The sequence below is a fragment of the Bidens hawaiensis genome, unplaced genomic scaffold (assembly GCF_021521415.1).
Source record: "Bidens hawaiensis isolate Kalapana, Puna unplaced genomic scaffold, B.hawaiensis_p1.1 tig00006905_1, whole genome shotgun sequence".
NCBI lineage: Eukaryota > Viridiplantae > Streptophyta > Magnoliopsida > Asterales > Asteraceae > Bidens > Bidens hawaiensis.
The window spans coordinates 880,733-952,821 of NW_027491471.1; positions in this window are offsets into that span (position 1 = coordinate 880,733).

Here is a 72,089-nt window from a genome sequence, read left to right on the forward strand (position 1 = left end):
ATAATATTGATTATAGGATCTAAGCGATAACGATTGAGACGAACCACAAGCTAATATAGTACTGAATATCAACTAAACCGTGAGTTTCATGACCCACTTTTAAACTGTTTTCATGAACTTTTGGGGTGAAAAGCATGTTGATACATATCTATATACTCGGAATTGTTTGATGATGTGAATTACCTAACTGCTAACACACGAAAGTCCCCACGAACACAGTGATTAACTTCGAGTCGGTGGCTTTTGAATAGTACTATTGGTTTTACCAACCCAAACGAAGCCGATACGGTTTGTTGAGACATAACGCCATTTGCACATGACCATAATTATACAAACACGCTATGTAGTGTTAGACATAGCTACTCGGGGCATGTTGTGGGCTGAAGGGGGGCCATAGTGGTTGATTGTGCGTGGGAAATGGAGCCATGCAACATGAACAAACAGTCAAGGCTTCACTTGTAGCTTAGCATAATTACATCATAAACATACAAACGAATGTACTAATAAGTTTACATACATACATACATACATACAAACTATGACTTGTGATTACGCATAACTGATTTCTTGAAACTCGTGAAACTCACCAACTCTTGTAGTTGACCCGTTTTAAAATTGCTTTTCAGGTGTATCGGATTTGGATTAGAAAGCTAATGTGCTACATGTTGGACTTGCGATCAATGCTGGGTAAATTGATGCAGGTGTGCTAGTAAGAAGTAAAATAGCTTAATGGGCTGGTTTTGATTTGTATCACCTAGTTTGTAAAAGAAGTTAGAACAATGTAAAATATTGTAAATTAGTTGGTATTGTTCTTTATAAACAATGTGGTTAATACCAGAGGTGTCAGTTACATTCCCATTTAACGCTTCTGCAATTTGCTAGTTGGGGTGTGACATTATCAAACAGTGATTGAAACATGTCTTGATTTGCATTGTCTTCAGCGGTGGTTGCCTCAACATTCCCTTGTGATGTCTCACTTGTTAACATTGGATTCTTAGCTTCATTTGACACATTTGAATTTTCATTTTAATTTTCCACTTCAACAACTTCATCTTGATCAAGTTCAGTCTTCTTGGTCTGAAACTCAAATTCTCCTTCATTACTTGCCACTTTGGACCATAGCTTGTCCAGATCTATCTTTTGTTCTTTTACTGGTTTAGGGACACTGGTATTGAAAAATTCTTCATCAAAATCTTCAGTGTAAATCTTGAAAGACTTTATCAGTTTATCCAAATCAAACAACCAACCTGGACCATCCACATTGTTAGTGATTCTCATTGAATACAATGTCTGATTATACAACCACACACAGATGCTCATTTACATACACTCTGCAAGCCTTAGACTAAGATGAATGACCAACAAAGAAACATTCCAATGACTTGGATTGGAATTTATTCAAATAGTCTTTGGTATTCAGCAGTGAGCACTTACATCCAAAAGTCTTCAAAAACATCACATAGGGCTTTCTTTGAACATATTTCATATAGAGTTTTGTTCTGAGTTTTGTTGAACGACACCCTATTCTGAACATAACATGCTGTGTTGATTGCTTCTACCCAAAATGTAACAGGCAAATAAGCATCCGCAATCATTGTCCTTGCAGCTTCAATCAATGTTCAGTTCGTTCTCTCAGCTACACCATTCTGTTTAGGTGTTCTAGGGGCGCTAAATTGCTGAAATATTCCTTTTGAAGTACAAAACTGATCCTTTACCCCATTCTTGAACTCTGTTCCATTATCACTTCTGATTACTTTAACCTTCTTGTCTAGTTGGTTTTCCATTCTTGTCACATAACCTTTGATCAGTTCTGCTGTCTCATCTTTAGTTCCTAAGAAGAACACCCATGTGATCCTTGAGTAATCATCAGTGATTACAAAACAAAACCTTTTCTTTCCTATGCTTGGAACACTTACAGGACCAAAGAGATCCATGTGAAACAATTCCAGCACTTCTTTAATTGTATTCAACAGTTTTATATTGTGTGATGATTTATGCTGTTTACGCTTTATGCATGAGGAACATTTGTCATCTAGCTGAACTATTTGGTGGGAAGACCAACAACATTTCCCCCCTCTATGAATCTGTTCATATTCTTTAAATTGACATGATGCATCTTCCTATGCCACATTCTTGTTTCATTCTCTGTTGCTTTGGACATAAAACAGGATCCACCCCTTGAAACTGCATTCTTCATTCTCAGCTCATACAAGTTTCCATTTCTGGGTGCCATCATCATAATCATGTATGGAGGTATCACAAACTCGGGTTTTAAGATGAAAAAATGTGCATCATCAAAGCCAACTTTATATCCTTTATCGCAGATATGAGAAATGCTCAAAAGATTATACTATAAACTCTCCACATGCAACACATTCTCAAAAGACACTTTGCCATTGGTAAGTGTTCCTCTTCCTACAATCTTCCCTCCATTTTCATCACTTCCAAAGGCAACTGGTCCTTCAAACTTCTGTTCATAAAAAAAAGTGATCCTCTATCACATGTCATGTGCCTGGAACATCCAATGTCCATATACCATGCATCATTAACTTTAGTGGATTGTCCCATCACACACAAAAACAAATTGATTAGTTACTGTCTGAAATACAAACTTTAACGGTTTGTAATTCAGTGACATCAAAATCATTAATATCAGTTGGAATAGGATCCTCATGAACAACTTCACAAAAATTATCTGATTCATATCCAAACACAACATTTCCAAATTCATTCTTTGCTTCACATTGTTCAAGAACTGGTTCCTCTCTCTTAAGAACAGCTTCTTTAGTTTTCCATTCAAACCCTCTTGGTTCACAACCTTGTTTCAAAAGGAATTTATCATCACCATTCAACACTCCAGCTTTTTTTTGCCAATCTTCTTTGATGCCTTAATACATCCCTTGTCTGCCCTGCCAAATTCAGCAGATGATTCACTCAGTCTTAGAACTTCTTTCAATCTTTTCTCAAGATTCAGTCTGTCTGCTTCCACATCATTTTCATCTTTCTCATTTCTCAAATACTTTTCCTATTTCTTCTTATAGAGACCCTGGTCTTGTCCACAAAACTTGTCTGGAATAGACATATTCATCCTCTTCCTCAATCCAGTATGAGTCTGTATGATGTCCATAAGAGTCATATTTCTTGCACCACACTTTTGCAAAACTTCCAAGTTCTTCTAAATCTTGATCATTTCTGTGCATATCACTTGGTCTGGGAAAATCAAATCCCAAAGATGTTTTTTCATAAGTACTCTTGTTAAAGTTTAGTTGTATTGGACCCCACACATCAATCTTGTGCACCAAAGCCTTAACAAATTTCACTTCCTTTAACTTTGAATGAGTGCTTGCAGACCTTTCTTACTTCTCATTCACTGTTCTTCTTCTTGGAGCACACTCTATATCTCTAACATCAAATAATTTATGGTTTGAAAAGACAGGATAAATAGGTGAACAAAAATAATCTTTTGTAGAACTTTCAACTCTATCGTTCTAAGATGTTGATCCTCTACACAAATCCAATACTTGTTCATTTATCATTCTTTCATAATGCTTTCTCAACTTGGGAGTTTGCCTTGGAACCTTGGGCATTCTTTCCACTGATTTCTTCTTAATAGGTACTTTGACAATTCCTTTACCTTCTGACCTTTTGCCGTTGCATCTACAGGAGCTGCATTCACTTGATGAATCACTTCTTTTTTCATCTCTCTGCTTTGCTTCTATCTTCTCTTCAACCTTCTCAATAGGTGTAACTTTCTCTTTAACTTCAAATTCACCTTCCTTGTTCATAGGAAAATTTTCATACAACTTAATGAACTCTTCTTTGTCTTCAAAAACAGTCTTGAATTGCTTCAAGTATTCTTCTCTTTGTTCATTATCCATCTTTAATGGATATTTATCACAAAAAGGAGGTGGAACTGTCTTATACTTGCCCTCAGACTTTATCTTTTCAATGTGTCCCAAAATATTTCTTGTAGAGACGAGATTTTTCAAGAAATCTACTTGCATATGTAACTTAGTATTTTTCATCTTTTCCTCATTATACAGCTTCTTCAATCCATCAACTTCAAGATTCAATTTGGATTGAACTGTGTAAGCCTGCATACAGTCCTCTTCTAGACTTTTGATCTGATTATCATATGTTCTGTCACTTGCATCATAAACATTGATAATCACATCCTTTTTACCACATTCACTCTTCCACTTTCCAACCTCCCTGCTCAAATCGTCAATAACTAGTAAGAGGTCAGTTACGGAAAGTTCAGTAGGTACCTGAGAATTTGATGATTCTCCAGCTTCATTAATCTTTGCCATATAAGCTACATTGGCCTTCTCAAACTCAACAGCATGGTTACTCCAATCAAACTCACCTTCCCGAGGAACTATTGTCACAACAACATTTCCTTGATCCCTGTTCTGATTGTTTACACCAGCATTCCCTCTGTTCTGATTAGTTTGAATCTGCAACTGATATTCCTTTGTTGCTGTTGGGTCTGCTGTTGTTGTCTGTTCTGTGGATAGGGATTTTGATTCAATGGTTGATTCCTCGGCTGATAGTTCTGCTGATTTTGATAAAACTGGGACTGATTCACCCAATTCCCAAACTGCCTAGGAAGATAGCACTTCCTGGCAAAGTGTCCTGGCTGTTGACAATTGTAACAAATGGCTTTTGACTTGTCAAAACCAATCCGCTCATTAGTACCAGAAAAGGTTGAATTTCTTGTCTTGTTATATAGCCTCTTGCTTCTAACAGCCAACATGGCAGCTTGCCATTTTAGATCCACATCTTCAAGGTCATCAGCATCAATTTGTTTCAGGTCCTCCTGAACAACACTTATGTGAATGAGGTTCTTGGCCATAAATGCATTGCATGACTCAATGAACATAGAGAACAAGGCCTGATAATCAGTTCCATGGCTTGAGTTGTTCTGCATATAGGGAGGATGTCCACTAGCCATTGATGCATTATCATTATCTTCACTTATCTGAACATTGAACATTTGTTGGCTAATTCCATACACCCTTGGTGTCTCAGAAGAAATTTGTATCTAAAGGCTCTTCAATGGTGGGATGCATCTGTTGAGATCTAGTTAACAAATTTCCGAGCCACTAGAGCATTAGTCACAGGAAAACCTGACCTTTCTTCCTTGATCATGTAATTTTCAATCATTTCATGTTCTGCATCTTGCAGAAATGAGATCACATCATCTAACTTGAAGTTGGGAAAATTCACTTTTTCTCTTATAAATTTGCTTGCAGTATACCATTCTCCTGACAGAGAAGTAAGTAGCTTATTTTAAGATCAAAATTTGAGATTTGAAGATCTGTTGTCCTTATTTCATTCACGATTGTAATGAATGTCTGAAGCACCAACTTTAACCTTTCTCCATCCTTGAATTTGAACCTGTCAAGCTGCTGCTTAGTCTATCCTTTTTAATATCCCTTCGCTCAACATTTCCCTCAAACATCTCTACCACTGCATCATACATTTCTTTAGCATTAGTTTGATGATTCACAATAGTCAGAATCTCCCATGATAATCCAAGCTTCAGCATAGACAAGGCCTTATCGTCCCTTTTCTTCATTTATCTCTCAACCACTTGATTATTGCCTATAGTGTCAGTTGAAACATATGGACCATTCTGGATGGAATTCCAAAGTTTTGTGACATTGTAATTCACCGCGGCTTCAAATAAAACCTTCCACTTTATGTAATTTTCATGTCCCAGCGGTCTTGGGATCTTGTTGGTTGAGACTTCTTGTTCATCCATAGCTTCAACCTTATGAAATCTGAAAACAGAATCCTTGTAGACCCTAAAGCTTCAACCTTTATCACTCAAACTTCAATCCTATGGTCTTCAGAGAGCATACACAACTTTGATACCACTTGTCAAGACCAGATCTCGTGCAAAAGTAATGATAGTCGACAAGATCACACAAGATCTAAATAATGAAGACCTTCTGAATATACCGACGAAATCAGTATAAAAAGAGAATAGGATTGAATATATGATTGATAGAACAAACAACAAAACAATAAACAAAAGATTCCAATATATTCAATAAATCTTTGATGAACAATGGAAAAATTTATAGGGTTTGCATGGAATGTCTAGGGTTTCGTGTATTCAATGACGGCGGTACTACGTATCATAAATGAGGAATATTCTCTCAATGATCGTTATGCACCCGTGCCCTATTTAGAAAACCTAGGATTCTATTAAAGGCCCATAGACAGTCCTTCTAGAAACCCTAATGATTACATAATGAATAAAAATAAATACAGGTGTAAAACTGGTCTTCGAGTATGATATATCCTTGTCGAGCAGACCTTGTAATGCATTGTGTGCTCGATACATGTCTTCGAGCAGACGTAACGTCCGTAAATTTCCGATAAAAAGGTTTAACCTTGTAGTGTTGTGTGCACCTTCAGGCTTGACCTGGCATTCTTCCGAGAGCTCCTAGCCACCCTCGTAAACGTTTCTCACTTAACTTTTCTTACAAATTCGATCATTAGTAAAGTGGAGGGGCTAGGATGTATTATTATTATATTATAATACAAAAAATATATATATAAAACCCTAAAACCCTAGCGGTCCGATCGGCGCCTCCCCCTCCCCCTCTCGTCTCGATTTTTGTGCAAGACCAGCTCGTTCCGGCCATCCAAACTTCAATTCCAGGTCGGTATTATATGTATACAACTCTTTTTCACCTTAATTCATCCTTATGGCGCGTTTATTCATCGAAATTCGGTTGTTTTTAGGCTTGTCGGGTGGCTGTCCAATTGGGCAGTTTCGGGGCTGTTTCGTCTAAGGTTTTTGCACCACAAACTTCCTAGGTATGTCACTTACAACATACTAAAATTTCATGGTCATTGGAATTGGTTAGGTCGGCCAATTGTTAATAGTTTGAAAGCTAGGATTCGGTGGACTAGTTTGTGAATTGTTGTGTTTAACGCGTTGTTTGAGGAAATTGACAACCAATTCGAAGATTGTAGACTCGGCATGATATGCTGGCTGTGAAAAAACTGATTTTTTTTAGTATTTGGGGTGAATTGGTTATCGGTTACTTGAACTGGTCGGTACGGCGCAAATTCACGTTTATTAGTAATTTGTGCATCGTGCTTGCGAATTACCGACCCATTCAACTCGTGTAGCGTCGTGTGGACTTGTTGGCTGTAATTTTACTAAATTTGGTCCACATGGGGCTGAGTCAGGATCTAAGTGCATAAACAACTCGTTAGCGCACGTATTCGTTAAAGTCAACAACTTTCGGGGGTAAATTGGGAACCCTTTGTCCCCAGGATTAACTAAGGGTGGTTTTGGTAAATACATGGCCTTGGGGGCTGATGTAATTGAATTTGGTAATGTCAAGGCTTTAGGTCAATCAAATCATGTTAGAACGTCTCGTAGGATAAACGAGTCGGTACGTTTAGTTAGTAATCTTTGTGGGCAATCCGATAGGCCTGTAAACTGTGGGTTGGCTATGAGGTTCTCAAACCTTTTGGTATTTGTGCGGCTCGTCTCAGGTGAGTTCATGATGCCCTTTTTACTCTTTTTACGTTTTGGGCTAGCATTACAACTGTTTGAATGGTATTACATGGTCTCCTTCGTGATTGTGCATTTCGAAAGCTATATTTGAATTATTTTACATGCTTTAGGATATTTTAGACTCGTTTATGGTCATATATCCTTTAAGGTTATATACATTATTGATGGTATAGACTCGAGGATGTTAACAGACTTGGTAGTAATTGAATATGAGTAGACCTATTTACTTAGTTCACGTGTGGGATGATATATATATATATATATATATATATATATATATATATATATTCATGTATGGAGGTATGTATGTATGTATGAGTATGTGTTACCTTATAGCCTATGGTTGTATGATGACATTCAGTTCCTTGTGACTAAGAATGATGTGAGTAGGCTTATTGATGTGTGTGTGCATGGTGATTACGGCCGGGTCAAATATATTACTCGGGTTTTCAAATCCCGTGGTGGAGAGGCCCGTGTGGCGTGATCATCATTTTGGTGGGTCAAATATATTACTTGGGTTTTAAAATCCCATGGTGAAGAGGCCCGTTGTATGTTGAGCCGTGATCGGGTCAAATATATTACTCGGGTTGTACCCGTGGTGGAGAGGCCCGTATCACGTGCTTGGATGTGTAAGCTATGACCGAGTCAAATATATTACTCGGGTTTGACCCGTGGTGGAGAGGCTCGTGTCACATGCTTAGGTCTTACCGCGCCCGGGTCAAATATATTACTCGAGTCTTGACTCGTGGTGGAGAGGCCCGTGTACGTGTGTTCGACGATGAATGTATTATTTGGTGAATTATATTAATTATTTTATTATTATCCTCTCTATTGTTTAGAACTATAATTTTGAGATAAAGTATGAAATATTGTTTATGAAAACTTGAACTCACTCAACTCAAGCTGACTTTGTGTGTATGTTAGATTGACTTTCAGGTTAAGAAGTGGATGCTACTGCTTGGACGTGCTGAATGCTACTCGGGAGGTTGAAGGCATTTCTGGTCAAGGATTTCAAATAAAACAAATATTTTATTTACAATTGATTTTGGACACCTGTACCCGTGTTTTGGGATTTTTAATACTTAAACTTTTCTGCTGTTATTTACTCTGAACTGGTTTTAAATACAAAGTTGGGTTTTAAATTTTTGTGAAATTATGGATGTGATTATCAACTGTAGGATTCCCGGGATTCGGGGTCTTACAGCAGACTTTACTTAGAAAATTTTCCCAAAAAAATATTCTACTCCAGCAGACTTCAATCTTCATAACTTATTCAAACTTTGCTCGAGTAAGTCCCATGAGCAAACATGTTCTTCTTGATCTCTTCAATCTTTCCTTTGGATTTATTGTGAACAACTCCAGCATGCTAGGGTGCTGAACCTTGCTTGAGATTGAACTATTTTCGAAGCTTTTACTTAAAACATTTGAGATCTTCCTTTATTGTATCCATGCTCGACTCACCAAGATGCTCGAATGACTTGGTTTAAGCTGGATAGATCAAGTGTTTGCTCAGATAGCAAACTATACTCAATGAAGAACATCCTTGCTTGACGAAGTGTAGCTTGCTCGAAGCTTTCAACACTTAGAAGAATTCCAGAAGATAATCTTACAAGCATAGGATATCATGCTCGAGATAGTAATCTTCATGCTCGAAGGTCCAAGCTTGCTTAAAATCTATACTTATCCGTTTTCTGAAGAGGTTTAGAAGATTCAAATCTTCCTTTGCAAATATCCAACTCAACAGGGACACCGAGGATTTCCAAATAAAACACGACGAATCTGACATTCAATTGTAACATTATGTCGCAATAACCAGTCCGTACCATGAATAACATCAAAGTCGCTAATATGCATAGGATACAAGTTTCTACACGGATAACAAAATCAATTCAGATCGGACATTCATTATAAATATGAGAGATAACAGTGGTGTCTCTTATAGGAGTAGATATCATTAAAGGGTACTTTAAGGCAGTAAGCATAGTCAACAAATATTTAGCAAATAAGAGTGACACATAGAATGAGTCTCACCAGTATCAAATAGAATATACATACATGTTCACCACCATGCAAAATACCGGAAACTATACCTGGGGCATTAGTTACATCATTAGCTGTAAGAGTGAAAACTCGTCCTCCTGTAGTTGGTCTAGCGTTTTCCCCATTATTAGCTCTAGGGTCCCACTAAGGGAAATCTATGATCATGTGCCCTGCATCTCCACATATAAAACAACGGCCTTCAGCTCGACGACAAGCACCTACATGACATTTCCCACAAGTGCCACAGAGAGGAGTATTACGATTTTGTGGTTGGTTTTGCTGATTCTGAGGTTGAGCTATGGCGGGGTTATGATTTTGTTGCATATTATTCTGTGCGGGCCTATGATTCTAATTTCGATTACCCCAATTTCATGGCTGATTGTTGAAATCCCTATCAGTACGCTGTCTACAGTCTCGAGGTGATAAGGACTAATCGGTTCCGGCCCGAGAAGAAGATTGACCCTGATTATTTTCTCTTAGCCCCTTGCGACTTTCATCACACGACTTCTGGCGATGTTTCTGATCATTATCAAGGTTCTTAACCGCATCAACTATCTCGTTTATATCTTTAAAACGCAGGTTAAAGATAAACTTCCTCGGTCACAAATAGCCCACTTCAAATGGTATGCTGTTCTTATGTACCTACGATTAGGTCAAGAAAACTAGCCAACTGACTGAAACGGTTCTTAAACTAAACGATTGGCTCGTCATTACCTTGTATAATCCAAGAATATTCCCTTAGGTATATTCACTATGATCAGCATCAGTGAAATACTACTGGTAAAACAAAGTACGTAAATCATTCCAAGGAGGTGTAACAATATAATTGTCTCCTCCACGGGCAGCTTTTAGTGTCTTCCACCATCTATGGGCGTCATCTTCGAGCTTGTAAGTAGCTAACCGAACCTTAAACACATCTTCGAAACCAAGAACCACTAACAGTTTCTCGATATGCGCGATCTAGTTTTCAGCTTCTACTATAGAACTAGCAGTACTAAAGGATTTCGGCTTTTGCTTTTTAAAATGCTCAAGCCAAATATAGATACCAAGAGGAGGATTGTCGCCTCCGAGATTACTACCCCCGTGATCGTTGCCTCCAAGATTGTTGCCTCCGGGGTTGTTGCCTCCGGGGTTGTTGTCTCCAGGGTTGTTGCCTCCGGGGTTGTTTTGCTGCAACTGTTGTATGATGTTATGGACTATTGCCGCAATAGCCGCATTGACCGCGTTAGTAACCAGGGTCGCGAGAGGAGGATCGTTTCCAGCATCATTCTCATTTTGTTGGTTCACACGTCTTCAATGAAGCATCTGAAAGTAAGATAGCGTATGAGCTAATAGATAAAGATTTACGAAATACGTAGAAGATGAAAGAGAAATCCTAACCCGACTTCTACCCATTATCTCACATTTTCAATTATTATTGTTTAATTTTTTTTACAAGAATGAACCTGGTCTCTGATACCATTACTGTAGCACCTTAACCCGGAACAGGCTGACGTGCCACTATTACAGATATCATATACCAAGCACAATCCATTTAAAAGGAATAAAATTAATCCAAGTGCAACCAACGAGTAAAAACCAAAGGAAACTCCTAAGTCCAATTTATTACATGCGAAGATAAAATAAAAGTCTTTATTCTTGAGCTTCATTACTCTCATCAATGATTTCCCTTATTTCCCAAAATTACCTGTTAACGAATAAGACAAACACAAACAAGAAAATACGGCTGAGCAAAAAATTTTCCTAGTAACGGAAAGAACAATAGTACATGCAAAGACGGACATACGTAAAGCAAAATGCATACAGAACTAAAACTGAAACTAAAACTGTTTCCATCACAAACTACCTAGTAAGACCGAACTATAACCAGATACCCGATCCGAACATAATTAAAGTACACTCAAAACGTATCCAAAAGCACATATCAAGAGGACCAAAAATATAACCAAATATTTATAAATACTAAAGTACACGACTGTGATGTAATAATAAATAGGTCATGTAAATAAAGAAACACTCAGAGCCTAAACAGAGGCGTACACAACTAACTAGTCCATGCACCAAGGAGAGGGTGTGGGTGGCATGCACACGTTGTTCCATCTCAAACAGAAGTCAGGAGTCAGAGCTAAGATCGATCTATACGCCTCTAAGTGGCCTAGGTACTATATAAGTATAGTCAGAGACACCGTGAACTTTGATTATCTACTGTCACGATAAGTGCCAAGTCGTTGACGCCCCAACGACAAGTCAGAAAAATGCTCAGGTAACAAAGTACTGAAGCTAAAGTCATATAACTAATTTCAAACAGGAACATGCAACAATGAATTTAAAATATATAACCTATTGCATGCTATAAACTTAATATAAACATATCATAAGAATAAACTGAACACAATCTGAAACTGAAAGATAACAAAAATCCGCACTACAAAGTGACGGACATATAATATAAAATAGAACCAATACTATGAGTGAAGAAAAACAGAATCCGTATTACAAAGTAATGGAACATAATTAATACTAAGAGTAAACGAAAACAAAATCGTACCTTAGTAGTCAATAAGCAAGCACGGAAAGTCAATCCGCGTTAAGTTGTCCTAACACCTACATTTTACTTATAGTTTGAATTAAATTTACCAAAACTTAATTTAACTATTTTATTCGTTATCCTTAGTACCTTCTGCTCGTCGACGGAGACGTTGAAAATATTTACTTTGTTATACTTGGTGATGGTGGAAAGTTTTCACAAATTAATTCATCTAACACTAATGTACATTAAGTACCAATGAAGTATGCTGACCAAGGTCTAATAAAACATTTATGATTTGAAGTTCATCAAAAGACCCTACTTTAATTATTGTATCAATATTAACAAAAAAAATCAAGTCTATTTAGACACAATTTTACAAGCCATCACCAATATATACTATTTTAGTTAGAAAAATATGAAACAACTTATTATGTTTATAAAATCATATTCACATTATTTATCAAAATGAACTATTTGATCATGATTCAATTTGTTCGTCTGCTTAGGAACCCAAAACATACAATCAAACACACACATAGACACAACACCATACACACAAATCACCATGCACATAACCCCACACTTTTGAACAAAATTCTAACACACACCATGCATACACAGTACACCTGCAAACACACACATGCACACACAATACACCTTCAAACACACACATGCACTTATCACCACACACACAATACATAAATACAATATAAGCATGCGTCACACAGTACACACCTGCAAACACACATACACTTATCATCACACACACAATTCACATACGAGCAGACTATTCTTTGCCGAACCAAAACGAAATGAACCGCGGTCGCCGGAACTAATCAAAACGATACCAAAATTTCTATATTTAAAATGAAATCAAACGGAGGTTTTGATTCGGTACCTTAGATTAGATTCTAAAAATCAGAGTGTGAGACACGATAGTGGTACACGATGCACGTCGGTTGTGGCTGTCAACGTTACTGGAAATCAAAATGAATCCGAGTTCAAGAAATTATTTTTCTAAAACAGAGTGATGGTTTACCATCGTCTACTAACCTGAATAGAAGTCGGAATCAACTAGATGGCATAACGGTAGCAGCAACGAAAGCAAAGAAGCTGCTGGTCGCGCGTAGTCGAAACGATTTAAGCAGCTGAGACGATCGTTGCTTCGTGACCGAGTCAAACTAATGGAGCAGCCGGCGAGTGTCTCCGTTTTCCGGCGACGGTTCCCAGGGTGGTGGTGGTGTGATGCGGTGGTTAAACAGAAACACAATCAGAAGCTGGCGGTGGGTTTCATGAGGAGTTTGTTGGAAATTTATAACGGAGGTCGAGGATGAAGGTACGAGGCTTCAGAGTTCACCCAATTAATCCGGCAAGTTTGAATTTGAAATATACTGGTGGCTAGATGAGGATTGGAATTCAAATTATGAAACGTGTGTGCTTATCTAATACAAAGTTCCGGTTATTATATACAGTCTTCATGAAGTAGTCCGGTCCCTTTTCAACATTTTTGGGTTGCATATTTGTTGTACTTGTTGGGTCTTTGAACTTGTATACGAACATTCTGATATCGTATATTCTTGATGTTCACCATGATTTGATATATTGTAGCTTGCTTAACGACATAAAAATATCGTGTCATCGTATGTGAACACACAAGGTAACTCTATATATGATCATATTTTATATTGATCAAATATATACCCATCATAAAAATACCCAATTAAATGAGACTTATAATTATTATTTTAATGGAGATATAAGTCTCGTGTCCCGCAAATATATCGAAATGTATGTTTTTATTCCGTTCATTGTCTATGAGTTGGGTTTAAACTAAATTTCACTTGCATGTGTACTAAACATGCAATATCATTTTAGATATTTAGTGCACTACTTTTATTTAAGTATGATACTTCTGGACCAAGTACTTCTTCGTCGTTTATTTTGATTTTATAGGATGGTAAGGATCATTGTGTATGTTTAGCGATTGTATAATTATGAGTAAGCTTAGCAAATAAAACTCGATGCATATTAAAATGTGCAAACATTTTCTGGATGTCGTATGATTGATGGGAAAATATCCAACTACACATATACTCGAACTCCATTTCAAAGTATAATCAGGTCGATGAATAGTTTGAATGTGTCTGATTTTCAAAAATTCACTCTTTACTCTTTAGTAGTTCGACAGTTGCTCTCAATGATCTTTAGATCAACATTGTAAACAGCCATTATATGAACTATTAAGACAAAATTTTGATAAATAGATGTGCCTGATCTTTAACAATATATAATGAATCGATTGTACTAGTTACGAGCGAATTTCATGAAATTTATATCAAAACATCTCAATGTATTATTTTTAATGCTTCAGACATTTTAACCCTTTTGGGATTTTATGTGAATGCCATTTCAAGTGTCCCGTGCAATTATGCGGTGACCACATTTATAAGTTTTATTAAAAGTTTTTTTTGAGAAGGCAAAGCTAATTAATATCAAGGGTTATTGTATCTAGGGATGTTCAAAAGTATCCGAATCCGAATCCGTATCTGAATTATCTAACTATCCTTATCCGAACTATCCGAAATTTTGGATATCCAAAATTCGGATATCTGAATCCTAGATATCTGAAAATTCAGATTCGGTTCGGATTCGAATAGTAATTTTAGGATTTTTTTGGATAGTTCGGATATCCTAACTATCCGAAATATTAAATTTAATATTTTTAATTTTTATTTTATATATACCAATAAATTAAACCCTAGATCTAAAATCCATCTCTGTGCCTCTCTCCATCTCTACTCTCACCTTCGTCGACCAAACAAGCTTCGACTACAAACCGTGACCCCTCCAACCCTCAGCTCACGTCGACCGACGGTGACCTCCATTTCTAAGCTTCTCTCCATCAGTTCTATCGTATCTCTGATGATAATGTTTGTAGATTTATAATTGATGTTAGCGTGTTAGCATGTTAGATTGTAAATTACTTTTTTCACAATAGCGATTCTCTCAAATTGAGGGTTATTTGCTTGTTAATATTTTTGATTAGAAAACGGTAGCCTCCATCGTTGTGCTTGAAATTCTGTGACTTGATTTTTATTTTTTTTATTCATATTTTCGGATATCCGTTTCACTATCTGAACGGATATCCGAAATTTCGGATACGGCCGCTATCCGCAATGTTCAAATATCCGAAATTCAGATATCCGAAACTCCGGATATCCAACTTTGAACACCCCTAATTGTATCCACTACAAGGGATCGAATATAAGTTTCCTCATATTTAACTAGTATGATTTGAGAAAAACACATGTGTTAAAAGTTGTGCCTTATTCGCATAATCTCATTCTTGTCGTTTCTTTTTATTATAAAGACACACATAATTGGTTTGACGTCTATGGGTGTTCAAACTTTAGGTCCGAAAATGCTTTGCTTGTCGAGCGAATTATTTAAGTCTTTAATGCATCTTGCCATTTTGGTAAATCATATCTTTGTATGTACATTTACACACTTTTATGCGTGTAATCATGTCACACCCTCAAAATCCACTAACGGAGTTTTACCGTCAGAGGGTGTGAACTAACAGGATCGGAATCATTAGTTATAATCAAACCATAAAACAAAGTTTCAAAACCATGAAAACTTTTACGAGTAATCAAATGCGGAAGCGTAAAACCATAGCAGACAATGTTACGTCACGCAGGACGACTTAAAACCCAATGATAATAGTTTAAAATAATTTTTTCATAATTAGAATGTTTCAAGCAATGCATGTTCCTAAACCGCGCGCCCGCCTCGGCTACCTGAGAATAACATACTAAAAGTGTTAACACAAGGTTGGTGAGTTCACAAGTTTATATAAAAATAAAGCGTTTAGCGTTTGCGTTCAGCGTTTTGCGTTACAGCGTTTTGCGTTACAGCGTTTTGCGTTACCAGATAGTGTTATGTCAATTATATATCTATAGGTAGCTAGCCTATAAAACAAGTATTACTAAGTGTTCGACACCGAAGCTGACTGTTTATCATTTGCCTTGCCACCAGGTCATCCAGACCATGGTATGTGTTTAGCCAAGATTACACTCACTCGACCTCCAGTCGAGTTTAGCGTTGGGTGGGGTTTGTCAAACCCAGTAGTACTACTCAACAATGACTTGCTATTATCCAATATTAAACGGTTCGATGTGAATGAAGGACTTTAGTTAACGCGTTTGTCACTTAGTCTTTACAAGTGATATATAATCTATATTAACAAAATCTTAAATGCGTTTCGGAGTATGTTATCTCCCCTAAGTGAAAAGCGTTTAAAAAGTTTAAAAGGTGAAAGTGAAACTCACTGTTTGCGAAGTATTCCCAAAATAATTCACCAAGATGCGCGTCACAGAAAAACTCTCTCTAGCGTTCTAAAACAACAAAGAGATTTTTCTAAGTGTCGGAATATTATCGAGTCTCTAGACCCGGCACATAATACCTATGCACATAACATGTTTCGTGTTTCGTTTGTGAATCGTGTGTGACTCTAACCAATGTTTTTGTGATACGTTACATGTGTAAGCAATTATATACATGTCATGTATTTATAAAGTACATCACTAGCAATTACTCCCCGTAAGGGCAATTTGGTCAACACATAACAATTATATAGCAAGTATCATGTTTCATGCATTTTCACAAAATTCAGCAGCTAGTATCACCGAGACAGAATTCTACCTGAAAAACTAGTCTATTTCACCGATCATAGCATCACAATTAATTTACCAAAAATCATCACAAAAGCATATATGTCTTAGGTTTCCAGAAAATATTTTATTATATTTTTATTCCACATAGGTTTCTCACAATCATCAAATCATTATAGCAAACTCATAACAGTCAAATTCATGCGCAAAAGAATGTTATTTGCAATTCCCGTTAAACGAAAAATCCAATAAATGCAAGACCACTTGGGTTAGGTTCCTAACTCAATAGGTCAACTTCCAGAAGTGGAACCAACCCAATTGGTCTCGTAGTTCATGAGATATAACATTTACAAAATAACCTTAAAGCAGGTCTAACAACTCAGCTTTGCACAACGTTTTTGTAAAATCATAAAAGTTAACTTTTCCACGTCCAAAAATTGCAAATTTACATTCTTTAGAAACTAGACTCAACCTAGTTTACTGTAGTATCAATAATCTCAACCAATTTTCACATTTACACTTCGTTGCAGTTAATTAAACATCAATAACACAATCTGTCCAGAAACTGTTTGCATCCAAACTCAACATATTAACTATCTATGGACCATCATGCATTCATATAACACTCTAGACTCCATAAACACTATCCATGCACATCAATTACACATTACATACATGATTAGGGTTTTTGTTTGAACTCAATTCAAAGACACAACAATTAACATGTAACAATATCCAATCTAGTTATCAAATCATCATCAAATCAACAACAATCATATTAATTTCATACACACATAGAATCGGCCATCTAGGGTTTTCAATTAACCCATTAATCATCAAAATTAAGTATAAAGGATGCATAGGATAGTCGATTATACCTTCCTAGCACCTTAATCTTCAATCAAAAGCTTGAAATCCTAGTTGTATGTGTGTGTATAAGTGACGGCAGCCAAGGAGAGCCAAGGGGGAGTCCGATCGGGATGTGTGGGGGAAGAAAAATAAGTTAGGGTTTGTTTATTATTATTATTTATAATAATACTATGTTACAATTTGGCCCCTCCACTTTTAAGTATTACTTAACTAGCTTAAACTAACTTGTTTACATTTTGAGTTAACGTTTATAACCATGTTATCACATAACACATAAGTCTAACACATAATTATCACATAATTACTGTTTCGACGTTTTTCGTTTATTCACCAATTGTTTGCGTCAACTCGTTTGCGTTTCGGTGCAATTCCCGAAAGACTACACATGTAGTAAGTGTTAAGCGTCATTTAAACCCTAGTTTAAATGTAATGAAGTGTGCGTTATAGATTCAATGATCTTAAGTTTGAATTGACGGAGTTGAGTTAACGGAGTTAACCTGAAATTGACGATTGTCACATCATTCCCATGTTAAAGAATTTTCGTCCAGAAAATTTGAGTCAAGTCGTGATGAGTGTCTGAAAAAGTAAGAAAAATTTTCATTTTGTCATATCATCCCCTAGTAGAAAGAAATTTCGTCCCGAAATTTAATTCATACCTCCGGTGATGTCTGACGGTTTGCCGGGTTTCGCGGTTTTCTGTGTTTGGTCAGCCCTTCAAAAAGGTGAGGATACTTTTTCATCATTTGATCCTCGCGTTCCCACGTGAACTCCGGTCCACGTCTCGAGTTCCAACGAACCTTAACGATTGGAATTTTGCTGTGCTTGAGCGTTTTGGTTTCCCAATCCAAAACTTCAACTAGTTCTTCAATGAAACGTAACTGTTCATCAACTTGCAGTTCCTCCAAAGGGACTACTTGGGTTTCATCGGATAAGCATTTCTTCAAATTGTACACGTGAAAAACATTGTGTACGCCACTGAGTTCCGTTGGTAGGTCCAATCGGTACGCCACCGGACCAATGCGCTTAGTTATCCGGTAGGGACCAACATATCGTGGGTTGAGTTTGTTTCGCTTACCAAAGCGAACCACACCTTTCCAAGGTGAGACTTTAAGTAACACTTGGTCATTCACTTGAAATTCGAGAGGCTTTCGGCGCTTGTCGGTGTAACTCTATTGGCGATCTCGTGCTGCTGCCATGCGATTTCGGATTTGAACAATCTTTTCCGAAGTTTCGAGTACCAGTTCTGGACCAGTGATTTGGCTGTCACCCATCTCTGCCCAGCAGAGTGGTGATCGACACTTCCATCCGTACAGCGCTTCAAACGGCGCTGCTTTAATACTTGCGTGGTAGCTGTTATTATACGAAAACTCTACCAAAGGTAAGTGAGGTTCCCAACTTTTTCCGAAATCCAACACGCATGCACGCAACATATCCTCCAGGGTCTGAATAGTTCGTTCACTTTGCCCATCCGTCTGAGGATGGTATGCTGTGCTCATATCAAGACTGGTGCCTAGTGCGATTTGCAGCGACTTCCAAAAGTGCGAAGTGAAACGAGAATCTCGATCAGAAATGATTGAGACAGGCACTCCGTGCCTAGACACCACTTCTTTCATGTAAACACGAGTCAGTCTTTCCATTTTGTCCGATTCCTTAATCGCTAAGAAGTGTGCAGACTTAGTCAACCGGTCAACGATCACCCAGATGGTATCGCATCCCGTCGGTGTCTTAGGTAAACCCGTAATAAAATCCATTGAGATGTGTTCCCATTTCCACATTGGGAGTTCCGGTTGTTGCAGTAGACCAGATGGTTTCTGGTATTCTACTTTGACTCGGGCGCAAGTCAAGCATTTGCTCACGTAGGTGGCAATGTCGGCTTTCATGTTCGGCCACCAGTAAAGTACCTTTAAATCATGATACATTTTATCTGAGCCAGGGTGGATAGAATATCGGGACTTGTGTGCTTCGTCCATCACCAGAGTTCTCAACTCTCCGTACCGTGGAACCCAAATCCGGTTCTCAAAATATCGGACCCCGTCCGATCTGGTTTCAAGTTGCTTGTTCATGCCCCGCATGAGTTCCGATGGAAGATTATCATCCTTCAAAGCTTCGAGTTGCGCCTCGCGAATCTGGTCAGGTAAGTTGGCATGAATCGTGAGTTGCAATGCTCGCACTCGTCTGGGTTTATCTGTTTCTTTCCTGCTGAGGGCGTCGGCCACTACATTGGCCTTGCCAGGGTGGTACTTGATGGAACAATCATAATCCTTAAGCAGCTCGACCCAACGACGCTGTCGCATGTTCAGCTCCTTCTGATCGTAGATATGTTGGAGACTTTTGTGGTCGGTGTAAATGGTAAACCTGGTACCGTACAAGTAATGCCTCCATATCTTAAGGGCAAACACCACAGCTCCGAGTTCCAAATCATGGGTCGTGTAGTTCTTCTCGTGAATCTGTAGTTGTCGAGAGGCATAGGCTATAACCTTCTCGAGTTGCATCAGCACACAACCGAGACCTTGTATCGATGCGTCACAGTGTACCTCAAAATTTTCCGTTCCCTTAGGGAGGGCTAGAATAGGGGCGCTACAGATTTTGGTTTTCAACAATTGAAAAGCGGATTCTTGCGCGTCACCCCAATTGTACGTTGTGCCTTTGTGAGTCAAAGCGGTGAGGGGTTGAGCAATCTTTGAAAATCCCTCGATGAAACGTCGGTAGTAGCCGGCCAGTCCTAGGAATTGCCGCACCTCAGTCGGAGTCTTAGGTGCTTCCCAGTTTTTGATGGCCTCTACCTTACCGGGATCGACATGGATACCATTCTCGTTGATCACATGTCCTAAAAAGTGAACCTCGCGAAGCCAAAACTCACATTTCGAGAGTTTAGCATACAGTTGTTCCTTCTTCAATAATTCCAGAATTACCCTTAAGTGTTCTTCATGGTCAGCTTCGTTCTTGGAGTAGACGAGAATGTCATCAATGAAAACAATCACAAACTTGTCGAGGTACGCCTTGCATACTCGATTCATGAGATCCATAAATACGGCTGGTGCGTTGGTTAGTCCAAAAGGCATAACCGAAAACTCGTAGTGACCATACCGTGTTCTGAATGCCGTCTTTGAGATATCTTCTTCGCGCACTCTTAGTTGGTGATAACCAGATCGCAGATCGATCTTCGAGTAGTAACTCGATCCTTGAAGCTGGTCAAACAAATAATCAATTCGGGGTAAAGGATAACGGTTCTTGACCGTCACCTTGTTCAACTCCCGGTAGTCGATACACATGCGGAAAGTCCCGTCCTCTTTCCGACAAACAAGACAGGGGCTCCCCATGGCGATGAGCTAGGTCGGATAAAACCCTTATCCAACAAATCTTGCAACTGAGTGGACAACTCCTGAAGCTCCGCCAGTGCGAGCCGATACGGGGCTCGTGCTATGGGTGCTGCACCGGGGGTTAACTCGATTTGGAATTCGACTTGTCGTACGGGAGGGAGTCCGGGCAAATCCTCCGGCAAAAATTTCCGGAAAATCTCGCACAACTGGTATATCTTCAATTCGCTTCTCCTCCGCGGGTTTCTCAACAATCTGCGCCAAAATTGCCGGATGACCCTTTCGTAGGTACTTCTGCGCCTTCATAAGGGTAATGACGCTGGTGGTCATGCCGCTTCTGTCACCTCGGATCGAAATGATCTCGCCGGAAGGGATAGTAATGTGGACTACCTTGTCGTGACATATAATCTCCGCTCGGTTCTCGGATAACCAGTCCATGCCGACCACGACATCGAAACTACTAAGCGTAAAAGGAATAAGGTCGATATCAAAGACATGACCTGACAGTTTTAACTTACATCCCGCAAGTACATGAGTCGTTACTATACTTTGACCATCAGCTAATTCAACAGGAAACTTAGCATCTAACAGAGTTGGAGTTAAGTCTAAGAGTTGGCTAAAGGCTTTCGACACAAAACTCCTATCAGCTCCAGTGTCAAACAATACAGAAGCAAAACAATCGTTCACAGGGAACTTACCAGTCACCACGTACGGATCATTGCGGGCTTGACCCGACCCAATAACGAAAAATCTTCCTTTGCCATTGCTTCCACCACTACTGCCACTTCCGTTACCTCCGTTGTTGTCGTTCTGTTTCAGCTTGGGACAATCTTTCCTGAAATGACCTTCCTGTCCACATTCGAAACATCCCTTCGTCGTCATAGGTGGTTTAGGAGCACCCTTTGCCGCAAGGTCTCCTCTACATTCCTTCGCCTGGTGACCCATCTTTCCGCATCTCTGACACTTGACACGGTCACACGGGCCAACATGATGATAGTTGCACCTATTGCACTTCGGATATTTCCCAGCATATCCACTCGAACCTTGCCCGCTACCGTTGTTATTGTTGTTGTGATTCTGATTGTTAAAGCTCCGAGTGAATTCGGGCTTACGGTAGTGTTGTTGCTGTGGGAGGTTCGAGGACGAGGATCTGGTGTTGTCAAACTTCCTCTTTCCGCTGCTCGGGTTGCTGTTGCTGTTGTTGTCATTGCTCGGGTTGTCACGGGCTTTAATGGTTGAACCCCTAGGTGGTAGCGCACCTTGGGTCACTGCTAGATCCGTCAGTTTGTGAGCTAAACGGATCGCCTGTTGAATCGTGGCTGGTCTGGAAGACGTCACCATGCCCTGAATTTGCGGTGCTAACCCATCAATATACATTTCAATCCTCTTACTCGGCGGATCTACCATCCGCGGACACATCACCGCTAACTCGCGAGAACGAGTAGTGTAGGCTTCGATTTCTGAGCCTACCATCTTCAGCGACCAAAATTTTGACTCCAACTTTGAAATCTCTTCTCTCGGACAGTACTCCTCTCGCATCATGTTCTTGAACTTCTCCCAGTTCATAGCGTTAGCCAGTTCTAATCCAAGGGTCTGCACGTTCGAATTCCACCAAGTGAGGGCAGAATCCTCCAGTGTTCCAGCAGCGAATTTGACCCTACTGGCAGATGGACAATTACACATCTCAAATGCCGACTCGGCCTTCTCAGCCCAACGCAGGAAGCCTATAGCTCCCTCAGTGCCCTTAAACGAACTGGGCTTGCAGTCAAGGTAATTCTTGAAAGTACACGTTCCACTTGGACCTCCAGCTTGATTCTGAACGTGTGCGGCTAGAGCGGCCGCCGCATGGTCGTTCAGTAGAGTTTGGAGTTCAGCTGCAGTCAAGTTGATGTTACCACGTCCGTGTCTAGCGTTTCTTCCAGCCATTTCCTAGAATCACAGTATAAAATGTTAAACATGAATTTTTCTTTCATATACAACACACCATACATGTAATAAAAAGATAGGTAAGAAAGAATTAAGAAATGACATCACATCACAACCATATATTAATCTAATTAATAATTCATGATTAAAACCATTTTATTTGCTACAAAGTATTTCTAATCAATCCTTAAAATCATAGAAAATAATAGTTCGGATAGAGACAACCCCTCCATCTAAGTGTCATCATCACTAGATGTCATCATCTGAGGACACCTCTGAGTGTGCCTCCTCCTCAGCTGGTTATTCCTCCGGTTCTTCTTCAGGTTCCTCCTCGGGATCCTCCTCGGGCTCCTCTTCGGGATCTTCTTCAGGTTCCTCTTCAGGCTCGGCCTCAGGTTCTGCTGCGTTCTGAGCAATTTGCATTTGTAACACATCGCAACGCTCTAAAGCCATCTCGGTTCGGGTCCTTGCTACTTGGAATTGCTCTTGCAAGTCTATCTTCTCGGCTTGCATCTTTCTCATAATTTTCATCTGTTGATCACTAGCCTCTTGCATTTCCTTCATTGCCGCTGCCATGCGGGCAATCTCCTCCTTAGTCTCGGTTCCGTCTTTTAACAGTCCGGAAACGTTGGCTCTCGTATAGCGCATGTAACCCACATCATGCTCCAAACATAAAACAACAGCTGCGAGAACTCGCTCTACAGGTTCGGTTATGGGTGGTAGGGTGTTGGGATAAGCATGGTGGTTCGGGTGAGGTAACGGGGGAACTTGTTCTCGATAGACCATACGTCTGATCATGTTAGGGTACCAATCCCAGCTAACGTCGTTTTCGTATATGCCTCCGGATAGGCGGTACCTCTTCGGTGCGGGAGCTTCGAGTTCCGGGACTACTTGGGGTGGCGATGCGGTAGGTATCTGCGGTTCCTTCCCGTGAGCATGAGTCATCGGATCAGATGAGGATGAGGGTGGCGTTGAAATCCCTACAGGTAAGCCGTGTATGCGCGCGTATGAGTGAAAGAGGTAAAGAGATAAGACTACAAGACTACACAAACCTATGTAGTGCGTATCATTATAACTAATGGGTCGTCGCGGTTATAGTCTAGTATGCATGCACCTTCTAGTTCGCTATAACCAATGGCTCTGATACCAATCTGTGACACCCTCAAAATCCACTAACGGAGTTTTACCATCAGAGGGTGTGAACTAACAGGATCGGAATCATTAGTTATAATCAAACCATAAAACAAAGTTTCAAAAACATGAAAACTTTTACGAGTAATCAAACGCGGAAGCGTAAAACCATAGCAGACAATGTTACGTCACGCAGGACGACTTAAAACCCAATGATAATAGTTTAAAATAAATTTTTCATAATTAGAATGTTTCAAGCAATGCATGTTCCTAAACCGCGCGCCCGCCTCGGCTACCTGAGAATAACATACTAAAAGTGTCAACACAAGGTTGGTGAGTTCACAAGTTTATATAAAAATAAAGCGTTTAGCATTTGCGTTACAGCGTTTTGCGTTACAGCGTTTTGCGTTACCAGATAGTGTTATGTTAATTATATATCTATAGGTAGCTAGCCTATAAAACAAGTATTACTAAGTGTTCGACAACGAAACTGACTGTTTATCATTTGCCTTGCCACCAGGTCATCCAGACCATGGTATGTGTTTAGCCAAGATTACACCCACTCGACCTCCAGTCGAGTTTAGCGTTGGGTGGGGTTTGTCAAACCCAGTAGTACTACTCAACAATGACTTGCTATTATCCAATATTAAGCGGTTCGATGTGAATGAAGGACTTTAGTTAACGCGTTTGCCACTTAGTCTTTACAAGTGATATATAATCTATATTAACAAAATCTTAAATGCGTTTCGGAGTATGTTATCTCCCCCAAGTGAAAAGCGTTTAAAAAGTTTAAAAGGGGAAAGTGAAACTCACTGTTTGCGAAGTATTCCCAAAATAATTCACCAAGATGCGCGTCACAGAAAAACTCTCTCTAGCGTTCTAAAACAACAAAGAGATTTTTCTAAGTGTCGGAATATTATCGAGTCTCTAGACCCGGCACATAATACCTATGCACATAACATGTTTCGTGTTTCGTTTGTGAATCGTGTGTGACTCTAACCAATGTATTTGTGATACGTTACATGTGTAAGCAATTATATACATGTCATGTATTTATAAAGTACATCACTAGCAATTACTCCCCGTAAGGGCAATTTGGTCAACACATAACAATTATATAGCAAGTATCATGTTTCATGCATTTTCACAAAATTCAGCAGCTAGTTTCACCGAGACAGAATTCTACCTGAAAAACTAGTCTATTTCTCCGATCATAGCATCACAATTAATTTACCAAAAATCATTACAAAAGCATATATGTCTTAGGTTTCCAGAAAATATTTTATTATATTTTTATTCCACATAGGTTTCTCACAATCATCAAATCATTACAGCAAACTCATAACAGTCAATTTCATGCGCAACAGAATGTTATTTGCAATTCCCGTTAAACGAAAAATCCAATAAATGCAAGATCACTTGGGTTAGGTTCCTAACTCAATAGGTCAACTTCCAGAAGTGGAACCAACCCAATTGGTCTCGTAGTTCATGAGATATAACATTTACAAAACAACCTAACAGCAGGTCTAACAACTCAGCTTTGCACAACGTTTTTGTAAAATCATAAAAGTTAACTTTTCCACGTCCAAAAATTGCAAATTTACATTCTTTAGAAACTAGACTCAACCTAGTTTACTGTAGTATCAATAATCTCAACCAATTTTCACATTTACACTTCGTTGCAGTCAATTAAACATCAATAACACAATCTGTCCAGAAACTGTTTGCATCCAAACTCAACATATTAACTATCTATGGACCATCATGCATTCATATAACACTCTAGACTCCATAAACACTATCCATGCACATCAATTACACATTACATACATGATTAGGGTTTTTGTTTGAACTCAATTCAAAGACACAACAATTAACATGTAACAATATCCAATCTAGTTATCAAATCATCATCAAATCAACAACAATCATATTAATTTCATACACACATAGAATCGGCCATCTAGGGTTTTCAATTAACCCATTAATCATCAAAATTAAGTATAAAGGATGCATAGGATAGTCGATTATACCTTCCTAGCACCTTAATCTTCAATCAAAAGCTTGAAATCCTAGTTGTATGTGTGTGTATAAGTGACGGCAGCCAAGGAGAGCCAAGGAGGAGTCCGATCGGGATGTGTGGGGGAAGAAAAATAAGTTAGGGTTTGTTTATTATTATTATTTATAATAATACTATGTTACACTTTGGCCCCTCCACTTCTAAGTATTACTTAACTATCTTAAACTAACTTGTTTACATTTTGAGTTAACGTTTATAACCATGTTATCACATAACACATAAGTCTAACACATAATTATCACATAATTACTGTTTTGACGTTTTTCGTTTATTCACCAATTGTTTGCGTCAACTCGTTTGCGTTTCGGTGCAATTCCCGAAAGACTACACATGTAGTAAGTGTATTTAAACCCTAGTTTAAATGTAATGAAGTGTGCGTTATAGATTCAATGATCTTAAGTTTGAATTGACGGAGTTGAGTTAACAGAGTTAACCTGAAATTGACGATTGTCACAAATCATTTTCATCGACTACATTTGTACCTATAGCATATGAAAAAATTTCATCAACACGTGTTTTATTTTGGTTCCGTATTGTACTATTTTTTACATAATTTGTAGAGATCTCGCTTATATTTGATATCGGTGTTCCATTTGGAACTTTGTATTCTCTTGTCGCACCCCGACCAAAGGCGGGCATAACATGTCGGGGCGTAACACATTGATCGGATACTAGCTTAAAAGATACTAATTAAAGCAACAATAATAATTCAATTTCATTAACATTTAAACAAGTACGCAAATTCAATAATAGAAATAAATATCATACTTTTGTATTTTGAATAAATATCCTAAGATCAAGCTAATGTTTTCAATCTTGAACAATATCAATTATTTGTACCTGTAGCATGTATAAAATAAAGTTTGTCAACACGAATGTTAGTGAGAATAGATAACTTATATATATATATATATATATATATATATATATATATGTATAGAGAGAGAGAGAGAGAGAGAGAGAGAGAGGATAAGGTTAAAATACAAAGTATAACAAAATGAAAAGAGTAAGAAGGAATTTAATACATTAATCTTAGATTTAAATGGTGGAGATTAATTCAAAAATAAAAATTGATGAGAAGGGCATTAAGATAATAACTCACTTATGACGACTTTCTCTCTCAACATGCAAGCCACATGTCAATTCCTCCATCATTTTAAAATGTCCATAACCTTTTCCTACGACATTTTTTTATAAAAAAATTCATCATAAAATAACAAGTGTTTTCTATCTTTAATATGAATATCATATTGTTATATAAAAATAAAAATTAGTGATTTGTTATATATTGTGTAATTGGTTGTTTATTTTGTTTTTTAATTGGCTTTTTTCATGCATTGTTTTATAGATTTTGGTCATTGTGTTTTTCAATTGGTACTCATGTTAATGATAAAAATTCAAACAAAGATTACGTAATTGTGTCTTTTTTGTTCGTCATTGTATATTTGTGCTCAACAATTGTCTTTCTAGTTATCATTATGTTTTAGTCATTGTGTAATGCATTCATTGTCTTTTGTTCGGGATTGACATGTGACATTCACTTAATTTGAAAAAAAATAGTATTATGGTCATTGTGTATTACGTTCAAGTCATTGTGTAATATGTAGTTTCTATTGTGTTTTACCTTTTAGATCATTGTGTTATATATATTCACCATTGTGTTACGTTTCACGTCATTGTGTTATATGTATTCATCATTGTGTTTTACATTTCAGGTTACTATGTAATATGTATTCATCATTGTATTTTATGTATTAGATAATTTGTTGTTATTTTTCGCTATATTTACATATTATTATTTCACAACAGTGTTATAGTATTTACAAAAAAATACACAATTACGTAATTTTTATTTTAATTTTTGTATAACAAAATCATACTCACATTAAAGATAAAAACGCTTGTTATTACGATGAATTTAAAAAAAAATATCATATGAAAAGGTAATAAACGTTTTAAATGATGGGATAATTAGTATGTGACTTACATGTGAAGAGAGAAAATATGTACTATTACTTTTATACCGTTTTTCCTTTGATCCCCACTTGACCCATACATGTTAATTAATTTTGACTACTCACACTTCATATTTTTGTTAGCCTTTGTAGAATAACTCAACTCTATATATAGATAGGTAAATCATAATTCATATGTAAATGGTAAGCATTACAATTCCTCAGAAAATATAAACAACTAAATAGATGTGGACCCATTCCTATAGATACAAAATCAACATACTTGGGTAAATGCATGATCATACAAGATGAGAATAGATGGGATGAGATACCAAACCACTATACAATAAAATAAACATTTAAACACATAAAGCATGCAGTAATCACACATAAACAAAAATTGAACTGTGTTTTGAATAGATGTAGTAATAAACTCAAATGGTACATAAGGTATACATGCTACCCCTAAAATATACAAAAAAATGAAAAAAGGGTATGTAAACTCACCTTTGAATGTTGAGAGTTCTCGAGTGATCAATGGATTAAAGATGACACCCTAAAGAATCAAAGAGAGTCGTTTTAGGATCATTTATTTATTTAGAGAAGTTATATAGTTAGGAAGGACCAAGAATTAAAAGTTAGAGTTTATGATTACTTGATTTGCAACAAGTCAGAGTTGGACAGATTGTGGCATTGATGTTTATACACTTTTTTAAAAATATAAAAAGACCTCCAAATGCTACAAAACTTTTCCATCAAGTAGTTCAATATATCCCTTAAAACTTTTGTTAAGAAAATCTTTTCATATAGTGCTTAGGAAGTGGGTAAAAATGTGGAACAAAACATAATGTGTAGATTTGCGCTTCTATCTTGGAAAGGCTGGTTGGAGGTCAATATGAATGAGTTTGACAACATTCGCGATACCTTTGGTAAGATAATTCGACAAACATAATCATGAATTCTGATTTTACTTAGTTTTGATGAGTTATGAAATAGTTAATGTCGACACAAATGACAGGATACACTATGTCCAAAACAAGGGTTGCACTTATGTGCACCTTTAAAGATTTTAAAGTTAATTTTATCATGTTAAAAACATGAAGAGTCTTAGTATCTTATTATAAAGAATATTAGAGCCCATTTATGTTAGAAAGAGCCTTCAAAGACATCGGTATAGCCATCGTCTATAGAAAACATCCCGCAAATTCATAGAATGCGGTCGGCATAGCTGCTATGTGCAAACAGTATCTAGGGTTTGAGGTAGCTTGTTTTGCTAGCATTATAGTTTGATTTCTCCTTGCTTATGGGGGCCGAATATTCTTGATATTTAAAGGCTATTTAAAGGGTGTTGGGAAAGAAAGAAACAAGAGGGCTGTATCTATTGACCAAGGGAGGTGTACAAGTATGGAATCAACTTGTTGCTTAAGTTTTAGGGTTTCTTTGCCTTTCCCCACATAAATTCCATCAACAATATGTCCCCCAACCTCACTCACGAAATTTTAATGGTTAATGTTTCAAGAAATGCCATCTGGGTCCCTTATGTTGCATAGTTTGATCGTAAATGCATTAAACATTTGGTTTTCGGGCAAACAGTCTGTTAAACAGGCAAACTTATTTAAGAAAAGTATATTTTATAAGCAATTGAGTTATATTATTATTGGGGACTTAAAATTGTTATAATTCAAGTTCATGATGTCGGTATTGGATGATGGTCGGTAACGAAGGTTTAAACGTCGCACAAAACGTGAAAGCATTCACTATTACTCTATGGCACATGCTAATGTTGTTTTAAGTATATATTGATGTTTGAAGTATATCATGGTGTATAGGATGAATTAATATACTATTAGTTGATTATTTAATAAGTAACCGAGTAACGGAAAAATGGAAATGTTATAATCACCTCAACTGGAAATTCTGACCTGAAATTAAAGAAAAACTATAATATGGATTTGAAATGAAATGAATGTCAAGAAATTTTATAATTTAAGTAAGAATAACACGGATCTTTGAGAAACGTTACAAAAGAAAATATGATAAGGACACTTATATATAGGTTGTACGAGTGGTGTATCTACCATGCCTTTATCACATCGATATTTGTATCGTTACGCTAGATCACCCTAGGCTCTGAATTATGACACATAACCGTATTAACTATGAGTTCTATGTGACGACTTTGATAATTATGCGTGCACTCATAATTATTTAGATCGTCGCAGGTGCACATGGTTCGTCCCGTTGTGCAGATTTGAAAAACAAGGTAAAAGAAAACTTTTTTTTAAATCGATGGAATTATTTGATCAATATCAATGAAACTATATAAATGTGCTAAATTTGATGACAATAATATAGCAAACTTGTTGAAGTTAACCATCAAAAGTAATAATAACAAAATGAAATAAATAGATGGAGAAAATTTTGAAATCAAATAAGTAACTTACACATTCGATGTATAGAAGTACTTGAGATGACAACAAAATTCACAAATAACTATCCACATAAATAGGTTCACACAACAAACAAATCACATGATTAAAGAAATACAATAATAGATGCGGCTTGAAATCAAGATTATATAATCGGATGAGAAAATAGTACCATGAAAGTGAGGTGAGTTTTGGGGGAATTGGGTAGTTATGTATTAAAAATATCGAAATAAAGTTTGTACATGTGACTCTTATTAGATAACTATGTACAACACATTTTGATAGTCCCAATTTCGAACAAGATGTTTCTAGTAAATCAGTCATAAGTAGTGCGTTATACAAATACGATACTATTAGATAACCATGCACATCACCATGTATATAGTCTTGGTAAATAACCGGTCATAGTCAGCTTGAGTTGCGATGCTAAATTGTGTAACAATAAATAATGCAATAAACGAAAAAATAGAAATAGGTGAGATATTCAATTCAATCATAAATAACCAAAGTTTCCAATTATTGAAAAAAATTGAAATTTAGTGAAGTCATTACAATAGATTTAAATGAAAAGAACTAGATAAAATAAACGTCTCTTGCGTACCATGTCTTCTTGAAGGGTGACACTTAGACTTGGAATCCGTTAATGTAGCCGCATGCCCTTGAGTAACTTAGTTAACTTGAGGTTAGTCAGGTGGGTTTTGGTTGGCTTAGGTAGATTCACTAGGTTTGGCTTAAATTGCTTGAATGGGTTGAGCTTGGATTGGTTGATGCTAATTCACTTGTGCTTGGTTGAATTGGGCTTGAGTAACTTGGGTTGGGTAGACTTGGGCTTGGTAAGCTTGATATTGAATGGCTTGGGTTGGGTAGGATGGGATTTGGTTCACGTATGCAATCTTGGGCATGCATTGTGAAAATGGCTAGGATCTCCACAATTGTAACAAGCTCTAATAGTTGAGGTTGCTTGAGTAAACAGTTGAACATAAGGTAAGCTTGCGGTTGGGTAAGAGGTGAGGTAAATGGTTAAACCATGGGTTGGTTGAGTTCACGGAACATGGAAATGAGGTGACCAAAACAACCGCAATGGGTGCATTGACGACACTAGAGGTTAGGCGAATGGTGAAATTTACTTATCATATAAAGGATGGGGTCCTATGTAGGGCTTCTTGTTGGGAGGGGCTTGTGGGTTTGTGGTTGGGCCAAGACATGGTTTTGGGAATTGGATTTTTTTTGTTGTAGTAGGAAGAGATGTTACTGTTGTGCTTGATTCTGTCACACCCCGACTAGCAGTTGCGGAAGCGTAAAATGGGAATGTAACAGACACCTCTGGTATCAACCATATTGTTTATAAAGAAACATTACAAACTAATTTACAATATATTACATCGTTCTAACCTCTTTTACAAAATAGGTGATACAAATCAAAACCAGCCCGTTAGGCTGCTTTACTCCTAACTCAAATACTAGCATCTATTTACCCAACATTGATCGCAAGTCAAACAAGTAGCACATTAGCTTTCTAATCCAATTCTAGTACACCTAAAAAGCATGTTAAAATGGGTCAACTACAAATAGTTTGTGAGTTTCACAAGTTTCAACAAATCAGTTATGCGTAACCACAACGATCATAGTTCATGCGTACGTATGTATATATGCATGTATGTACGGTTGTAAGTACTTTTGGTTGTTTGTTTATGATATAATTATGCTAAGCTATAGTGAAGCCTTTAATATCCGTTCGTGCTACGTGCCTCCATTTCCCACGCATAATCAACCACTGTGGCCCCCCTTCCGCCCACAACATGCCCTAATTAGCTATGTCTAACACTACATAGCGTGTTTGTATAGTTATGGTCATATAGAAACAGTGTAAAGTCGCAGCAATCCATGCCGGCTCCGTTTGGGTTTGTCATTCACGCTACCGGCTCGAAGTTAATCACTGTGTTTGTAGGGACTTTTATGTGTTAGCACTTAGATTATTCCCATTATCAAAAAATTCCACAAATATAGATGTATCTCAACATGCTTTTCACCCCAAAAGTTAGCAAAATAGTTTAGAAAGAGGGTTCATGAAATTCACGGTGTAGTAGGTACTCAGCGCGATATCAGCTTGTGGTTTGTTTCACGTGCTATCACTTAGTCCCTATAATCAATATTATAAAAATATTAATATTTTAATATTATTATAATCTCCATACTAACCTGGGCTGTATAACTAGTCTGGGTTTAGCTGTCATGCCCCGGACATGTTAATAGGCTTAGCCTGTGATGTTCAATGTCTAATGTTTAAAACCGAAGTTGGCTCAGTTTCACCGTTTCACCTGCTGGGCCAAGTTGATCGTTTACACGTTTAGAAAACAGGTATGACCACATAAACTTGGGTAAACGTGTCGGTTAATAAATGATTAAATTTACAAAGAGATATCATATATAGATGTCTGGATTCGCCACATGGTTAATTTTCGTTTATTCGGTCTGGTTTGGAGAAAAGCGCGCACAATCCATCCGAATTGTCCGGATTCTCAAAAAAAGTTCGGTTTTACTTAATTAACCAAAAAATATGATTTTTGATCACTCTTGATGTTCTGATATTCCAACAGGTTCGTTAATTAGAAACTCGTCAGTTTTTATCAGAATTGAATTTGTTTAACGTTCAAATTAGCACAACTAATTATCCGTTTATCATTAAATTATGAAAATTTATAAACCTATAAATTAAAATATGTAGATTTTTATAAAATTACTTTTAGAATTATTTACTGATTTATTAATTTATAAAATATCATTTTAAATCCTATTTTTAATCCGTAAATCGTCCGTTTATATCAACGATATTCGAAAAATCCAACAAATTTTCTGAGTGACCCAAAATGCATACAAAATACCTTGTAAAATTTCTAGAACTTAAAAATTTGGCCAACATGCCTTTTCGAGACAAAAATGACCATAAAAACTCGAATACACGCGAATCCAGGAAACTTAGTTAGGATTCTCCAAACGCCCCCAAATTTTTTATGTGATCAAATTATAACATAACTGAATTTTCTACAAACCCTCATAATTTTTCAAGCAGTTTAAGTATTTTCCGAAATACACGTCCCCAAACGGTAATAAATTCGCCAAATATTCTTAGGTTGTCGAAAACTTACCAAATTTGGATAGAAACTCACTCATATGGTCCCTGATGTCTCTGAAAGTTTCATAACTAAAAACAAGCACGTCACAATGTAATCCTAAGAAACCCCTAAACGAGTGTTTCGGTCATACCTTTGCGGTTTTCGTTCGGTTCAAAACTTTCCCTCACTTGTCCAGGTCCTTGGTCTTCTAGATAATGTAACTACAGGTCCTATATCACATAACCAAGCATGTATCATCAAAAATCCAGCCTTGAAACATAGGGTTTGGCTAGAGTTTTAAACCGAACATTTGAATTGCAAAAGCGAGATTTAACATTCTACTCCGTGTTTATGGCCAAAAAAGTTAATAATTCTGATTCCTAACCGTGTGTAGGATCAAAAAATGTTTTCGGATAATATTTAGGGTTTTTTTATGGTTAGATGTAAAATTTGATAATCAAAGTTCCATTTTTATATAAAAAAATGTTTAAATAAGCTTTAGAATGCTCAAAAAGATAGATTTTACGTTATGTTTTGGCTTGTATGTTTGAAGAAGCAAGCTAGCAGCTGCATAGGGCCAAATTTTTTTGTGAAAACTTGTGAACTAATTCGAAAGAAATATATATATATATATATATAGGAGTAGGTTAAAATAAAAAGAGATAGTTTTCTAGGAAGTGTAAGAATAGATCATAGCCATTGGGTCATGTTAATCAATGGTTGAGATTTAAATTTACCAAAAACCGACATAGTTTCCTAAAATTATTCTTTCACAATAGGTTATAATACCACATGTCAAAAATCTATTGACTCTTACCATTTTTAGGAAACTCCTTATTCTTATTTGAACCATTATATATATATATATATATATATATATTATGTATATATATATATATGTATATATAATGGGGGTTTAGTCCACTTTGGCAGGCGAGACTTTTTAGGCCCCCTTTAGGCCCATTAGTCTCTTTTTGCGTGCCTGAACATGAAATCCTGAGTCCAAGTTTATTTTGGGTTTGGTTTTTGGCAAGAAAAATATACCGGGTGCGACAAACAGGGAAAACGAGTGTTTTCGGCTAATTTATTGTAAATTTAGAAAAACATACTGTTAGGTTGTAAAAATCCAAAAGATTTTCACGGATCGCTTATAATATCCCAAAAAAATGTTTTGTAAGTCTTTTTCGGCTTTACGGATGATACAATGCTTGTTTTGGAACTATCTTTCGCGTTTAAAGTCATAGCGGGTAGTTAAACGAGTATGTTTTCGTTTAACTGGTTTGCTATTTTACTAACTACTAAGGCTATAACATCAATATGTTAGCTTATAATATACGTATATCACTTGTAGATGGCCCCCCGGGATAATTGGGTCATAACCGGACTCGTTTGGTTATTCGTTTGTTCATTACGCAATAAGCGGTTAATCGCTTATTCGATAATTAAATACTAAGGCATACTTGGTTTTTTCACGAATGTAACAGATTCTTTAATGAGCTCGGATGTGGGCTTATTACTGGGCTTCTTGGAACTTTTCCATGTCAAGGGACCGGCCTTATTTTGGTTCTTGGTGTGGGTACCGGCTAAAGTGATGGCATCATGGAGGATTTTCGGGTCACGGCTTAGGACGGAATCTAAAATTTACATAGGCAATCCCGAGATGTACTTATCAATGGCACGCTCGAGAGGAACGACCATATGGGGGATGGGGAGGCTCAATTCGTGGAACCGATCATTGTAAGCGACATTAACACCACCTTCTTGCTTCAAATTCCAGAACTCTTCTTCCAGCTTTCAGAGTTCATACTTTGGCCAAAACATTTTGAGCATGAGTTTCTTGAGATCATCCCATGGCATGGCCATGGCAACCTCGGCCCCAAGAAAGTACTTCTCACTATTCCACCAAGTGAGGACGCCTTCTACAAAGACATTCGAACGTATATGGTATTTTTATCTTCCTGGCATGCACAATGAAGGAACACGCTTCCCATCCTCTCGAATCAATGGAGGAGGATGATAGCACCCTCGGCCCGACATAATTCGATGGGTTGGCCTTTGTAACTTTTTAAAGGAGCAAGTAACTGGGTTTGGATTTATGGGTACGGTAGCGGCAATCACAGTTTGGAGCTCGGAGATGATTGTTAGAACGACTTCCACAATTCCCTTAGAAATGCGGGATAACATGCTTTGACCAGAGTTACTGTTACTGGTGCGACGATGGGCTCGACGGGAGGAAGACATGCTACAAAGACATAATTTGAAAATTTATTAGGTTTTGGGATAAATTGTGTAACTATGCGAAATTTCAAGTTTGAGGAAAATTCATGAGGGCACTAAAATGAAAATTTTATTAACCTTAACTTGCAGTATTGAGGAACTTGACAATTAAATAGAGTAATAAAAATTAAATTAAAGGTTGAGACGTACATGAATCAGCATGAGCTTGTCCCAACAAAATGAGAAAATAACCATTCATAACAAATATCAAAAATTTATCCAAAAATCTCATTGTTGAAATTATCCATATATCACCATGGCTTAATTTTTCCAACAACAAATTTAAAATTGATTAAAATCGAAATGAGGGCGTTAAGGTGAATGGTTGGGATATTCATGTATCACCATGGCTTTTTCCACCCATTCATTCAACTAAAACAACATAAGGAAAAATCGAGTTTAGCCATGAATCACCGTCAATTCGGTTATAATTTAGGAGTATGATCGTCACATGTCATGTTTGATACAATGAGGTTAGTAGATTCGTAGATGTTTGGTGTGATAGCTTTGGCCTAATAGGTTTAACAACCTCGCCGAACCCTCTAGTAAAGCAACCAGGTCTTGCGGTTGATTGAGATTTATGTGCATTGCATTTCCTTTGGCTTGCAATCCTTGGTGTCAAGGGTTAGAAGAACAAGTGTGTCCCCCTTCCAGTTACTACATATTCGTCACACGAATCATCCACAAGGAGAGGGTTGTAAAAAGGTGGGATTTCTTAAGGAATTTCACAAATAAATAAAACTAGGATTTGCAAAAAATAATTTTTAAGGAGGGAAAAAATTATATTTTGATATAAGGTATAGCCTTGGAATAATGTGTTCTTTTGTGTACAAGAATAATATCAAGAAATTAAATAATATTTATGCAATGGTAATCAATATTATAATTCAGGGTGCAAACACGTAAAGGCATATGACGTATAGCGACCCTAAACATGCTACTAGGTCGTTATGTCTAACCACCTATCTCATAGCCTTCGGCTCTGATACCAATCACTCACACCCTAACCAAAGGCGGCGGAACATGCCGGGGTGTAACATACAAATATATATATATATATATATATATATATATATATATATATATATATATATATATATATATATATCATAATTTTCGTTGCACATTATCTATGTGACAAATCGTTATTTTGGTATCTTTATTTACTCGTATTCGTTAAACAACTCAATTTGTTGTTTCGTGTACTGCATTTATTATTTTATCATTAATAATATATTCTCGAGGATTTAAGTTTCCGTTCATTCATTTTCTATTATTTTCCAATAATTAATAAAACTCAGGGAATTAATGTTAAGCAATTCGCAACTATACGGGTTTATTATGTAAATATCCAAGCTAATATAACCCTAATACATTATTATATTTATCCCCAAAGTTCAAAGTTCATTTTGAAAGTTTAGTTAATATATATCTTTAAAAAGTCTTTTGAAAGTTCAGGGGTTAAAGGTGTATATTAGCATTAAATTATATTATTATAATAAAATTATATAAGTAATCCTGTCACCATTGTGATCATCGATATTTCGACGACACTTTTCTGGTGAGGCATTAAAACACCATCAAACTTGCGTTTCAATCCAATTGATAACTTGTATCACCTTTAACGTTAATCGGAAACCATTAATCAACAATAAAAACTCTTAATGACACCTTAATCACGCGTATTAACTCGTAAACGATCGGCGACCCAATAAAAACTACAATAGCAATCCTTAATGATCAAACATTCCAATTCTCCTTATAATAGATCTAATTCATCAAACAAAGTCTTACAAAATATCTAAACCCTCAGATAAACTCTTATTATCTTGAATTTAATCCGGCAAGGTTCGTTCCGGCAATCTCGTTGTCTCCACCATTCCGGCACCCTTTCAGGTAATTAATTCATTGTTTTGGATCGTTTTTAGCCAAGAAACGGAACCCCTAACTTAATTTTTGCAAACATGGATCCCAATTAACGAATTTGAAGAACATATATGAACTTTGACTTATACTTTATTTATATTTGGTTATGTCCTAATACGAATAACCAGTTTAGTCCAGCTGGTTAGTTCTTGGTTGTTTTGTTCTTGTGACTTGGGTTTGAACCCTGGTGTAAGCATATATTTTTTTAAAAATATTTGGTTATGTATTTGGTTATGTAAGCATATAATTTTTGGTTGTAAGCATATCATTTTTGCAAACGTGGATCCCAATTAACGAATTTGAAGAACATATATGAACTTTGACTTATACTTTATTTATATTTGGTTATGTCCTAATACGAATAACCAGTTTAGTCCAGCTGGTTAGTTCTTGGTTGTTTGGTTCTTGTGACTTGGGTTTGAACCCTGGTGTAAGCATATATTTGGTTATGTCCTAAGTATGTGAAGGGTTTTGCCTTGACACTGTACCCGCACCCGTCTTATAGTTACTTGTTTGCCGAGGTATTCTTGGCTTCAATTCCCTGCGGGTGCTAAGTATGTGAAGGGTTTTGCCTTGACACTGTACCCGCACTCGTCTTATAGTTACTTGGTTGCCAAGGTAAGGGGTATAGTCCCGCTTACTTTTGAATCTTTTTGAATCTTTTTGAAATTCGAAGAGTTGGTGAAAGGATAAGAACAGTCCAAACTGTTGAAACGTCGTCCGACGGTTTCTTCTGACAGTGTCAGGACGTGCAGGAAGTTATGACGACGTGACAGTATATGGTCATTCCAGACGCTTTTTCAGGCGCGTGGGCGCGAGTTTTCGGGCGCGTGGCCGCGAAGTTTCTGGCAAGCGTCTTGTCAACAGCTGTTGCCAGCTTGCTTTTTCCACGTGTCATAGTTTCATTGCACCAGTGTTTTCCTCTCTCTTCCGCATTAAATTCATCGCATTCATTGCGATGAGTATATAAAGGGAGGAGAGGTTGCATCTTAATCCACACTTTCACTTCTTTCTTCTTCAAGCGATTTCCGGCGAATACTCTAACCTTTCTGTCGAGCATTCTCCTGAAATCGTTGCCTTTCATCCTTCCAGAATGTCTTCTTCCCATGATGTTGAGGCTACTGCCGAGGAGTCTGACGTGTTCGTCGAGAATCCGTCGTCCACTTCTGATAAGGACGATAAGAGTACTGCTGGCGAGTGCCAGTGTGCTCTTCCCGTCGGCCAGTATCAGTATATCGTCAGGAAGTTCATGCTCGAGCCTTTCGAGCCTGAGTTTTCTGAGCCACACTAGACGGTGTATGATGCCCCCAAGGGCAAAATAGGGGTGTATGCTGCATTCTTCATCTATGGGAATCTCAGGTTCCCATTGACGAAGTTTGTATACCGTGTTCTGGAGAGACACGGTGTGCACCTAACTGAGGTACATCCAATGGCGATCGCGAAGATCCGCCATTTCGAGTGGGTGTGTCTCATTCTGGGTGTGGAGCCCCATGTTGACCGCCTGATGACCTTTTATTCCTGGAGGTGCATCCAGGGGTGGTATACCTTGGTCAATCGGATCAAGGGTTTGAAGATCTGCGCTACCGAGCGCAGTCTTCGATCTTGGAAGCGGGAGTTCTTCTATATCTCCGCTCGCGTTGTCCCGATAGCGATGACGTTTAAGAACGGGAGAGCTCTCCCGAACCTTCACGCCTCCAACTATGAGGAGGCGGAATGGTTCGCCAAGATTTCCCGGATCCAGTCTCCGGTTTACCGCTTTGCGGAGTCCGGGATGGTGATGATCGGGATGAGCGGGGTGTGGAAGGAGGCGTCACAGATTCCCATCGTCCTCGAATACGGTTTGAACTCTGTCCCTTACGGTATGCTTCGTATTATCCGTTAATTTATGGTATTTGTTCTAATCATTTTTTCTTTTTGTTTTCAGAGGGAAACGACTTGCAGTCTCTCCTGCAGCCGCGGGAGAGTGATGGTCCCGCTCGGATGGGTACTCGTGCTCTAGATGAGAACGAGTTGCCCATCCTTGAGCAAACGGCGGATCGGTTCGTGGAGGTCTACCCGCCGGGCCACCCGATTCTAAGCGTCACGCGGCCAGGTAAGGAGTTGTTTAACCCTCGACCTGTCAATGCTCAAACCTCTGCTGGAATTCCTCTAATCTTGTCATCTTCTGATGAGGAATTCGCAGATGGTCCATTCTTCGTGAGGAAGAAGAAGGCTGCTGGCGGGAAGGGGAAGGCGAAGGTTGCCTCCACTGCCGATCCGGTGAATCGGTCTGACTCAGAGACCGAAAGCGAGGAGGTGGCGGGGAACCCTGGTGGTGTTGAGATCACTGCCCCGGAGGGTGAGACGGCTGTCACCTCCAGGCAGCCCAGTACAGCGACGGTGACCGGCGTAAAGAGGCCGGTTCCATCGGGTTCGTCCCCGCCTGTTCGTACCTTCAAGCTCAAGAGGACTCATAAGTACAAACTTCCTTTACTTTTAACTTCATATCTTTCCGCCATTATGCTTATATATCTTGTCTTCGTGTAGGCGTGGATGCTACCGCATTCCAGGGTGGAGCGGGGAGGAGCACCTCCGGACCCATGATGGTAGGTTTGGTCAACCTACCTGAGGCGATGACCCAGGCGGCTGCGCCTGCTTCAGTTGGTTCAGTTGCTCACTCGGTTGAGGCAACTGTTCCAACTGTGACAACGTCTCCGTCGGTTGCCAGTGCCATATTCACTGATTCTTTCACTGAGCCGGCGGTGAGTTTTTCTGTGGTCTCTTCCGCAGCAACGACCGCGGTTGTGAGTTCACCTCCGGTGAGTTCACCTCCGTTGGTTTCTACCACGGCGGCCTCGCTATGCCTCCTCCGGCGCCGGCGACTACGGCCGGTCCTTCAGGTATGTCCGGGGTTGGGGCGTCAAGCCAATCTCTGCCTCCTTACCATCTGCCTGACCTCTTGGATGGATATCCGTTAGGTTCGGGTGATGGGTTTGGCGGCTACAGGCCTGTTGTCGACCCTACAGGTACGTAGGGTTATTTTGGCCTTTTATTATTTCTATATATATATATATATATATATATATTATCATCTTTTCCTAACTGCTTTTTGCTTTTGCAGTGTCGGATTCCAATGAAATGTATGTTCCACGATGGAACATCCGCCGAGGAACAACCCTTCGGACGCCTGTAGAATGCGTCGAGTGGGCGCGCCGAGGAACAACCTTTCGGATTCCAATGAAGGTTAGTTCGGTTTCCTCTATCATGATTTGTGCGGGTAAGACCGTCACTCTCATTTAGTGGGATGACCAAACTTTACCTATGACTGACCTGCGTGAAGGTTTGCCGTTTTTTGTGTTTATGCGGGTTTTGCCGCCTTCCACACGCAACGACTTCTTTACACTTATGCGGTGAAAACCGGCATCAGCGTTTTGAATAAATTAACCGTTCGACGCGTGGTTGTCAATAGGTTAGTTCGGTTTCCTCTATCATGATTTGTGCAGGTAAGACCGTCACTTTCATTTAGTGGGATGACCAAACTTTACCTATGACTGACCTGCGTGAAGGTTTGCCGTTTTTTGTGTTTATGCGGGTTTTGCCGCCTTCCACACGCAGCGACTTACTTCCCCACTTATGTATGCGGTGAAGACCGACATATCAGTGTAGAAATATAAATGTAAGACCATCAGCGTCAATGTGATAAGGAGAATCATTTCCATTAGAAGTGGCTCTGGGCCTTTTCTTTTACAAGTTTGGAATTGATCTACATGCAGACTCTGTAATTGAGCTCCCTTTCATGTTCTTGGGAGTGTCATCGAGCCTTTCGAGCCGTTATGCACTTGGTTCGGAATCTCGTTGTTTACGCAGTATGTAGTCTCCCATATTGAAGCTGCAGTTTTATTCGTGTTTTCCCCAACTGGGGTTCTACACGCATTAGCCTGCTCCGCGTTCATTACTCCACGAGGTGCGTGAGCGTCCCATCTCTGACAAATGCTTTGACGATGTCCTTCAAGTCTACGCATTCCTCGGTGTTGTGGCCTCTTGTCCTGTGGAAGTCACAGAATTTGCTCTGATCAGCGTTGTGACGCTCTCGGATTATTGGAGCCTTTGGCCATGGGAGTATCTCGGTGTCAAATATCTCGGTGACGCTTTTGGTGAGTGGCGTCTATCTGGAGTTCCGGTTTGACGACGGCATGTTATCCTTTCCGCCTACCCGAGGGTGCGAGCCGGATGAGGTGTCAAAGTTTACCCTTGACTGCCAAATGCCTAGCTTCCTCTTTTTGTTTAGTCGGGCGGTAAGGACATTGTTTTCTCTTGTTTTATGGTTGTAGAGGTTTGTGCTTTGGGGAAGATCTCTACCCAGTTGCTTTTCCGTTTCCGCGAAGCGTTTAGCTGCTGTCATGATGGCATCCCATGTGGATGGCATGCCATCTTTACCCATTAAGGTGCGGATGAGCTCTGGGTCTTTTGTGCCCTGGATGAATGCAGCGCGAACAAGATCTTCGCTAATATTACCCAGACTTAGCTTCTTTGAGTTGAAGCGAGTGATGAAGTCTAGCAAAGATTCATCTTCCTCTTGAATGCAATTGAGGATTGTCCATTGCTCTTCGGTATACTTTCTTTGTTGGCTGAAGTGTTGGCTAAACTTCTGTTGGAAGTCTACCCAATCGTAGATGTGGTGGACCGGTAGACGGTCGAACCACGCTCTGGCTGCTCCAACCAGCATCATCTGGAACATATAATACCACGTGGGTTCCGTCCAGTTGCTGACAGTTGCCCCCGCTATGAATCTGTTCAAATGATCGTCTGGGTCAGATATACCATCATAGGTGCCAATGTTTGACATCTGTTTGGAACTTCTTGGGGCGATTGCTTCCGCAATGTCCCTTGCAAACTTGGAGGTTCCCGCATTTGCAGCGGTTGGTCTGAAGGTTTTAGAGAGGTCACGTGGGTTTCCACCCGCGTTTTTTGGTTTGAAGGTTTCTCCAAAATTCCTTCTTGGTTGGAAGTCTGTTTCCTTACGCTTCCCTTTCGCCCTATGGCGAGGGTTTGCGTCGGTGTCGGATTCCTCCGAATCATCGTCCAAGTACTCGCACTCATTGCTCATGTTGAGCTGAGAGTGCTTCCGAATTCGTCAGCCTGTTGGAGTGAATGCAAGCGTTCATCCAACTCAGCTTGGAATTCCCTTTGACGTTTTTCCGCCCACGCTTTAACTTGTTCAAGTGTTTGGCGAGGGAGCCTCGTCTGTTGTTTCTCCAACTGGGTATTGGTGAATCCCAGTGAAGGATTGTTTACTGCACTTTCCCCGGCTCGGGTAACCGGGGTAGTGTTTGTAAAATTTACTGCACTTGCCCCGGCTTGGGTAACCGGGGTAGTGTTCGTAAAATGTGTGTATTCGCCGGTGTTCCCTCCAGTAGCTGGGGTTGTGGTTACCGGAGTTTCTTGGTCACTCGTTGGCCTTGGCAACAGAGTAACCTTAACCATCTTTCCAGAAATTTGAAAAAACTGAAAAAGAATAAGTTCTAGCTTTTATGCACGGATGACGCCAATGAAGAAACACTAATTGACCCCGGGCAGATTACGGATAATCTGGGGGTTAAATAGATGTTTCCCACGAGGGGTTAGGTCCGGCAAAGATGGTTCTTCTGATGACCTGCAAAACAGACACCGTGAGCTCTGAGAAGGGGGGGGGGTACCTCCTTGTGACCACCCTCCGGCGTGAGAATCAGACTAGATTGCTCTTGAATATAAGTGTATATTAAGAGAATGACTAGAGCAGATATCAGGTAATATATCAAGATATGAGATATGAGATAAGATGATACCATTCCAAGGTGTTGGAGTATTTATAGCCGTAGGTAGGTTTCCAAGCAGGTACAGCCGGCTGAATAGTGTTCCTGTTCTGCCAACTGTGGGCTACGCACATGCCATGCTGGTGGTTGGTGGGTAGGCAGCGGCTGATAGTGACCAGGCCGGCTATGTACTATTCCTGTTCCACCAACTGCAGGCTATGCACGTCCTCAGACAGGTTGGTGAGTAGGCAGCGGCTAATAGTGACATACAGTACAAGAGCGTGCTGCTCGTCATACTGTTGTCAGTGAGCTGTCGTATCTTTGGTCAGATCTTTTGTCCATACCTCGTCAGGTACAGTACAAAAGATCCTCCAGTATCGTACGGACTGGCTCATTTGGGAGGGAGTTTTCCCGGCTTTGTGCGGGAGTGTTCCCGGCTTGCTCATCTCCTCTTCAGGTGACTACTGAATTATTTAAGAGTTAAGTGCCTTGTGCGTGTAGCCTTGCTGCGCGGGTAGCCTTCCCTGATGGCTAGTATCCGTTGCTGCGGGAACAGGCGGAGTACGTTGACCATGGGGAGGCTTTTCCTACGGGAACAGCTTGCGTACTGCGCGTAAGGACGTCACGTCTCTGAGCATGGTGGGTCCTGCGGATCCAGTTGGTTTCTGCGCAGACGTCCCTTCAAGATGAGTGCGAGTTTAGCCTTTGCGCAGACGTCCCTGTTGCAGGTGAGTCTTGCGGGTTCAACTGCGCAGACGTCTCTGAGGTGAGTCTTGCGGGTCCAACTGGGCTCTGCTGGGACCAACCTCTTCAGTCCAGCTGGTTAGTTCTTGGTTGTTTGGTTCTTGTGACTTGGGTTTGAACCCTGGTGTAAGCATATATTTTTTTAAAAGGCTTTTCCTTTGTACCTTTAACAATTAAAATCATTATAATTCCAATAAAATTATTATAAAGTTAACAAAAAATCATTTTTTTACCTAAATAAAATCAATTATAAATTATTATTTTTCTAACAACCGAACTTTCAGAATTGTTAAATCATTAATTTAATTTAGTTCGTTAACCTTTTTATCCTTAAAAATTTAATTCATAAATCGCTAAACTTTAATTAGCTCTTTAATTCGTTAAAAACCGTTAAGTTAGTTTTATAACATGTGAACCTTAATTCGTAAATCTCAACTCGTTAACTTTAAATTCGCTAGATTTTCATCCGTTCGTTAACTTTAACTCAATAACTTAGTTATATTCGTCGAGATAAATACTATGTTGAAATCAATGTTCTATAAACATTAGTATTCTCATAAATTAATAAATAGTATTAAAATACTTTTTAAACCATTAAAATTAGTTTATAAATCGTTAGCTTATTTCAACATACTTTATATTCCTTTACTTTTAATATTTACAAACGCTAAAATAATTGTATGAGATAAATTTTCCCATTTAAAGTACGTACATTGTATTATCGTAACTCGCATATTAGTGTTAATATTATAATAATATTTAGTTCGTTAAAATTCCGTTAAAGTTTAAATACAATAATATAATATAAAATGCCCCATAAAATAATAAAAGCTACATTAAAATAATGTATAATTCCTACAATCAAATTGATTTAACTTTTATATTCCCGTTAGTTAGATTTCGTTTTTTGTTTCAATTATAGTTCATGAAGTTCAATCGTTTCAGATTTTTGCACGCTTTCGGTTTATATTTCAAGTTTATTGTAACGCCCGGAAATTTCGTTAATCGGCTCGAGCGTTTATAAATGTTTGTTTGAAAGCCGGGGTTTCATCCTTTTAATTTAGAGCCTTGTAATTGTTTTAAAAGTCCATTTATCCACCTTCTTGCTCTAGACATCACCTCTTATAACTTAAAGAATTAGATTAATATGTAGCACCCGCTAATTTTTGTTTAATGGCATGCGCGTTGTAGAGTTCATATGTTACACGGGTTTTGATCTTTTAAGTTTAGGGGTCTCTTGTGGTCATTCTAAAAGTTCTTTTATTTACCTTTTGGAAACAAGTTAAATCATTTTGCAAGTTAGAGGGACCAAAATGTATCTTTCTTAAAACCTAAATTGCCTTGGCCGCCCTTTTCTTACTTACGATCGGGATTCTTCAAGCTGCCCCTCCATCACGTTTTTCTTCATTACAGCCATTACCAAGCTTTGCCCCAACTAATTCCAGGTTAGTACCATGTCAAGGAACCTTTTTTTTACCATTAAATCGCTTATTGAACCCTAGAGGGGTCATAATCATGTTAGGGTTTGAGTTTTGATTAAAATAATTCCTGACAGATTCGTACACGTTTATTGTTTGGTCTATAACTCGATGAAAATTGATTGTTTTTGATCGATTCTTGTTTCCATGATGTTCTTCTTTGAGTCTAGTTTCTAGAAATGTATAAATTGTAATTTTTGGACGAGATTTGAATCGTTTTTATGATTTTATAAAATTGTGTGTCAAAACTGATGCGGGGTGACGGATTCTAGTCTGTCTTACCGACATCATAACTCTTTTTTGACAAGTCCAAATTGGTTGATTTCACTTCTGAAAGTTCAAATTTTGAGTTAAGATTACCACCCAATTAGAATCGCTTAATTTGGTTTGGTAATGATTTTTAAATAAATAAAACACTTTCTGCGCACTAAAATAGCTGCACGTACCTTTCTGAGTTGGAGGAATTTTTATGATTTTTGTTTGCATTGGAAAAATATAAAAAAATTAGTTTTAAAATCCTAAGACATTTATTAAACTCTGGTAAAAATTTTATAATTTATTTCTATGGTTTTCCTATGTAATAAAATACATCTTTTCATGCTAAAATCTGCATGTTATACTAGTTATTGATCGATACTTTCGTTTTAGGCTTAACTAGTGGCTGTCCTTTTGAACACTTTTGGGGCTGTTTTGATTGAGGTTCTTTCTCCATAATATTCTTAGGTAGGTCTAGTTTAACAAATTTTAATATTGTGAGCATTGGTGTTCGTTTAATTGATCAACTAGTAATAGAATGAAAACTAATTTACGGCTGTCAAGATTGTTAAAATTGTTGCGTTTAACGCGAGGGTTGAAGGGATTAACAACCAATTCAGTTCGGGTATCTTCGGTTTGATATACGGGCTATTGGAAAATTAGTTTTTTAGGTATTGGGGCTGAACTGGTTGTCGATTACTCAAACGGGTCGGTACAACGCGAATTCGCATTTATTTGATAGTTGGTGCGTTGTGCTTGCGAGTTACCGACCCATCCAACTCGTAGTTCCGTGTGGGCTAGTAGATTGTGATTTTATCAAATTTGGTCCATACGGGGCTGAGTTGGATGTTAAGTGCCTAAACAACTCATAAACACGCATATTCATCTCACCTAGCACTTCCGGGGGGTAATTCGGGAATTCTTTATTTCCAGGATTTTCTAAGGGTGGTTTTGGTAAATATAAGGCCCCGGGGGATGTTGTAATTGAACTTGGTGAGGTAGAGGCTTTAGGTAACTCGAACCATGTTAGAACGCCTCGTAGGATAAACGAGTCGATTCGGTACCGTTAGTAATTATTGTTCGTAATCCGACAGGCATTTGAGTTGTGGGAATACTTAAGGGTTCTCTAGCTCTTTGTGATTGTGTGCCTTGTGTCAGGTGAGTTCATGGTGCCCCTTTTTAATCTTTTTTACGTTTTGGGCTAGCATACACACCGTATTACAATTTACCTGATCTTACTCGTTAAAACTATTTGGATGGTATTAGATAGCCTTATTTGTATTTGTAGATTTAGGAATTATGCTTGAATTAAATTCTATGCCTTAGGATATTTTATACTCATTGTGGTCGTATATTCCATAAGGTTATACATATTACTTGTGGTCTAGGCTTGAGATTGCTATTAGGCCTAGTATTAATTCCTAGATTATCCATTATTTATGGGTTGTATGTGACGATATTGTTTGGTTGGATATTTGAATTAGATGATTTGTAAGTGTGTATGTGACTGTGTATGTGTTGGTAAACTATGACCGGGTCAAATATATTACTTGGGAAGACCCGGGGTGAGGAGACCCATGTTGCATATTTATGTCCCGGCGGGTCAAATATATTACTTGGGGAAGACCCGGGGTGAGGAGGCCTGCCGTTCTGCTAAACCGTGGTCAGGTCAAATATATTACTTGGGGAAGACCCGGGGTGAGGAGGCCCGTATCACATGTTTAGGTTTGTTAAACCGTGACCGAGTCAAATATATTATTTGGGGAAGACCCGGGGTGAGGAGGCTCGTGTTGCATGATTTTTGTTTAATTAAACTATGACCAAGTCAAATATATTACTTGGGGATAACCCGGGGCGAGGAGGCTCGTGTTGCATGATTTTGTTAGGTTTTGTTAAACCGCGGCCGGGTCAAATATATTACTCGGGGAAGACCCGGGGTGAGGAGGCCAGTGTTGCGTGTTTGACCAAGAGAAAAGTATTTATCGAATTACTTATGATTTTCTCCAAACCTTTTTATATTTTTTAAATAAATTTGAATTATGGATGCTACTTATAAAACTTGAACTCACTCAGCTCAAGCTGACTTTGTGTGTATGTTAGATTGATTTTTAGGTTAAGAGGAGGATGCTTACCACTTGGACGTGCTCGAGATACTCGGTCGGTTGAAGGCATATCTAGTCGGGGAAACTAATAATGAAGACTGTTTACTTTTAATTATTATTAAATGCATTTAAATTGGTTTTGGGCATACTTCCCGGTTTTTTTTTGGGAATTTGTTTTGACACTTATGATTTCCACTGATTTTATACTCTGAACTGGTTTCGAACTAAAGTGAATTGATTTGGGTTTTAAAATTTTGTTAAGTTTTTGATATGATTACCAACTGTAGGATACCCGGGATTCGGGGTCTTACATTTATCTTCGATTTCGACGTGAGTTTCTCATACCCAATTTTACGCTTTTATACATTTTGGGGTAGCATATATATCCTATCTATTCAATGGTTTATCGAGTCATTTACAAAACTGCGATTCATGTCATGGACTAGTGTGTTTACTTGATTACTTGCTCATGGTTGCCTCAATAAGTATGATCATACGCCCCCGTTTGCCCTCAGGACCATTTAGTAATGAGTGGAAAAGGGACCCCTAATCCGAGTACGTTGGTTGTTATCGACTGAAAGGACATTGGATGCGCTGCAGTTATACTTTTCACAAGTTTCATGGAATTGCATGGTTTTTACATACATATATAAAACTTGTGTGAACCCACCAACTATTCAATTAGTTGACCGTATTTTATATATATGCTACAGGTACTGTTAGTAGAAGATGACACACAGAGAAGACACTAGACATAGGTTACAATAACAGTGGACAACCTGGTTTAGTGGTACTTATTTTCCTTGTATTTTTGTTAGAGACTTGTGTACTTGACTTGTAAATTAATTAATAATAATATTGATCGATTATGGCGTTGATGTTTATACACTTTTGAAAAATATAAAGCGACCTCCAAATGCTACAAAACTTTCCCATCAAGTAGTTCAGACTATCTCTTAAAACTTTTGTTTAGAAAACTTTTTCGTATAGTGCTTAGAAAGTGGAAAAAAAACATGAAACAAAACAGAATGTAGAGATTTTCACTTCTATCTTGCAAAGGCTGTTTGGAGGTCAATTCGGATGAGTTTGACGACATCCGGATACCTTTGGAAAGCTAATTCGTCAAACTTATGGATTACAGACTTATCATGCTTCCTAATTCCACTAGCATAAAAGAGTTTATTCAACTTCTGAGAGATTCTATAGTTCCAGAGCTACCACATGATGAGAATGAGGAAAGAAGTCCTTAGCTATTCCTTTGGCCTATAATAAGAAAGGCCCATTAAGACTCAGAAATTACCCTCAATCTTTTCAATCCCTCTAGTAGAGAATTCTTAGCCTTCGTGTTAGAAACTGAGCTCTTACAAAGCAAGTCATTACTTATTGTTTACACACACTTTCTGTTTTACTTAGCCTACTTCTTTATCATTAGATCAATTAGGCAGGGGAAGACTTTATTTACTAAATTTATCTTCTTTCTTCATCTTTTCATTCCCTTGCCACTTCACTTCTTTGATAGCACGCACCTGTCTTTGCTTTGCATAAGAGATCCCCCTACTCTTCACACCCCTCTAGTTCTGATCTTGCTTATACATTACTTGGGAAGGATTTCCCTATCCCTTTGTTGGGGGCTTTGGCTACCCTATCTCACTCCCTTCACAAGCCAAGGACAAGAGGAATCTATTCCCTTGCCTCAAAAAGAAGAAATGGCACAATCGATTCAATAGAAAGCATTAAGCAGACAAAGCGAGAAGAGGATATACTTTTTCCTGTTGCAGCTTTCATTGAACAATCGAAAGATTCTACCCAGTCTAGGACTGAAAGGGGGGGGGGGGGGGGCTAAACGTAGAGACAAGGCTACTAAGGATAGTGACTCTCCTGTAATGAATTTAATAGGCCCGAGAGCTATGAAAGGAGAGAGTTTCCTATTCCGTATTCCGGTTGACTAATTCGCATAGTATTCAATCCAGAATATAGGCTTACTTTCACCTCTCTTGATAGTACATTTGTGCTCCTAAATCACTAAATTCAATCAGTCTATAGGATGAAAGGGAGCGAGCGAGTGTAGGTTACTCCTAGAATGTTGGGTCGTAGAGCCAGTAGAGTGTAGTACAAGTGAATGGAGTGGAATCTACCATTGAAGAAATCTATTTGCTTAATCCAGGCCTTCAGATCGCACTTCCTGCATAAAGAGGATCGGAAGAAGTTGAAGGTTGAGAAAGAAGGATCAGATGTGTACGAACAAAATGAACCATATATAGAGAAAGAGGACAAAGGGGAGATTCCCCTTTCAATTGGTATACGTCCGTTAATTCCCGATAAAAGGTTTAACCTTGTAGTGTTGTGTGCACCTTTCGGGCTTGAATCCGGCATTCTCCCAGGAACTCCTTTCCACCCTCGTAAGCTTATTATACTTAACTTTTCATACAAGTTCAACCATTAGTAAAGTGGAGGGGCTGGAGTGTAAAATAGTTATTATATTAAAAAAAGTAAATAAACCTAACCCCCAAGCTCTATTCCGATCGGCGCCCTCCTAGACACCCCCTCCTCGTTTTCCGTGCAATCAACCACCATCCAGCCATCCAAAGTTCAATTCCAGGTCGGTATTAAATGTCTACAACTCTTTTTCACCTTAATTCATCCATATGGTTCGTTTATTCGTCGAAAAACGGTTGTTTTTAGGCTTACTGGGTGGCCGTCCAATTGAGCAATTACGGGACTGTTTTGGTAGAGATTTTTGTACCAACCTCTTCCTAGGTATGTGTAGTATAGCATACTTTAAAATCATGTCTATTGGTGTTCGTTTGATTGATCAACTAGTTGTAGTTTGAAAACTAGTTTTCAGTTGTCTAGAATGGTGATTTGTTGCGTTTAACACGAGGGATGAAGTAAGTGATGACCAATTCAGTTCAGATAGCTTTGGATTAATTTACGGGCTGTTGGAAAATGATTATTATAAGTATTGGGGCTGAATTGGTTGTCGGTTACTCAAACGGGTCGGTACAACGCGCATTCGCGTTTATTGAATAGTTGGTGCGTTGTACTTGTGAGTTATCAACCCATTTGACTCGTGTAGCGTCGTGTAGACTTGTTGGCTATGAATATATCTTATTGGGTCCACACGGGGCTGAGTTGGATGTTAATTGCCTAAACAACTCTTAAACGCGCGTGTTAGTATCACCGAGTGCTTCTGGGGGTAATTTGAGAATTCTTTATTCCCGAAAGTATCTATGGGTTGTGTTGGTAGATGTAAGGCCCCAGGGGCTGTTATGATTGAGTTTGATGAGGTCGAGGCTTTAGGTAACTTGAACCATGTTAGAACTCCTCGTAGGATAAACGAGTCGATTCGGTACCATTAGTAATTATTGTTTGTTAACCCACAGGAGTTTGAGTTGTGGGGATACTTAGGGGTCCTCTAGCTCGTGGTGAATTCGTGCCTTGTGTCAGGTGAGTTTATGATGCCCATTTTACTCTTTTTACATTTTGGGCTAGCATAGACACCATATTACAATTTTATCCGACTATACTCGTTTAAACTAATTGGATGGTTTTATATGGCCTTACTTGTGTTTGTGGGTTCATGAAAATATGGGTGAATTATACTTTATGCCTTAGAATATTTGAGGCTCGTTTATGGTTATATATTTTATAAGGTTATAGACATTACTTACGGTCTAGACTCAAGGATGTAGACTTACTCGTATTGTAGTATGTCAGGAGATGATATTTATGAATGCATATGCAGGTGTTACTTTATGACCATAGGCTTACTTTCATGATGATATGTTTGGGATGATATATATATATATATATATATATATATATATACACGCGTGTTTATGCATGCGTTACTTTATGGCCAACAATTGGCGATGTTAATTAGTCGTTATCGACTAAGGATGTTTGCGTATGCCTACTTTGTGTTTGCATGTGGATGGATGGTGATCTTGGCCAGGCCAAACTATACTACTCAGGTTCTTAAATCCTGTGGTGGGCCTTGAAAAGCCCGTAAGGGGGGAGGTTCGTGTGGCATGATCACCATCGGATGGGATGATACGTGTTTGGGTTGTACGTGTGCTCGACCCTGATGTTAATACTTGGATGATATCTATAGGGATATAATTATATGGATGTTTATATATATATATATATTTATATCAGTATGATTACTTATTATTGATGATGGCCTAACTGTTGTCTCCCGTTTTATTTTAAAACTCTTCGAATGATTATGATTATTATTATTATTTTAGATGTCAATTATTAAAACTTGAACTCACTTAGCTCAAGCTGACATTGTGTGCATGTTAGTGTGAGTTTCAAGTTAGGGGGAGGAGGCATTACCGCTTGGACGTGCACGAAGCTACTTGGACGGTGGAGGGCATACTTAGTCGGAAGTTTTAATAATGAACATTTTTCTTTCAAAGTTTTATTAAATACATTGAAATTTGATTATGGCATAATTCCCGGGTTTTGGTTACTTGTTTTAAATATTTTGATTTTCCGCTGATTTATACTCTGAACTGGTTTTTGAAATGAAATGAATTGTTTGAGTTTAAGTATTTTGTAAGTTTCTTGTATGAATACCAACTGTGGGATTCCCGGGATTCGAGGTCTTACAAATGGAGTTCTATGGTGGGAAATAAAGTAAGGAGTTAGAGCTTGGGAGTGAGAACTAGCTTGTAGGAGCGAAGCCACTTGACCCGAGGGAGAAGAACGAGTACTCTCTCTTCTCATTCAAAGAATATAGACGAATTCCGCCGTACTGCTATAACTATATGGGGAGAAGTGATAACTAGCTAGACCATATTGATTTTTACATAGGCTCGACCGGAGTAAAAACTGACTTATAGGGGTTTCCACCTGGGAGAGTAAATCCCAGTTAGATTCAGGCATGCTACACTTTTTAGTTATTAGGAGAACCCAAGTACTCTCTTTCGGATTCAGGAAAGAACTCTCATAGATCTTTTTTTCCTTTTGGAAGATACAGGTGCGAAACAATCAACCTATTAATATGGAAGACCCAACGGATTCTTCCAATGTATCATTGCAGGTTCCTGGACGGATCGTACACGGGATGTCTCTAACAACGCAGGTGCGGAATCCCTGCGTAGGTAGATACGAGTGTAGAGTATATAGAGATTGAACACACAAGCAATAAACCAACCACGTTATATTGATAACAAACACGTGACCCGAGGTCACCGTTACAGACTATGACACGTAACTCGGTTACTGAAAACTGAAACGAAAACCCTAAACGAACAACCTAAACTGTTTCGTCTGAAACAGTATATAAACACGACAACTTCGCCACAGGCGAAGTTGTCAATAACTTCGCTGATTCAACAAGTTCGCCATAGCGAACTTGTTGACAACTTCGCGCATTACAAAACAAACATAAACAAAACATAATTACATTACAGACTCGATTACAAATGCTAGACTATGAACTACTGACATACATGTACCAACAGACTCCCCCTTGGCAGTAGCTTCATATCTTGATCTTCAAATCTTGAGTCTTGTAATCTTTACCTCTACGCGTGCGCCCCTTCTCTCACACATACCGACACTACCCTTTGATATTTCCTAGCTTGATCCTTCCAAGCAGGAATGTAGAAGATCTTCTTCTCGTTGAGCACTTTCAAATCATCCTTCGATAGATTAACAAGATGCATCGGGTCGTACACCCGAAGTACTTCTTGTTCATCCTCATCTTCCATTACCGCCTCAGCTGTCTCACAATCCACGTACCACCATTTTAAATCTTTTAGGACGTTCTTGGGCATAACTTTCATCGGTACTTCTTTCAAATGACGGACTGGTTTATACTTCATTACCATCCAAGGTTTGCCGTCAGCCCTCATTCCACGATCTTTGTCTTCTATCAACTTTCCTTTTTGAGGCTTTAGGAGTTCAAACTTTTTGTCTTTAATGGCTTCTTTCCAGACGATCTTCCCAATGATTCTTGCCATATCATCATTACTTCTATTGATCAGCCCCAATCTCGCTAAATCTCTCACCTCACATTCTGGTAAGGAATTCATAGATCTCAACAATCTCTTAAAGTACTGAATGCCGTCGTACCTTTTGATCACAAATAGTTTCAGCTCTTTGTCGTACAACCAGCATATGATTCCTTTCTTTGACTCTGCATAGCCCTTTATATTATAAGTCTTTCTGAACATTGTTGGCACTGCAGGCTTCTTGGTTTTAACAAACCACTGAGCACAGCCTTCTTTCCAGTTCGGCTGCTCCTCCCATACTGTATCTTCTATCACACTCTCATCCCCCAATTCTGATCTCTCAACAGCTGGAATCTCATGTTCCACTGACTCATCTACAATCTCACCTTCTTCTAACACATCTTCCACATTAATCTGTTCTCCAATCCTCTCAATCTCATCCATAGGCAACACGTCATCATCATCCATCAACTCATCGTCCTCCTCCTCATCCAACTCCTTCAACGCATCAATAACGTCTTCAACATCAGCGTCGTCATCCACAACTACAACATCATCACCATCTGCATTTGTAGACTCCCCCTCAGTTGTGGAAGCTCCAAGAGCCTGAGAGGTTCTTGGCAGCTCATCACCTGCACCTGAAGGTGCATTGGGATCATCGTCATGATCTTCTCGTCTTTTCGTTCTCAACTCATCGCCCCTACACGTCTTCTCCCCCTGAGATGCCAAGTAATCCTTGAAGGCATCTATTATTCGTCCATGTTCTACTAGGAGGGCAGCTTGTAGTCGATTGGATTCCACTAGGCGGTCAATAGTCTTTGACTGTTCAGCAACAATCCGCTCTAGCGAAAGAATCCTCTCGGTATCTGAAGTAGGCAATGGAGTTGGTGGAACATCAGCAGAAGTGACCGCAGGTGGTACACTTGGTAACCCTGCAGTAGAGGTGATTGTCGACTCCACAAACCGTGCAACTACCACCGGTGGATTAAGCGGTTGAGGTGGTAGGGACACAATTGTTGGTGCCGACGTCTCGATCGCTGAAACCTGTGCAGTAGTAGGAATAAGAGACATACCAGATAGGGCAGGTGGAGCAAAACGTACTAGTCTTGAAGATTCTCCAGCTCCCGAACCTATCCCTCTCTGTTCTCTTCTTGAGCGTCTTAGCACAATCTGTACTGCCTCCTCTTCATCTACTTCATCCTCATCCTCCCCCACAGTTCTCGGCCTCTTTCCCGTAGTCCGTTCACGAGACACCATAAGTCTTCTTGCCTCAGCAAACGTCTCGTCTAGATCAGAGTCAGCTACCGAAGTAGCTGCTCTGGTAACATCCATAAACTGAGGACCCGAGACATCCATATCAAACACACCATGTACGCCAAAGGCAGCATTAAGGTCAACGTCTTCAGCAGTAGACACAGCGTGAGATACAGTAGCTGGCACAGCAGCAGAAGATACAACAGGCGCAGCTGATACAGCATGAGGTGCTGCCGCCTGATGTGGTTGCGGATCCCTGAACTCGTCCCCTCCTGCAGGAACATACTCCGGGTTAATGAGATACCCGAAAAGTGGAGTATGCCTGGGACGCCGCTCAGGGTTGCTTCGAGTGCTCGACGTTCTGCACTGAGCAAAGATACGTTTTGTTACACACTCAACGTATCTGATAGGGCGTCTTTGCGGTACAGACGGAGCGACATGATTGATAATCATTTGTAGGAACCGAGGATACATAATAAAAAGCTCGCGCGCCGTCGCCCGTCTCTGACGATCAATCTCGTAAAAGATTAGCTGACTAAACGAATATCTGCGGTTGTAAGTCAGCGCAATCATAGCCGATTGCATCGTCGCACCCATCCCATCTGTTCCTGCCTTTCTGCCGGACATGCATACTATCAACACATGCATCAAAAAGCGCCATTGATCCAGCAGAAAGCCTTTCCTCCTCTGCGAGTCCCCCAGCGGACCCGAATAACCCATCCTTAAGTAAGCTCCGTCACGGAAAGGAGCTACGAATTCCGTTGGGTCGTCTCTCGTTTCATTACCGAACTGCAGAGCCAACCGTATGTCTTCCGAGGAAAACTGTATGTCTTGACCATTGACAGTTGCTCGCATCACTGGAGGCTCAGGTCTGCAATCATAATACACCGTCTGCCAGAAATCTTGAATGTTGGGCAGAGATATGGGTAGTGTATTAGTGATCGCGTGAAAAACTCGTGATCGTTGGAGAAATGTGATAATCTCCCTATAGTCTTCAACGCCTCGTGCGTCTGGATCCAAAGTGATGTATTGGTTATGGGCTGGGAAGAATTGTCGTTGCTCATCACCATCATCACCTCCAGTACCTCCAACAGCAGCCATATCTGCACAAAACAAATCAAGTTAGAGACCATATAGTCATCTCACAAGTTCGCTGTGTACCATATGCGAAGTTGTGATGTACAGGCGAATTTAAAGTTGAGGCGAAGTTGGGAACAACTTCGCTTCATCTGTAAGTTCGTCTATAAACTTATAAAAAATTTGAAATAGGCGAAGTTATGTTCAAGGCGAAGTTATGGATAACTTCGCCATAGGCGAAATTAAGCTTCAAGCGAAGTTGTGGATAACTTCGCTGAAGGCGAACTTAAGCCACTGGCGAAGTTGAGAATAACTTCGCGTAAACCTTAACTTCGCCTGAATCTGAAACGGCGACTGTTCAGATTCAAACAAGTGTTATCCGACGTTTCGGACCGATTTAACGATCTAACAATGAAGTCCAACATATTTCAATGGTGTTAGGACGAAAAGGTCGTCCATGAACACGTAACGTGAGGTCGGAAAACTTGGTTTCTAAGGTTCGACGACCCGAGGTCTCGAACCGGGTAAAACTATAACGAGAAAGATATTGACCATACATACCGTCAATGAGTACTAGAAACTGAAATCAAGGATCGAAATCGAAGATAACAAGATCGCGGATAATCTGTTTTTGATATTATCTTCGCCGGAAAGTTTCAATATATGTTACTGTTCCCGTTAGAAAGTCCTTATATAGGGCTGAGTTGGTTCAGGCGAAGTTACGCATAACTTCGCCAAGGCGAAGTTAAGCACAACTTCGCCGAATTCAACAACTTCGCCCGTAATTTTCAAAATCAGCCCTTTAAGTTTGAATAATCCTGAATTTAACCTTAGAAATTACCAAAAAGAGTTAAACAAATATGATCAAGACCCAGTAACCAACAATAAAATAATATAACTACAAAAACTAAAAAAAATCTTAGAAAAATTTTAACGAAATAAGGGATCAAATTTCAGTCTAGTCAGGGACCACTACGTTTTAGAAAAGATCCTAACAGGAATCATACTAACGATGTGACTGTCACTTAGATCCGTGTTTGGCTGTATTATGACATAGAGACACAGGTTGTAAGCATGTAAATAACGTAAATGGTTTTCATCGTTTCTGTGATACGGATTAAGGTTCAGTTAAGCTCAAAATTTAAGTTGGCAACATCTCAGAGATAATGGTGTCTTCTATCTATTCTCAAAGCGTATTTGGCTATACCCAAGTCACCCCGAATTGACTTCGACCCATAGTGTCTGATTAACTTGTATATACTCGTTGACTGCTTCCCGTTCTCTTCTTACTCCAGACATGAGAAGTCTTGATTGTAACTATGTCTCATAAGTACTAAAAATATACATGTTTTTTTTTTTTTTTTTTTTTTTTTTTTTTTTTTTTTTTTTTAACCAAACATTCTTATTGACTTCGGAGTATTAAACTACTGCAAGTCCCGAATCTGGATCACTGCAGTGTCTTGAAATGCTTTCTTCACGGGAATCAGATTACTCAGGGGCTCGTGTATGACTGGGTAGTCGCTTTTCTGCCTATCATTCGGAAAGATATGTATGAAGACATACAAAACTCTTAAGGAGTTTCCACGTAAATTCGAGTAGTTTAAGTTAGTATCACATACACTTTTACGCACCATAAAAATTACCACGACATACAATGACTGTTCTAAAGCCTTTTAAGCCTAATAACTTCACTAGTTAAGCACACACGATTAGTATATATATCATTTTCCAAGGTTGGATCAATTTTCTGTTAAACACAGCATAGAACTTCATACGAAGTAACAGACTTGAAAATTAATTTCATTTCCCTTAAAAAAAACTTTAAATTCAATCGCCCCAATCACGTCAAAGTCGTCAGGTAAACGGCTATCCTGAAGATCCAATGGATCAACTGGACCGACCACATACAAGTATGTGTCCTTCTTACTAAGTATGACCGACTAATTTTCAGCAACTGAAAGAACACACGTCATAGCTGCCCCGGTCACTTTCAGTCTTCCGGTTAATGGCTATCCTCATTCTCTAAGTTGAAACGAGGACCAAAACATATCCTAGGATATGTCCATCAAACTGAGGTAACCGACTAATTTTAAGCAAAAATGACCCATGTTTTTTTTTTTTTTTTTTTTTTTTTTTTTTTTTTTTTTTAAATCAAAGACATGGTTACTCGGAATTGATCATCCCATTTAGCTCAATTAGGTTTTGAAATCTGGATTTATCAAACGCTTTTGTAAACAAGTCAGCAAAATTTTCAAGTGTATCAACTTTTTCGATCTTGATCAGTCTCTTCTCAGCACAATCCCGTATGAAGTGATGACGAATGTCAATATGCTTAGTTTTACTGTGCTTCACGGGATTGTTAATTACTGAGATGGCGGCAGTGTTATCAATTAAAATAGGAGTAAGTAAGAAATTCAGACCATAGTCGCGCAATTGTTGCTGAATCCACAAAACCTGAGAGCAGCAGTTGGATGCTGCCATGTATTCAGCTTCGCATGTTGAAATTGCAACTGATGTCTGTTTCTTGCACTGCCAGGAAACTAATCTTCCTCCAAGAAACTGACAGCCTCCTGTTGTTGACTTCCGACTCTGATTACAGCCACCATAATCAGAATCTGTATACGCCACCAGTTCAACGTCTCCCCCCTTTGGGTACCACAACCCTAGTTTCGGCTTGCCCTTAAGATACCGCAAAATCCTCTTCACACCTTTCATGTGAGATTCCTTTGGGTTTGCCTGAAAACGAGCACAAAGACAAACAGAAAACATTATATCGGGCCTAGAAGCAGTTAAATACATTAATGAACCTATTATCGCCCGATACAGAGTAGGGTCCACATCTGCGTCACCATCTGATTCAGCGCCCAATTTGTGATTGACGCAGATTGGGGTGTCATATGGAGAACTGTCCTCCATCTTGAATCTCTTCAGCACATCATGAACATACTTTGTTTGATGAATGAACATCCCATCCTTCTTCTGATCAACCTGCAATCCTAGAAAGAAGGTTAGTTCACCCATAGCACTCATCTCGAATCGTTTCTTCATGACAGCCTCAAAATCCTGACACATGGATACTCTTGATGCAGCAAAAATGATATCATCCACGTAGACTTGAACCAGTAAGAAGTCACATCCTTCTCTCTTCACAAACAGCGTACTGTCAATCAATCCCCTTTCAAAACCATTTTCCAGCAAGTAGTCCGATAACGTTGAATACCAGGCACGAGGTGCCTGATGTAACCCATATAACGCCTTGCTCAACCTGTATACGTGATCCGGAAAGTCTGGGTCAGGAAAACCCGGAGGTTGCTCAACAAACACAACCTCATCAACTTTCCCGTTAAGAAACGCGCTCTTCACATCTAACTGAAACACCTTCATCTTTTTAGATGCAGCAAATGCCAAAAACAATCGAATCGCTTCTAACCGGGCAACAGGAGCGAAAACCTCATTGTAGTCAATACCCTCTTGTTGATTAAAACCTTTAACAACCAGCCTCGCCTTATTTCTCACGATAATCCCCTTTTCATCCCTCTTGCACTTGAACACCCATTTCGTGCCTATAGCATGCACATTTCTTGGTTTTTCAACCAAGGTCCAAACTTCCATTTTCTCGAACTGAGCCAATTCTTCTTGCATGGCTTCGACCCACGAGCTGTCCTTTAAAGCCATTTGATAATTCTTTGGTTCAATTTGGCTTATAAAGCAGGAGTACAAACATTCATTCATTATACCTGTTTCTTTTATACTTGAATAAACACAGGTGTGCTCATTCAGGCTACTTCTGGTTTGTACACTCGAGGACACATCACCTATAACGTTCTCCAATGGGTGATCTTTGTGAATTCTCGTGGTCGGAACAGCACTGACATGTAAATTGTCTTCCAAGTTCGAAGAGATCTCATCTATGGTTGTTTCTGGCTGAGAGTGAAAAGGATTAATAAATTCATCTTCAGTTGAGGCCGCAGGGGTATCGATCGTGTTTGATGTGGAAGGTTGAGATTTCTCAAAAATCTTATGTTGCAATATATTCTCTTCCTCATCAAGTATCATCTTCGTCACAGCTCTTTCGTCTTCTTCAGAAATTTCCAAATTAGGTACGTTAAACGACTTAAAAAGTTTAACATAGTCAAACAGCTCAGCAGGTCCATTGCTTGGTTTTGGCGGTTGGTAACTAGTAATGTCGGTGTTACAAACCACATCCACCTTGCAAGTCGACGTATTGAAGACCCGTCTGTTGGGAGTCCCAACAACATAACCGACAAGGATTCCCTCATCAGCTACTTCACCAAATTTCGAATTAGTCTTCAAAATCGAACAAGGAGACCCAAATGGTTCAAGACCGCACAAGTTGGGCTTCCTTCCGTGCATAAGCTCGTAACAAGTTTTTCCAAGTCTCTTAACGGTTAACACCCGATTCAGAACATAGCAGGCTGTAGCAACTGCTTCAGCCCAGAACATCACAGGAAGCTTTGAGTCTGCCAGCATAGTTCTGGCTCCTTCAATCAACGTTCGGTTCTTCCTTTCAGCTACTCCGTTCTGTTGTGGAGTATACGGAGCGCTGTATTGATGTTCAATTCCCTTCTGAAGACAGAAAATTTCCATCTCAAAGTTCTTGAACTCTGTCCCATTGTCGCTTCTGATGAATTTAACTGATTTACTCATGACGTTCTCGACTTTTGTAATTAGATTCTTCACCATCTGAGTCGTCTCGTCTTTCGTTTTCAGAAAATATACCCACGAGTATCGCGAGTAGTCATCAGTGATCACCAAGCAGTAAGAGGTACCTCCTAGACTTTGTACATTCACGGGACCGAAGAGATCCATATGAAGTAGTTCTAGAGTACCGGCAATTGAGTTAATCTTCTTGGTGAGATGGGATTTCTTGTGTTGCTTTCCCTTCTTGCATGCTATACATTTGTCTTCAAAGTTAAAACTTTTTAAGGGAACGCCCATCACAAGCCCATTCTTGACAATGAAGTTCATCTTCCGAAGATGAATATGTCCCATTCTCCTGTGCCATAATTCTGATTCTGATTCGCTTGCCTTTGTCATTAAACAGGATTCTCCGGTGGCCATTTCAGTAGACCTCATATCCATCACGTATGTATTCGTTTCACGTGGAGCTTTCATTACTATCCATTCTTCTGGTATATGAAAACCAGGCTTCAATACAATCGCTTCATTCTTAGTGAAATGGACAGTGTATTCTTTATCACAGATCTGCGACACACTCAGCAGATTGTGCTTTAATTCCTCCACAAAATTTACGTTTTCAAGTGTCATTCTCCCATTCGACACAGTTCCTCTACCGGTAATCCTTCCTCCGCTTTCACCAGCAAAACTAACTCTAGCTCCCTGAACAGGTTTTAAGTCTTGCAACAAGTGTTTGTTGCCTGTCATGTGCCTGGAACAGCCGCTATCTACAATCCAAAGATTGTTTGCAGCCCTGTTCAACTGTTCCTGCACAATAAAACAAAGAGTTAGAATCTTGGGACCCAAGACCAGTTGGTCTTGGATCGATACGTCCCGTACCCTGGCTTTCTTAAGTTAGCATCAGGATAATTTCTGTAAGTCCTGTTAGGGAATCTCCCTGCAGATTGTGTGTAATGCCTTCCAAACCTTTGAGAATTGAAGGTGTTATATCTTGAGGTTTGGTTGTAAAACTGAGGTTGGTTTTTATGAAAACTTGAATTCGTTACATTTTGGCATGTTTTAAAGTTTTCATTTTTAGCAGTAACAAAATGACGCTTATACTCAATTTTATTTGGCTTCACACCTCTTAATCTTGGCTCCAGAGGGCAATCAGCAACTAAATGCCCTAATTTGTTACATCTAAAGCAACACCGACTCTCCAATTTCTTGTCAAATGTTGGTTTGGATGTAGAGGTAGTGTTACCAGCCGTTCGTCTCACATAAGGTGGGACGTACGGATTGAGTGGAGAACTCTTTTTAGAAACTTTATTTTTATCTCCATCGGTGGGTAACCCTACCTTCTCTTTTGTCTGATCAGATTCGGACAACTTATCCGAATCCGATGAGACTGGACTCAAAACAGAATTATTCCCATTAGAAACTTTCGAGCTTGTTTCTCCACAGCTAACACTTGGTTTTGTAATCTTGATTGGAGTTGTCTGAGGAACTTCGAAATCGACAGATTTCTGAACACTCGGATTATAAGTATAGTTGTGGTTAAAGGGTGGTGGAACTTCATTATATCCGATTCCTCCCCTCTTTGCAGAGGTACCTGGATCACTCACGAGGTGATCAAGGATGGCTGAGGAATTCCTGAACTGCTCAAGTTTGCGGTTCAGTTCCACCACCTTTACCTGGTGGTCAGCAATCTGTTTATCTCGATCAGCAATCACTTTAGTTTTTTCCTCCAAAACTTCATAACTAAGATCAATTATTTCAATTTTCTCAGCGAGTTTAATTTTTAAGCTTTGAACGTCTTTTTCACATGCTTTTATTTTAATTTTATAACTCGTTTCTCTTGCTTTCGTAAAATGGTGATCTTCTTTAATAGTTTTAAAGTCAGCATCTAAATGGACATACTGATCAGTTATTGTTTTAAGTTGCTCAGACAAATTCTCACAACTAGTACAAATAGTTTTAGGAGTTACCTCGGAGCGATTATCTTTGTCATTTGCCATGAAAGCTGTTTCTTCTTCAGTAGCTTTCTCAATTCCTTCAACCTTCTCACATTCTTTCACTTCAGCCTCAGCCATGTTCGCTTGCTCACCAGAACCACTTGAATGCGAGTTCCAGTTGTACTCACCTGCTTCTCTGGTCAACATGGCGTTAATCTCTCTGTTGACTCCAGAATGTTGTGTAGGTCGACCTTGTCCTCGTTCAACCCTCTCATTTCTGCATTCCTTGGCAAAGTGCCCGTACTGTTGACAATTATAGCACCTTACTTTGGACTTGTCGAACCCGGGCCGACCACCAACAAACTTTCTCCCCGTCTTATTCATGAAACGCTTGACTCTCCTCACTATCATGGCCATTTGCCATTGCAAATCCATCTCCTCCAGATCATCAGCATCGATCTGGTCATAATCCTCATCCAGAACAGCAGGGTCCACAATCTTCCCCTGGATGTAGTTTTCATAGGAAGCAATAAATGATGCATAGACTGCAAACTGCTCTTCAGCAGATTTTACACTCATAGGCATCTTGGAATAACTATTGCTAGATGCATTTGCAGAAAAACTACTTGTGGATGCTTGAGGCTTTGAAGTACTAGATCCTCCAGCAACGAAACATACATCACCATTCGTGTTTACAGAAACTTTTCCTTCATGAGACGAGTCAGAGCCTGACTCCCCTTTCGAGTAAAAGGCAGCAGATTCAGGCCTTGAACTTGAGCCTGAGTTAACCTTAGCACCATACATACCAGGGTCTTGTATCTGATCTGTTGGTGTTTCCTTTCGAACCATATTAAGCTCATAAGTTCTGAGCTTGTTTACTGCCGTTTCAAGATCACAATTTGGAAAGTCTCTGTCTTCCCTCATAAGGACGGTGTACATTTCCCACTTCGGTGGGAGAGCATCGAGAAGCTTTTCAACGATCTCTTCTTCTCGGTAAGCAATTGAATAATTGCTGAGCTCTGTCATTAGATGATAGTATCTGGTGATAATATCATCCAGTGATTCGTTCTTCAAAAATTTGAAGACGGAGAACTGGGTTTTTAAGAGTTTGATCTTTGATGCACGTATACCCACATTCCCCTCGAATCTATTTTCAAGAGCATCCCAAAGCTCTCTCGCAGAAGTGTACTTTCGGAACGTATGGAGAACCTCTTGAGGAAGTGCCATTGTTATCGCAGCATGGGCCTTGCTTTCGGCCTCGTACATTTTCTTCTCTTCGTCCTCCATTTTGCTGTACTTCTTAACCACATCGCGACCTTCGTATTGCGCAGTTGGAGGGATATATCCATCCTGGATGCACACCCACATTTTGGCATCCTGGTATTTGATGTATTGGATGAATCTGTCCTTCCATGCCACGAAGTCAGTTCCCTTCATCAGCCTCGGGGCCTTAGTGGCAGACCCCGCTTCTACCTCCATCTTGACCAAGTCGGAGATATTGATCGACGACATCCTTGCAAAAACCTGAAAAACCTGGAAAACAAAAAAAATATTAAAACAGCTCAGTTGGCGAAGTTAAGAATAACTTCGCTTGAAGGTTAACTTCGCTGAAAGAGAACTTCGCTGAGATCTTAAATTCGCTTGATTTGGGCGAAGTTAAGAATAACTTCGCTTAGCTCTGGCGAACTTATGAGTTGAGCGAACTTGGATTTGAAGCGAAGTTGCGGATAACTTCGCTAAGGCGAACTTATGAAGTGAGCGAAGTTGTAGTTAACTTCGCTAATCCTTATATCTTCGCCAAAAACCCTAATTCCAGCGACGGCAACTTCGCCTGAAGAATGGTAACTTCGCCCGATGAACGGTAACTTCGCCCGATGAACAGGGAAGTTTGTTCAGATCTGTTTTCGTCAATCCAGCAGCTCCCGATCAATGCAAAGGCTTGAAAATGACTGTCAAGCACTAGCAAAACTCAATCTCAACAAAAACACGTCCCGCGAATAGGTCAAACGAGACGTTTTCTACACCCGCGTGAAATCCCGAACCTCACAATCGAGCCGATTTGCTCTGATACCAATTGCAGGTTCCTGGACGGATCGTACACGGGATGTCTCTAACAACGCAGGTGCGGAATCCCTGCGTAGGTAGATACGAGTGTAGAGTATATAGAGATTGAACACACAAGCAATAAACCAACCACGTTATATTGATAACAAACACGTGACCCGAGGTCACCGTTACAGACTATGACACGTAACTCGGTTACTGAAAACTGAAACGAAAACCCTAAACGAACAACCTAAACTGTTTCGTCTGAAACAGTATATAAACACGACAACTTCGCCACAGGCGAAGTTGTCAATAACTTCGCTGATTCAACAAGTTCGCCATAGCGAACTTGTTGACAACTTCGCGCATTACAAAACAAACATAAACAAAACATAATTACATTACAGACTCGATTACAAATGCTAGACTATGAACTACTGACATACATGTACCAACAATCATTTCTAGGTCCAATGGAATTCATAGGTACAGGAAGAGCCCTATCAAATAGAGATTTTTTATTTCGACCATATTTCGATTGTTAATACGATATATAAGGACCGCTACTCCAAAGAATATTACACCCTTGATCGTGAAATATCGATTGCTTGTTGAACCCTGTGAATTGTGTGAAAGTAGGATACTCCAAATTCGGGAGTCAAAAAGTTTTATAAAATTTTCTTGGTGGAAAAAAATGCTAATGAAAGATCCCACAGAATTGAATTGGGTCCAGGAATCGAAGATATTGTGAGAATTCTTGATCTCTCTTAATATCTCTCTCAATTCTAAAATCCTTGACTTGAATTCTTGTCCTGTCATTAAATTCCTCCTGACTTATTAGATATAAAAGAATTCCATTTAAGCATCTCATTGCTTTAGTTAAAAGATTCCATTTGAATTGTGTTGGTGCATTCTGTGACCGTCGCTATGCAATTCTGACCAGCGGATCGTCACAGGCGAAGTTAGCACAACTTCGCCTAGGCGAAGTTATAACAACTTCGCCAACGGCGAAGTTGTAACAACTTCTGCCTTAGGCGAAGTTATCACAACTTCGCCCTAGGCGAAGTTATGAACAACTTCGCCTACTGAAGCCCAAGCCCGTGAAGATTGTCTATATATACATGTGTCGTGTTAGGTTATAGAGAGTAAATCTAGTAATTCAGAGAGTGTGTGTTACAGTTTGAGTGTCAAGAGAGAGCAAGAGAGTGAGAGTCGTGTGAGACGACCCGAGGTAGAGCTCACCTCGGGTCAGTCGTGTTTCTGTTTATGTTACGGTATGTAACGTGTTTTATTATTATATGAATCTGCAGATTTGATTATCCATTCTTGTATTTGTTTGTGTATTTGATCGTGTACGTGTTTGTGTTCTTCGTCTATACACCATATACGAGTCTAGGAGGATTCCGCACTCCTAGACCTCGTGCGGATCTCGTATCGATCAGCACCGGGACTTACAAGTGGTATCAGAGCCTTAGGCTCTTACGCTATGGTTCGAGATCTGCGTTTTTGGTGTTTCTGGCACGTTTCTGTGCGTTTTCGGCCGAACAGCCGCCGCAGGCGAAGTTATTGGGTTCAGGCGAAGTTGTCGCTTAAATTTTAGGGTTTAGGCGAAGTTATGGCCAGGCGAAGTTATGGCCAGGCGAAGTTATGAACAGGCGAAGTTATGGCCAGGCGATGTTAACTTTCGGCGAAGTTAACGAGATTAAAAAAAAAAAAAAAAAAAAAAAAAAAAAAAAAAAAAAAAAAAAAAGTATTTTGGAATTTTCCGTCTGTATGGCCGGGTGTACACGATTATTGTGAGACCAAAGATGTTGTTCCGTCAACGAGTGATCTTGTTATCTCTTGGTCTTACGTGTGAACAAATACGTGTCAACTCTGGATTTGGAGTTGAGGTTGTGAATGGGATATTGTTTGAAACTGGATATTGACACATATTCGGGTGTTTGTGGGCAATGAAATTGTTGTTGTTCGTGGTTGACCAACCGAAGAAAGTCAAATTGAACTGAAGGTTTTCGTCATTACTGGATTGCGGTCAGAGCATATTATTTATGTTATTTTCAAGGCGTTCGAGAATTGGATCCTGAAACGTGATGCTTATTTATACGAGTGAAGATTCTGGAACAAGTTGGATTTAACCGGGAATTAAAGTGTCTATGTTCTTGATTGTTATCCCTGGTGATTGAAGATGCTTCGGATTAATTAATGGTCATGTGTTAGATTCTGTCAAGGTGGTTTTGTGATGAAATTGATCACCTGATGTTGAGTAGTTGAAGATTAAACCTTATCGTATGCCGACGAGTTGGTGAAGTTGTGGAGGAAGCCCAACTTCATGTGTTGGTGAAGTCAGATGGACTCACGTGATTGGTTGAGATGATCTATTGGCACGAGGATGCATGCATTTCAAAGACCTCAATCGTTATAGTCGGAGAAGCTTACACTGAAGGGGAGATCTGATATGGAAGACGCTGGGTGATTGGTAGATTTGTGAAGCTACAGGACAGATTCAGACACGGCTGGTTGATGAACAAAACAGAAGATCATCAGTTAAGAGGGAGTCTGTTAATGCATGTTTTGTAACAGATGATCTTTCGTGTTTGTTAGAATTGAGAGCAACGGTCAAAGGGGAGACTGTTGGTGCATTCTGTGACCGTCGCTATGCAATTCTGACCAGCGGATCGTCACAGGCGAAGTTAGCACAACTTCGCCTAGGCGAAGTTATAACAACTTCGCCAACGGCGAAGTTGTAACAACTTCTGCCTTAGGCGAAGTTATCACAACTTCGCCCTAGGTGAAGTTATGAACAACTTCGCCTACTGAAGCCCAAGCCCGTGAAGATTGTCTATATATACATGTGTCGTGTTAGGTTATAGAGAGTAAATCTAGTAATTCAGAGAGTGTGTGTTACAGTTTGAGTGTCAAGAGAGAGCAAGAGAGTGAGAGTCGTGTGAGACGACCCGAGGTAGAGCTCACCTCGGGTCAGTCGTGTTTCTGTTTATGTTACGGTATGTAACGTGTTTTATTATTATATGAATCTGCAGATTTGATTATCCATTCTTGTATTTGTTTGTGTATTTGATCGTGTACGTGTTTGTGTTCTTCGTCTATACACCATATACGAGTCTAGGAGGATTCCGCACTCCTAGACCTCGTGCGGATCTCGTATCGATCAGCACCGGGACTTACAAATTGCAATATGGTCATTCACTCTAACCCACTAAGCACCCATGGTTGAATGGTTAAAGAACCCAACTTACAATTGGCGAATTTGTAGGTTCAATTCCTACTTGATGCATGCCAATTGGACCCTCCAATAAGTCTATTGCAATTAGCTCTGTAATCATGAAATCTTATTTTGCGTTGTTTTGATGAGTTATGAGATAGTTATTTTCGTCACAAGTGAAGGGAGACACTATGTCCAAAACAAGGGTTGCACTTATGTGCACATTTTGAAGATTTTAAAGTTAATTTTATCACATTAAAAATATGAATAGTCTTAGTATCTTATCATACAGAATATTAGAGCCAATTTATGTTATAAAGAGCCTTCAAAAAAATCGGCATAGCCATTGTCCACACAAAACATCCCGTGGATTCACAGAATGTGGTCGGCTTAGCCGCCATGTGCAAATGGTATCCAGGGTTTGAGGTAGCTTGTTTTGTTAGCATTATAGGTTGATAATGAATGTTGATTAGGTCTGCATATTAGTAATTAAAGTGATGAATAAAGATTAATTGAAAAGAGAAAAAATAAATAAATTTGGAAAACGGTGCTTACTTTGGTTTGCTATTAGTGATTTCTCCTTGCTTACGGGGGCTGAATATTCTTGATATTTAGAGGTTATTAGGGCTGGGTTTTTCTTGTTAAAATTTGTAGCAAAGGGTGTTGGGAAAGAATGAAACAAGAGGGTTGTATCTATAGTGACCAAGGGAGGTGACAAGTATGGAAACAACTTATTGCTCAAGTTTTAGGGTTTCTTTCCCTTTCCCCAGACAAATGCCGTAAACAATAGGTCCCCCTACCCCAATCACAAAATTTTGATGGTTAGTGTTTCAATAAATGTCATCAGGGGTCCCTGATGTTGCATAGTTTGATTGTGGATGCATTAAACGTTTGGTTTTCGAGCAAACGGTCTGTTAAACAATCAAAGTTATTTAAGGAAAGTATATTTTATAAGCAATTGAGTTATATTATTGTTAGTGATTTAAAATTAGTATAATTCAAGTTCATGATGACGGTATTTACGATAGTCGGTAACAAAGGTTTAGACGTTGCACAAAAACGTGAAAGCATTCGTTATCTCTCTATGGCACATGTTAATAATGTTGTTTTTAGTATATATTGATGTTTGAAATGTATCATGGTGTATAGGATGAATTAATATTGTATTAGTAAATGATTTAATAAGTAACCAAGTATCGAAAAAATTGGAAATGTTACACCTCTTCTAAGGCGATTTCATTTATTCTAAACTCATATGAGTCACTTACTTGGCAACAACCTTTTCTCAGTTTTTGTATTGGTCTCTTTTGAGACATTGACATCATATGAGGTCATAGAGATAGGGAAAATTGGAAATAAATAATCTCACCTTTTACGTATCGGCCGATAATAATCCCATCTTTAAAAATCACTAACAACTGTCCAACCTTTCAACTGTCTCATTGAACATTCGTTAAAAAAAACCCTAATGTCGTTAAGTTTTTTTTGAGTTTCAAATGGATGTTTTAGGGCTTTTGATTGGAATAATTATACTACTTGACTGATGTAAACCTTTTCTTGAAATGATAATTCAAGTGGCTTGATTTTTGTTAATTGGAAATTCAAACACCCGAATTTCTACATTTTTTTCGTCGTTTAGATCACCGTTTCGAGATAAGTTTTATATTTGTCTAATCGTATCCTTCTTCCGATCAAAGCCCTAAAAGAATGTTTGAAACTTGGCAAAACTTAACGACGTTAAGTGTATTTTAATGGAGTTCCAATGAGACAAAAATAGTTGAAAGGCTGGACCATTAGTAGTGATTTTTAAAGGTGGATTATTTTCGACCAATACATAAAATGTGAGATCATCTATTTTCAATTTGCCTATAAATAGCATCTTCTGGATGTTTTGTATGTAACCTCTTATGGGGTTACACCAACTGCATTATTCTTCTTATTTTATTTCGTGGGTATTATCCTAGAACCGATTTGTCTTCCACGTTTTCCATGTATTGTATAATTCCAGCAGCTGAATTTGATATTTGTGACTTTGTCACTCTATTGTGTTTATGAATGCATCTAGTAACTCATTTGCTATTCGTGATAAATATATTCGCTCTTTTAGACTTCATATTTATATTGATCACTCCAAGGATCAAAATCTGATAGATGCATTCCACATTATTTATTGACTTGTGAGTCTTTCTTTATATTTACCTCCCACCAAGATTGGGTATACTATCGTATCAAATTTGACAGTCAGCATATTATGCTGAAAATAAGTCTCATGTCATAGTTTATAGTCAATTAGAAATGACTATAACTTACAGCTAATGTAAATACCAAGTCTTTTATGCGATCCTATTTTAATGCGTAGTGGTCGCGCTATTGGCATATAGACCACACAACCTAATATTTTATGGCGAGATCGACTTATTTGGAGACTACTTGCATTGGTGAGTATTCTTGATCGGCAATTGGGCTATAAACTAATTAGTGTAGTAATTAGCATGCCCTTATGTGGAGATAGCCATTTGCATCTCATCAATAGCGGTCAGTGATTATTAATTCATCTAAGCCGCTTTATGTGTGAACATAAGCTACTGAATATTCAACATTTATCCCAATAATCATATAATAGTAGTTACAAACTTAGAATGTGAATTCTAGTGTATTATGTATTCCCCTAAATTCACATGCATGACTTGGGCTAACAGCCAGGAAGCTAAAAAAACGTGTATGTGATGATATAGAGATGCATCACTTAACAAAATATTGAAAATGGTCCACAAGTAAATTAATATGCCTATACATGTGGCGATTCTTTATAGGAGTTTTGTTTTTGGAAGCCTAAAGACTTATTTCTCAAGAAAACTGATATGGTCTCAATTATATATATTATTATAGAAATATTTCTTACACTTTGACTACTTTTGAGCTAGGATTTTATTGATTATAACTCATATTCGACTTATATTTAAAGTTTAAATGGTATCAAGAGTCAACACACTAAAATAGAGTCTTTTTTACTAAACTTGAGACCAACAAATAAATAGCCGAATTAATCTTATTATTAATATTATTATTTATTCATCCTCTTAATTCAAAAGTCTACAAATCAACAATATTAATATATATTATGTGATAATTTTGATGATGATAAAGTTGTTTGTCCGGAGGTCACGAGAATTTAATAACAATGGGCCACCAAAATATTACTTGAACCATTTTTGTTAGTGGAATCCATAATTCGTGAATCCCACATGAAAGTCAAAGACCCTAGTGCGTTTTAATTAAGCGAATGATATTGAAGAGGGATGGGCCGTAGGTTTTGAGAAGTAAACAGAAAAAAAAAAAAAACCCTACAACATATAATATAAAAAGGAAGGAAGCAGCCGTGTTTTTGGAAGAAGGAACAGACTAGAATTAATTTTGGGTCTTGGTCGTTGGCTGCTACAATTGAGAGGAGAGAGTGTTCAACAGAAGATAGCGGCATAGTGTGTTTAACGTAAACCGGTTCGTTTATTGTTTGGTCTTACATGTCAAAGATTATTTTCTTCATCCAAGAATTGTTAGACATGAGTTTGGCTACTATTTATTTTAACTTGTTCATTATTATCAATTTATCATGAGTAGCTAAATACCTGAACTACCTAGGTTGAGATGAATATTGTCTTTGCTTGACGGCTTATTTGGTATTTACTTGTTACACGACATGATTATTATTGAAAAAATGTATATAATTTGATCATAGACGTGTTAAAATATTGTTTTTATATAATTAT